Raw genomic sequence first — 72,089 nt, 5'->3', positions numbered from 1 at the left:
AACCCCAAACTCCAGGCAAATGAAGACCCCAGTGACAGCACAGAATCCGAGGAGGTCCTGGGCCTTGATGATCAGCGTAGACCAGCTGGCGGCCTGTCTCGGAGGGGAGGAAGCGAAGGCGATAATAAAGATGATGATGAAGACGAGAGTGGAGATGACACCTTTGGTGATGATGACGGTGGCCCAGGACCCGAAGAGAGACGATCAGGAGGGGACTCCAGGCTTGGAAGCGACGAAGACTCGGCTGACACCACAGGATCCAGGGAAGACAGCGCCCCCCAAGGGGATGAGGGGGCCCAGGATACCACCAGCGAGAGCAGGGACCTTGACCGTGAGGATGAGGGGAACAGCAGGCCCGAGGGCGGTGACTCCACTCCAGACAGCGAGAGTGAGGAGCACTGGGTGGGAGGTGGCAGTGATGGGGACAGCAGCCACGGGGATGGCTCTGAGTTCGACGATGAAGGGATGCAGAGCGATGATCCTGGCGCCTACAGGAGCGAGAGGGGCAACTCCCGAATAAGCCGTGCGGGCCTCAAGTCAAGAGAATCGAAAGGGGACGATGAGGAGCGGGCAAGCAGGCAGGATTCCCATGAGAGCCCAGCAGCGGGGTATCCCCGCAGGAAATTCTTCAGGAAGTCTCGCCTTCCTGAGGAAGATGGCAGAGGCGAGCTTGAGGATAGTCGCACGGTGGAAGTCATGAGTGACTCCACCGAAAACCCTGACTCCCAGGAAGCCGGCCTTGGCCAATCCAGGGAACACAGCAAGAGCGAATCTCGACAAGAGAGTGAGGAGAACCGGTCCCCGGAGGACAGTCAGGATGTCCAAGACCCCAGCAGCGAGTCTAGCCAAGAGGTCGACCTGCCTTCTCAAGAGAACAGTAGCGAATCTCAGGAAGAGGCGCTACATGAGTCCAGGGGTGACAACCCCGATAACGCCACCAGTCACTCCAGAGACCCTCAGGCAGACAGCGAGTCCAGTGAGGAGGACGTGTTGGATAAGCCCTCCGATTCAGAGAGCACATCCACAGAGGAGCAGGCTGACAGCGAATCCCATGAGAGCCTCAGGTCCTCGGAGGAGAGCCCGGAGTCCACCGAAGAGCAGAACAGCTCTAGCCAGGAGGGCGCCCAGAGCCGGAGCCGGGAGAGCCCGTCTGAGGAAGACGATGGTAGCGATTCCCAGGACAGCAGCAGATCGAAAGAAGACAGCAACTCGACCGAGAGCGTGTCAAGCAGCGAGGAAGAGGCCCGAGCCAAAAACACCGAGGTAGAAAGCAGAAAATTAACGGTCGACGCTTACCACAACAAACCCATCGGAGATCAGGATGACAATGACTGCCAAGATGGCTACTAGCGTGGGCGTGCCTGAGCGCCTCTCACAGACAGGCGTCTTGGAGGCTGGAGACCAGGGAAAATCCTAACTGTAATTTATTGACGTTGGTATCAGAAGAATAGCCCGAGGCCATTTCTTTCTGAAAGGAAATGCTCGATGTTTGTGTCTAGGATGGCATCAAACCATAGAGGTTTCAATAATGAGAAATGTCACTAGAACACCCTCCATGAGAGACCCGAAGCAAGGAAAGATGCGCATTGTTGCTCCACAGCTGAAATAGTTCCTAACTCATTAGCCTAACGCACAGTTACACAGGTTGTGGTATGTACCAGGCACTGCGCTGGGTGGGGAGGAGGTCAAGAAGCTTAAAGACTTGTCTCCTGCTCCTGAGGAGAAGGTTTTCTTGTTGTTCAGTCTCTAAGTCGTGTCCATCTCTTTGTGACCCAAGGACTGCAGCACGCCAGGCTCCTCTGTCTGCTACTAACTCTTGGAGTTTGCTCAAGATCACGTCTGTTGAGTCAGTGATGCTATCTAACCGTCTCAGCCTCTGTTGCCCCCTTCTCCTTGTGCCTTCCATCTTTCCCAGCATCAGGGTCTTTTCCAATGAGTTGGCTCTCCTCATGAGGTGGTCAAAGTATTGGAGTTTCAGCTTCAGCATCAGTCCTTCCAATGAATATTCAGGGTTAATTTCCTTTAGAATTGACTGGTTTGATCGCTGAGGAGCTTACAGAGGGATAAATAAAGCTGAAAAGGGATAAATATGACAAAAGCAAGAACTATTACAATCCAGTGTGGTGAGCGCTATTAACACAGATGTGAACAAAACACAAGGATTCACAGAAGAGGGTGCACTTTGCCTTGAGAATTAGAGCAGGCTTCACAGCAGGAAAGACACTGGAATCAGAACAGTGCATGGGATTTCTCCATTTAAGGCTAGACAATTCTATTTATCCTTGGTATCAACAATAGAAAATCCTATATGAATAAACATTTAGTTTATGAAAGTGTTTTCAAATTATGGCACAGTAGTGTGTTTTGGAGAAGCAAAAATTTTTTTCAATTAACCCTTTTTGATTGTGTGTGTATGTGTGTGTGTGTGTGTGAAACTCCCATGAGCGTCACCTCCCTGACCACTGGTGATGATATGGAGGACTGGGTAGGAGAGGGTGGAAAAGTGAAATTCCTCTTTAAATAGACAACTATCAGCTTAATTCTTTTCTGAGATCAATCTATGTGCAAAGCTAGAAAAACTGTTCTTGGAGTCCTCTATTTGTGTTGCACATAGCAAAATTGTGTGTACAGAATTCAATTGATATTGCCTAATACGGTTTGAAATGTTACCTCAACATAAAATATTTGTTTTGTAATAAAGATAATAATATCCAGAAGTATGTGCTTATTTCTTATAGTGATGCCAATTTTTAGGATATGAAACAACTTATCCTTTCAGACATTGCAAAATAGTTTATCAGCTTTCTCCCATTAAAACAAAAGATTTCTTTATTTTCTGAACATTTAATTTTATTGATAATCCAGGTAGCATTTGATAAAATTGCTTTTCATGTTGCTTATGATATTTCACTAAATGTATCTGTTATGGATAAGGAAAAAAAGGGAAACCAACTCTCAGCTTTTTGTATTCAGTTCAGTTCAGTCGCTCAGTCATGTCCGTCTCTTTGCGACCCCATGAATCGCAGCACGCCAGGTCTCCTTGTTCATCACCAGCTCCCGGAGTTCACTCAAACCCATGTCTATCAAGTCAGTGATGCCATCCAACCATCTCGTCCTTCTCCTCCTGCCCTCAATCTTTCCCAGCATCAGGGTCTTTTCAAATGAGTCAGTTCTTCGCATCAGGTGGCCAAAGTTTTGGAGTTTCCACTTCAACATCAGTCCTTCCAATGAATGCCCAGGACTGATGCCACACCAAAAGTTCATGGTGTTTGGGTTTAATGTTAGCTCTTGCTGGTCTCGCAGATTGTCCTAAGTGTAAACTTTTGGAACTACAGGGACACACATTCTTTACATTGCATTTCTCTGAAGGAAATGACCTCACCTCAGCACTTCCATATTTTTTTTAAGATGTTTTTTTTTTTCTCCCTAATATGGATCACTTTTAAAGTCTTTACTGCATTTTTTTTTTTTACAGTATTGTTTCTATTTTACATTTTAGTTTTTTGGCCATGAAGCCTGTGCAATCTTAGCAATCTTACACCCCCTGCCTTGGAAGGCGAAGTCTTAACCACTGGACCGCCAGGGAAGTCCCAAATATTTCCACTTCGTCAAATGTGTTTTCACCCACAGGCCCACTAGAGCACATCACCTGCATTTTCTCTAAGTTGCTTCAGTTATGTCTGACTCTTTGTGATCCTGTGGACTGTAGCCTGCCAGGCTCCTCTGTCCATGGGATTCTCTAGGCAAGAATACTGGAATGGATTGCCATGCCCTCCTCCAGGGGATCTTCCTGACGCAGGGATTGAACTCTGGTCTCTTACGTCTCCTGCACTGGCGGGCGGGTTCTTTACCACTAGCGCTCCCTACAAATTCATTCAGAGAATCAAGACTTCCCAGTCTTCGGTCTGACCCTTCCCATCCTTCACACCTCTCTGTTCCTTCACAACATCAAGCCTATGGTAGACAAAATATGCAGAGTTTTCTAATCTTTTTCCTTGAGATTTTAACCTAGTAGATCTGGAGTGAAACCCCAAGTTAAATATTCAAAAAGGGTCCCAGGAGATTCTGAAGAAGCCCATGGGAATACCTACATTTCCGTTCTCTGACTCTACAGATTAGTTATCTGGCTTTATTAACCTGCAGGTTCCCACCAACCCACAGTTTCTTCAGAGGAAAACTGTCTATGCACAGATCTCCTGGTTGCCTGAGATGTAGCTGACCAGATTCCAGTCAAACAAGCGCCCCTCCTCACAGCAGGTGGTCAGGTGGGATGAGCACCCCACCCAAGACGGATGGGCCAACAGCCTCAGAACAGGCCTGTTATAGAGGCTTTGCCTGATGGTGGCTTGAGGTCTAATCTGAGTTCCCCTCTTTTGGAGATCTGGCTGTTAGGGAAAGAGAGGTCAGAAGTGGTGCAAACAAAAACAGATGGGAAAATACAGACAGGCAGAAATAGGGAGAAAGTTCAAGTCTATTAATGATGGGGCACAAAATTGAAAATGATCGAGCTCCTGACACTGAGGGACAAAATCATAATCTTCTTACTCTCATGCTTGGGTCCTGACTCTCCTGTTGTCTATCAGGCTTTCTTGGATCTCCGTGACCTTCTTGAAACCAAGAGCCTATCAATCATTTTCTAATGGTTTGTTTTCCTAGACCTGTAACTTTGAAAAGTCCCTTTAAATGGACAATTTTAATGTTAGCTGGAGAAGCTAACCATATTCCGAAAAAAGGAAGCTTATATGAAATGTTTAGAAAACATGGCTTAATGTGCAGAAGAACTCATTCAGCCCAGAAGTCACTGATTGCACCACAAAGCGCTAGACACTGGCTTGTTCTGCTGATCCTGCTCAGAATGACTCTGGATGCGGCCAGTAACACTGGTCCTACAATAACACTGGTGCCGCTGATCCCAGCTGTCATTGTTGCCAGAGATCATTCTCCACCAGCCCTGCTTCATTGCATCACTAGCTCTCAATTCAACATTTGTGGTAGATTCATTTCCCAGGTTTCTATGGAAGACGGGGAAAATCAAGACATTCTGAAACTGAGCTTCGTGGGGGAAGGTGTTTCTATTTGCTCTAAAATTATCTGCCAAATTGTTGGTATGTTTAAGTAGAGGGGCTTCCCAATGACTCAGATGATAAAGAATCTGTGTGCAATTCAGGAGACCTGGGTTTGATCCCTGGGCTGGGACGATCCCCTGTTGGAGGGCATGGCAACCCACTCCAGTATTCTTTCCTGGAGAATCCCATGGCCAGAGGAGCCTGGTAGGCTACAATCCATGGGGTGGCAAAGAGACGGACAGCAGGATCCACAATTTTCATCATGTTCTCACTGGTGTGTACAATTAAGAAGCTGGAATCTATTCAATTAAATAAAGAAAATAACACAACAATCATCAGATCTCACTGAATATTGTTGTGCGGAACTATTGCATTCTGGAAAAACCCATCAGTGCTGAGAAGGAGAGTTGAGAATACAACATGATTCATATTATATGCATTGCTTATCATACATCACTTGCATATCATAAAGTTTGGATAAGGAAAGATAGCATAACATAAAATATCCTTCTGATAAAATGAATGCAAATTTTAAACTTCTTCAATGTTAATATAGAAATATATTAATATTCTATGGTAATATAATGAAAACGAATATTCTCAAAGTAAAATTTTAAACCATAGAGTTCTTTTGCATTCCAAGTATATTTAGATTCTGGGCTGCACGTAGATATACAGATTGAGAATTGTATTCATTCTCCTCTTCTTTGTATTAGGGAGTAAAATCTTTGGATTTTAGTGGAGCACATGGCTGCCCAGAGAGGGACTCCATTTCCCAGGCTTCCTTGCAGCAAGGCATGCCCACGTGGCTAAGTTCTGGCCAATGGAATATGAGCAGAAGTGATGCGCCTGGCCGCTTTCCTTCTCACTTCTCTTTCCTATTGGCTACAAACTGGCAAGTTTTGAAATAGCTTAAAGTGAAAGTAGCTGAGTCGTGGAGTCTGTGACCTCATGGACTATACAGTCCATGGAGTTCTCCAGGCCAGAATACTGGAGTGGGTGGCTGTTCCCTTCTCCAGGGGATCTTCCCAACCCAGGGATCAAACCCAGGTCTCCCACATTGCAGGCAGATTCTTTACCAGTTGAACCACAAGGGAAGCCCAAGAATACTGGGGTGGGTAACCTATCCCTTCTCCAGGGGATCTTCCCGACCCAGGAATCGAACCAGGGTCTCCTGCGTTGCAGGTGGATTCTTTACCAGCTGAGTTACCAGGGAAGCATGATAATTTCCTTGTACCCAAAGGTACTCTTGGTTGTTTCATGAGAGAGATATAAACTTCAATTCTTCTTTAATCTAGTTTATTTTTTGAGTTTCCTTATAAGAAGCCTGGGCTTCCCTGGAAGCTCAGACGGTAAAGAATCCGGAGGCCTGCAAAGTGGGAGACCTGGCTTTGATCCCTGGATTGGGAAGATCCTCTGCAGGAGGATATGGCAACCCACCCTGGTATTCTTGCCTGGAGAATCCCCACGGACAGAGGAGCCTGATGGGCTCACAAAGAGTCAGACATGACTGAGCGACTAAGCACATTAAGAAACTTAATCTACATCCTCATGAATATATGTATTATAGTGTATATTCAGAAACTATATGGAGTTCTCACCAGAAACACTGAATTATCCTTCCTTTATTTAATAATTGAAGAAAAACTGTTCTCCAACTGTGCTCTCAGAATATTATTATGCATACTCAGTAGGCTTTAATATTATTTAGATTAAGTTAACTTTTAGACTGAATTTACTGTTAACCTGAATGGAGTATTTAGCCTTTGCAAATATGGGTAATGAAGACAATGCCCCAGTCTATAAACTATTTTTTGAGGATAAATAGAAGTTATATCACTGGTTCATGAAGCAACTAGTTACCATTTGGCAAATTTCTACATCAAAGACTAAAATTGTTGGTCATAATTTTAAGTTGAAATATTGATTATTCAAGTGCAATTTGCAAATCTGGCTCTTAAAAATGAATATAATGAAAATGAGGTGAGGCTGCAAACTTGCTTCTATTCCATTGTAAACTGACTAATAGAACTGGTTCTCAGCCTTGGCACACATCACCTGAGGAATTTTTTTTTTAAGTTTTTGCCCACAGGGTCCAGCCCAGAGAATCTGGTTTAATTGGTCTGGGATTAGACTTCAGCAATGGTATTTTCAAAAAGTCCTAGATAATCCCAAAGGGCTTCCTTGGTGGCTCAGATGGTAAAAAGTCTGCCTGCAATGCAGAAGACCCAGGATCGATCCCAGGGTTAGGAAGATCCCCTGGAGAAGGAAATGGCAACCCACTCCAGTATTCTTGCTTAGAGAATTCCATGGATGGAGGAGCCTGGCAGACTACAGTCCATGGGATCACAAAGAGTCAGACAGGGCTGAGTGACTAAATATAGCACACACAGGTAATTTCAAAGTGTAGCCAGCACTGAGAACTGCTGCTATATTTTAATAGTTAATTCTGAAAACTTTTGGCCACTCTTGGGTTCTAGGCACAGGTCTTATTTTAGAAGTAAAACACTAACCGAATTCCAACCCTATTTGATATGATGAGTTGAATTCTGACGTCAATCATGCAGACTTGTCTGCTTCCTCTGCTAACAAATAAATGGGCCCAACGTTTGAGTTGCTGGAGCATTCAGCACTCGTCAACTCCTGGATGGTGACTAGTTAAGACATAATCAGTCATCAGAAAAATTGTAAAAGTATTTTGGCTTTTTGGTAAACTGCCTACCCCAAGGTCAGTCAGAATACAGTATCTCTGAGTTTTGTGCTAGTTGACTTTCTATCAGCTTCTGAATTGTCATCAAAATAAACCTGACTTAAGCCCATGAATGGTTTCCTCTGTCCTTGCACCACAATACAACAGATGGGAGAGATTACAGCAGGAGAAACCTCTACAGACTGTAGGTCTCGTGATCAGACACACAAAACAGCCTGGCTTTCCCTTTTTGGCACAGATCATAACTATTATTTTAAGCAAGTGAATATAAATATAGAGTTTGGTTTGAGACCTTATTGTGTAACTGACATGAAAGAGACCTTTACCATTCTTTTATGTCACATAAGTCATTCTTTCCGAGTTGCACGTCTAGCAGATTGTCTGGAAGTCCCCCATGGGGAAAAAGGGGAAATAGCAAAAGGGAGGGTGCAGGAGGTCTGTCTGGGACATTGTTGTTGGAACCACATCTACCCCCAACCCAAAGAAAACTTCAAAGCTGTCTCATCTCCTTCCTGGGGTGGGTGTTTCCCGGCCTCCATCCGGCCTTTCCCCTCACAGTCAATACCAAGCTATGGTAATAAATTGGGAGTTTACATAGGTAGAAAAAGGACAGACTTCACTGTGCTTTAAAATGGTGATGGTATTAGTAACAGAAAGTTTGTTTGTCCTTTAGAAGTTCCACTCTGAGGATGCACCTAAGAGCACGCTATCCTTTATCCTGCCTTATTCAGGACTTTAAGGATGCGAATTACTCTGCCCACTTTTCTCTGTTTTAGCTTCACTAAGGGGGCATCTTGAAGAAGTCAAATGACCGCAAGGAATGAAAAAGGACTAAATGATGGAGGAGATAGAAGGAGAGAGGAAAGTGGAAGACAGAGAGACCAGAAAGAAGAGACCCCCTTACGCCCATGGGAATTAGATTCCATATGGGTTGATAAATGTCTTGAAAGGCAAAGTAAAGAACTATTTTCACTGTCCCTTAGAAATTGTATGTGTGCTTGAAGGGATAATGTTAATTTTTTTTTTCTGGGAGTGAATCGTATCTTCCTGACTTCTCAAATAATAAGGAGAGGGGTAACGGGGCACCCAGCAAGTCTGAGGGATTATGACAATTTGAAATCTGGTCCACATAAGGTCAGAAGCCAAAGGAAGGTCCTATACAAGAGAGTGAGACAGGATGTTCTGGACCTTGGCCAAAACTAGGTGCGTGCAGTTCAAAATTTGATACAGAGCATGGCAACCATAGAGAAGATGTAAATATTTACCATGATCTAGAAATTCACCCTAACATGATTTAAATATGAAGAGTTCCATCAGTGAATATATAGCTTAACCTCCTGGCCATCACTTGCATGCATAGTTACAATAACAGTGATTTTTAATTTTCTCACTTAGCATATTTTTTTATGTTTTACACTTTCAACTTATTATATCTTTCTTCTTTCCTTTCACTATTTGAAATGAAGCAATGAACAACTTTATACAAATATCATTTGCTACTTATCAAGTTAGATTGATTTTCCACTCTAAATTCATCCATTACCCAGAACAGCAATGAAAAATTTTCCCCTGTGGGAAGATGCCTTCTAATTTAACTACATGTATTCTTCCAACCAGTCTGAATGGAGAATCATATGTATCTTTTTAATCTCCCTCTATTGCAATAGACGTTCAACTAGGCTATAATTGCTTGATTTAATGTTGGTAATTTAATGGCACAAAGGACTTCCCAGGTGGCGCTAGTGGTAAAGAACCTGCCTACCAATTCAGGAGACCCAAGTTCGATCCCTGGATTGGGAAGATCCCCTGGGGAAGGAAATGGCTACCCACTCCAGTATTCTTGTCTGGAGAATCTCAAGGACAGAGGAGCCTGGTGGATTACAGTCCATTAGGTCGCAAAGAGACGGACATGACTGAAGCGACTTAGCAGGCACTGCAGAGTAAAGATGTAAATTACCCCAAGAGGAATTCCTAAACTGTAGGCTTTCCAGAGTTCAAGACTAAGAGTTGTAATTTAATAGCTTTATTACCTGAAATATAATTATCATTAAATGCAACTGGGATTTATTGACATTTCTTTAAGAACAAGAATTTTCAAGAGCGTTTCTAATTCTGAAGTTGAAGAATAGCTGGGTAGTCCAGCTCTGTAATTTCTCTAACACCCAGCAGGTGGCAGTATTGCATGCTGTTATCGTCCCAGAGATGCCAGAAGACTCGAATTCTGAGCACAGGAGGATGGGTTAACCTTGGACAGAAAATTTCAAATTAAGGAATTAAGATTCTTTTTTTTTTTTTTTCAATAACCAAAAAGAACACACATTTCTGTCCACCTTGGAAGCCCCAAATACAGAGAGAGTGCAGGACTAAACTGAATTCTTGATTTGAATCTGACTTGGCTTTATTGAATTTGTCCCTTCTCTTAACCTCTGTATTTATTTTAATTTATTTAAGAAACATTACCTACAATACTGATAAGACAACTAATAAGAAATAGAAAAGGATCACAACTAGATGGACTATGTAGACATACTACATGCTCTGTATGGTCTCCAAAAGCTCAAGAAATAAATGACATTGTCTGCTGCACTAAAAGATCTTGTGGGTTGGCAGAGCCAAGGCATTAAATTTTAAGGAACTTGATCCAATGTTCTTCTCCACTGAAAAAACACTGAGTTACCTTGAGCCATCAATTTGTCTCTGCGTCATAATTTCCTATTCCCCAGTCTGTAAAATCGAAGTTTATGCCTTGTGAAATTGTGACTGATATCTGGCAAGGATTGCTCATTCAGCCCTTCCTTTAATAAACATTAAGCCCCTCACAAGCTGGGGAGAGTTTGTTCTTAATATGCCTACTTTCCTTTGGTTTAAAACTCTCTATTTTTCTTTTTCCCTTTTTGGCTTCTTTGGGTTATTTTATATCTTATGTTGACTCCCTTGGAGGTGAAATTACTGACTTCTACTTCAATATGTGTGTGTGTGTGTGTGTGTGTGTGGGTGCGTGCATGTGCGTGTGCGCACGGGCGTATCCACTAAGTCACTTCGGTTGTGTCTGACTCTTTGTGACCCCATGGACTGTAGCCCACCAGGTTCCTCTGTCCATGGCATTTTTCAGGCAAGAATACTGGAGTGGGTTGCCATACCCTCCACCAGGGAATCTTCCTGACCCAGGGATCAAACCCACATCTCTTCATGTCTCCTGCATTGCAGGCGATTCTTTACCACTAGGGCAATCTGGGAAGCCTTCCACCTCAGTATAGTTCCCCATTTTTCCTTAAACTTCTCTTCTACTTTCTTCCTTGACCTTTCCCATCTTACACAGTGTACTTATTTTGTTGTTGCCACAGTAAATACTTAAGGACAGATGTAATTTTTAATTATTTGAAGGGATGGGTTTGGGAAGCAGAAATTTTAAACCTCTGAGTGTACTAGTTATCTATTGCTGAGTGACATGTCACCCCAAAATGTAGTGATTTACAACAGAGTAGCTGTTATCTAACAATTTCTCTGGGTCATGAACCTCGCCTTGGCTTAGCTGGGCCCTCTCTTTTGGGGGTTCTCACCATTGCAATTAACATATTCAGTTTATCTCCAGTCTCCACCAGGGGAGGGTCTGTTTCAGGCTCACTCATGCGGGGGTTGTTAGTTCTCAGTCCATCACAGGTCATGGTGTGAAGCCCTCAGCTCCACGTGGGTTGCTGGCTGGAGATCACCCTCAGGTCCTTGCCACGCGGGCCTCTCTAGAGGGCGGTTCATGCATCAGTAGTTGGTTTCCATTCAGAGCACAAGCAAGGAAGAGTGAGCGAGATAAAAGACCCAGTCTCTTAAACGCTCATCTCAGAAGTGATATATATACCCATCACTTTTTTGTTTTGGTTCTTTTTTTTTTTAATAATGTTTATTTTTATTTATTTATTTGACCATCGTGGGTCTTACTTGTGGCATGTGGGATCTTCAATCTTCTCTTTGGCATTTTTAAGTAGGAGCATTATATTACTTTTATTTCACATATATCCACAGATGTTTGTGGACCAATGCCTGGTGGCTCAGATGGTAAAGAATCTACCTACAATTTGGGAGACCTGGGTTCGATCCCTGGGTTGGGAAGATTTCCTGGAGGAGGGTGTGGCAACCCACTCCAGTATTCTGGCCTGGAGAATTCCACGGACAGAGCCTGGCAGGCTTCAGTCCATGGAGTCACAAAGAGTCAGACCCGACTGAGTGGCTTCCACTTTTTCAAAGATGTTTGTACAACATACAGTGACCACTTCTGAAGCTTATAGCATTTCCCCCCCAGTGGCACAAAGAGAAAGGTTAGTGACACACATGTATCATGTGTGTGTTACATGTACACATGTAACACACGTTACACGTTACACATGTAACACTGTAGCTCTGGGTGGAGCCCTACAGAGGGAGGGTTGGGTTACCTGCACTGCGACCGCCCTGCTAAGTCTAAGTCACTGCAGGAGGGTGATGGAGAGGCCAGGCTGGGAACTGTCATGGGCAGAGGCCCCCAGTCACCACAATCAGATGACTTGTTTGGAAAAAACCTGATTATGGAGGACCCAGAGCTGTTCGGGTTTTTTTCCACTGTAACCTATTACAGTGGAATAAAACTTTGCTCTTTACCAAATCTTAGGCCAGTGTTTTACTTGCATGGTTCTTAAATAAAAATGTTTGTCGCGGCTTGTGAGATCTAGTTCCACAATCAGGGGTTGTACCCAGGCCCCCTGCATGGGGAGCACAGAGCCTTACCCCTGGACCACCAGGGATGTCCCTACCCCTAACTTTTGCTGTCGGCTGTATGTTGAAAGCAGGCCACTGGATCTGGTTCTCGGTCAAGGGGAGAGGATTGCACAAGGCTGTGAGTATCCAAAGGTAAGCCTCACCAGGGCCATCTTAGAATTCATGCTACATAATGACTAAGAACAAAGGAGATTAGGATTCTGATGGGATGTTTGAGAAATTGTTTTAAGAGAGAAATTTGTATATTTCTGGGCTTCCTTGGTAGCTCAGCTGGTAAAGAATTTGCCTGCAATGCAGGAGACCCTGGTTTGATTCCTGGGTCCAGAAGATCCCCTGGAGAAGGGATAGGCTACCCACTCCAGTATTCTTGGGCTTCCCTGGTGGCTCAGATAGTTAAGAATCTGCCTGCAATGCGGGAGACCTGGGTTCGATCCTTGGGTTGGAAAGATCCCTTGGAGGAGGGCATGGCAACCCACTTCAGTATTCTTGCCTGGAGAATCCTCATGGACAGAGAAGCCTGGCAGACCACAGTCCATCAGGCATCTGAAGGTAAAGTTCACAGGGGCCATCTTAGAATTCTTCCTGGCTCCTAGCACATGCTATATGATGACTAAGAATAAAGGAAATGAGGGGAAACCCTGGCCGCGGCCCGGGTAAGGTGGCGGGCGGGAGCGGACGGGTTGCGGGCAAGGCTGACCCAGCAGAGCAAGCAGAGAGGCTGGCTGGAGTGCGACTACTACTGCAGATCTCTGGTGCAAAAGCGGCAAAAGAAGAAAGGATATAAACCATACATTATCCAGACTTTAAAGTCACGGTGAGAAGGAAGGTCAGGAGGCACATGGCCTGGCCAAATATTTTTCAGAGACGAACTCTGCTCTCCCGGTTCAGCCATCACCACGAGGTCGTGTCCCTGCTCATCTTCTTCAGTTACTCCGTTGCTCCATGCATCGAGAAAAACATTTAGCAAGGTCAAAGTCAGTATCTCTAAGCAGTGGACCCCAAGTGCTTTTAACAAGTCTGTTGAACTGCCTATGGCGATCTGGAGCAGCAACCGTGTGTTTCCCAGTGCAGAGGAAAGTACTCGGAATGCTGGATACCACTGTCCTCTTCTCGTATGCTGTGGGCCTTCTCATCAGCGGTATCTTGCCGATCAGCTGAATTTGCGATGGGTTCTATTTTGTGACATGTGCTTTTCTGCATTAGCGGTGTTCGTATTTGGCGCTCTCATGGAATGGCTGCATTCCTACAACAAGGGACTGTACTGCAGCCTGGGGATCGTTGAATGGCCTGCTGCTGTCCACCTGCTGGCCCAGCATGGTTTTTGTTACGGGAAACTGGTTTGGGAAAGCTGGACGAGGCGTTGTTTTTGGTCTCTGGAGTGCCAGTGCCTCAGTGGACAATATTTTGGGGGCATGTCTAGCTTCTTCCGTTCTGCAGTATTGTTATGAGTACGCCTTCTTGGTGATGCTGGCTGTGCAGTTTGCTGGTGGGACCATCATACTCTTTGGACTCCTGGTGTCACCAGAAGAAATCGGTCTCCCAGGTATTGAGACAGAAGAAAATTCTGAAGAAGACTCACACAGGCCATGAATGAATGGTGCTGAAAATGAAGGTGAAGCTGAGCCTAATTATTCAATCCAAGAAGGCAATACTGTGAACCAAGTCAAGGCAATAAGCTTCTACCAGGCTTGTTGCCTTCCCAGAGTTATAGCGTATTCCCTGGACTATGTGTGCTTGAAAGTAAAAATCACTCAGTTGTGTCCGACTCTTTGGGACCCCATGGGCTAATTCTCCAGGCCAGAATACTGGAGTGTGTAGCTGTTCCCTTCTCCAGGGGATCCTCCCAACCCAGGGACTGAACCCAGGTCTCCCACATTGCCGGCAGATTCTTTACCAGCTGAACCACCAGGGAAGCCTAAGAATATTGGAGCAGGTAGCCTATCCCTTCTCCAGGGGATCTTCCCAACCCAGGAATCGAACCAGAGTTTCCTGCATTGCAGACAGATTCTTTACCAGCTGAGCTACCAGGGAAGTCCTTGAAGTTAGTGAATTACTCCTTCTGATTGCCCTTTTATCTGAGTATCAACTTCAAATGGAACAAGGCTGAGGCTGACCAGCAGTTCATTTGGTAAGATGTTGGAGGAATTATAGATGGAAGGCTGCAAGGCTTCATCTCCCATGTGTTACAGAAAAGAGCACTGGTGTTAGTTCTCAGTCTGCTTTTTTCTTTGGGTCCCTCCTTGGATACAATCATTCTCCAGATGATAAGTCCATCAATGCACTTGTCACAGGATTTTTAATTGGTGGACCTTCTAATATGTTCAGTTCAGTTCAGTTCAGTTGCTCAGTTGTGTCTGACTCTTTGCGACCCCATGAACTGCAGCATGCCAGGCCTCCCTGTCCATCACCAACTCCCAGAGCTTACTCAAACTCACGTCCACTGAGTCAGTGATGCCATCCAACCATCTCTTCTTCTGTAGCCCCCTTCTCCTCCCACCTTCAATCTTTCCCAGCATCAGAGTCTTTTCCAATGAGTCAGTTCTTTGCATCAGGTGGGCAAAGTATTGGAGTTTCAGCTTCAGCATCAGTCCTTCCAATGAATATTCAGGACTGATTTCCTTTAGGATAACTGGTTGGATCTCCTTGCAGTCCAAGGGACTCTCAAGCATCTTCTCCAACACCACAGTTCAAAAGCATCAATTCTTTGGTGCTCAGCTTTCTTTATACTCCAACTTTCACATCCATACATGACCACTGGAAAAACCAGAGCTTTGACTAGATGGACCTTTGTTGGCAAAGTAATGTCTCTGCTTTTTATTTTTTAATTTTTTTCATTTATTTTTATTAGTTGGAAGCTAATTACTTTACAATATTGTAGTGGTTTTTGCCATACATTGACATGCATCAGCCATGGATTTACATGTGTTCCCCATCCCAATCACCCCTCCCGCCTCCCTCCCCATCCCTCTGGGTCTTCCCAGTGCCGTCTCTGCTTTTTAATATGCTGTCTGGGTTGGTCATAACTTTTCTTGCAAGGAGTAAGCGTCTTTTAATTTCATGGCTGCAGTCACCATCTGCAGTGATTTTGGAGCCCCCCAAAATAAAGTCTGTCACTGTGTCTACTATTTCCCCATCTATTTGCCATGAAGTGATGGGACCAGATGCCATGATCTTAGTTTTCTGAATGTTGAGCTTTAAGCCAACTTTTTCACTCTCCTTTTTCACTTTCCTCAAGAGGCTCTTTAGTTCTTCTTCACTTTTTGCCATAAGGGTGGTGTCATTTGCATATCTGAGGTTATTGATAATTCTCCCCGCAATCTTGATTCCAACTTGTGCTTCTTCCAGCCCAGCGTTTCTCATGATGTACTCTGCATATAAGTTAAATAAGCAGGGTGACAATATACAGCCTTGACGTACTCCTTTCCCGATTTGGAAGCAGTCTGTTGTTCCGTGTGCAGTTCTAACTGTTGCTTCCTGACCTGCAGACAGATTCTTCGGAAGGTGGGTCAGGTGGTCTGATATTCCTATCTCTTTCAGAATTTTCCACAGTTTGTTGTGATCCACACAGTCAAAGACGTTGGCATAGTCAATAAAGCAGAAGTAGATGTTTTTCTGGAACTCTCTTGCTTTTTTGATGATCTAAAGGATGTTGGCAATTTGATCTCTGGTTCTTCTGCCTTTTCTAAATCCAGCTTCAACATCTGAAAGTTTACGGCTCACATACTGTTGAAGCCTGGCTTGGAGAATTTTGAGCATTACTTTGCTAGCGTGTGAGAAGAGTGCAATTGTGCAGTAGTTTGAACATTCATTGGCATTGCCTTTCTTGGGATGAAAGCTGACCTTTTCCAGTCCTGTGGCCACTGCTGAGTTTTCCAAATTTGCTGGCCTATTGAGTGCAGCACTTTCACCACATCATCTTTCAGGATTTGAAAGAGCTCAACTGTAATTCCAACACCTCCACTAGCTTTGTTTGTACTGATGCTTCCTAAGGCCCACTTGACTTTACATCTAATATGATTAGCTCTGCTATTTCTGCGAACCTTGGTCATCAGGAGCTGATCTGAGGGAGCAATGAGGCTTTGGCGATGAGTCACTGGAATTGTTGATGGAACCAGGAGTATTGGAGCTGCCGTGGACCAGTATTTAGTGTCTTTGGTCCAGGACAACCTAGGATGGATGTCGGTTTTCTACTTTTTCATTATTATGACAAGTTGCACAATTCTGTTTTTTTCACCATTAATAGTGAGAGACGCTCTTATGCAAAGATGACAAGCTTGTGTTTTCAGTGAGTAACCAGAGTCCACAAAAGAACAAGAATAATCAGAAGACACATCAGGGTTATTATTTCTTCTAATTCGCCCTATTTTGGGTTTGTCTTAAGAACTCCAACATAGCCTCAGATTGTCGAGCCTCTTTCAGCAGGGTCAGCCCCTGGAGATGCTGACCAGGGTGAAGGTTGAGTTGTTTTTTCTACACTACAGGAATTATTGTTAATGATTTTTATTCGTCTCCGTTGTTTCATGAATGTACCGAATGAATGGCCTATGAATCTGCTGGCAACTCTGTTGGCCTGTGGAGGTTCATCCCTTTAACTGTAAATGCTTTACTGGACCTGGACCCTTGTTCTCCAGCTTGGAAAGCTGAGTGACCATGAGGCAGCTGTGCCTGGTTTGTAGCAACGAGACGCTCTGTGAATAGAAAGGATTGTAGCATTTTGCTTCGGTCATGAGTTTACAGACAGCGGCTCATCTCTGAAGCATCAAATCCTGGTTCAATGCTCCAGGTGGGTCTGGCGTAAGCCTGTCTTGGAAAGAGAAACCCTTAGCTAAGCTGTGGTGGGAAAAATCACACTACGTGCTGAGTGGCTGGGTTACTCTGTGTCTGCTCTGAAGTCGTTCAGCTCTGGAAGCAGAAATATCTTCCAGTGATCGTCAACTCTTCTCCATCTTCATTCAGAATTACCTTCAAATCCTGGAAGTCTTTTGTCTTCCTTTCAAGGACCATGAGGTACCTCAGTTGTGGACATTCCAGTATGTAATTTATAACCAAAGTACTCAACCCCAGGCTTGTTCTCTGGGAACTTTTTAGGATCCACTAGGAAGCCAGTCAGCTTAGCCCTATTTTCAGAGGCTCAAGCTCTGTCATAACCGAGTTCCTTGTGTTACCTCAGCAGAAGACTAAAATCGGAGAAAAAGGAAAGACCTTTTGTCCTTCTATGCTTTAAGTATGTGACGTTGAATCACAGTGGATTACTAGGGCCTGAGAGGTATCTAGGTATCTCTTCTTTAGAAGTCTGTAGAATATACGTTTTCAAGGCTGTGAATTCTATACTAATTATCAATATTTTAAGGTCATCCTGTATATATGGTTTAAATATGGAAGTGAAGAGGTGAAAATGTGCAATTCTGATGGCTGCCTAATTTACATGGAGTTAGGGAAAAACTTTCAACCTTTTGCTTTAATATTCTCAAATGTGTGTTTATAAACTTATTAACATTATTTAATCAAGCAGGTTTCCAATCAGTTAACTTCTCATTACTGACAAAAAGGGAAAATATGAAACATAGAAAGGAAAAATAAACTGACTTTTATAATAAAAAAGGAGATTAGGATTCTAATGGGACGTTCGAGAAATTGTATTAAGAAAGAAATCTGTATATTTCTATTTTTGCGTCCATATGTGTATAAGTTTGTGCCTTTCTATAAGCTCTGTTCTGTGCTTAAAGCACCGTAAACTCACTTGTGCTTTTTCATGGGCTGTTCTCTGTATTTGAAGCACATTTCCTCCTCTTCACAGCAAACTCTCATCTATGAGTTCCAAAAATCATCTTAGTCATCTCTTCCTCTGTGAAGTATTCCCTGAATTTCATTTTCAAGGAAAGCTAAGTGTTCTTTTGGTTTACTCCTATAGTATGGCAAACCCTGTTGGAACTGCCGTTTACATATGCCTGTCCTCTGGGCTTTTAGTGCAGTAATAATGACTTCTTCATCACTGTGTTCCCACTATAAGTGCTTGACCTATAACAGGAGAGCAATCAACGTCAGAGTAAAGAAAGAAGAAAGGAAATACCTCATACTTGGGAAACGTATTGTTTCAGTTCAGCCTCTAATCAAAAGGCTTCTTAAAGAGTACAAACTGGAAATAAACGGAAAAGAGCGACAGAATATTTATTGTTTAGTTGCTAAGTCACGTTCTATTCTTTTTCAACACCATGGACTAGGCTCCTCTTTCCATGCAATTTCCCAGGCAAGAATACTGGAGTGGATTGCCATTTCTTTCTCTAAGGGATCTTCCTGACCCAGGGATTGAAACCACATCAGCATTGGCAGGCAGATTCTTTACCGATGAGCCATCAGGGAAGCCAATTATTCAATTATAAGATTTCTTATGTTAAATCATTTTTTTCCTTGTAAATCTTCAGTCTACCTCTTATAAAGGTAGGGTGGTCAGGTGATCAATTATGGGACTTAGTTGGACTCTTAACTTTTTTCAATGGGGGTAAACCTATCTTCTATCATTTAATTGATGATCAAGGCATACGGATCTGTCTTTAGTAACACCGAATCTCTTCAGGTTGTTAGATTTGATCTTAAGAATATCAACTTGAATTCTCTGCTAAGTCTTAACAGTAGGTAAATAGCTCATTTTCCCCCCCCCAAGTGTTTTACTTTTACTCTCCTTCCAAATAAGACCATATATATCTTACAAACTTTAACTGGACCATTTGACCTTCATAGAATAACTTTTACTGAATACATTTAAGCTACACGGAATAGTTATCAGAGATGACACTCACTATTATATTAATTGTATTAATAGAAAATGTTGTAAAAGACATAATCTCCTGTGGTCTCCCTTATGTTGATCCATAAAGAAATTTCTCTAAGTTGTTATTACTAGGAAATACAGTATCTCTTGGGCAGCTGATTTATTTTAAACTCATCCTCTCTGTGGATCCTGTAACCAATAATGCTTTTCCTCTTTTTCAGCTACCAGAAAGTTTAGAGACATACCTGTGATTCAACTTTCAAAAATGCATAATTTATGAGTTGGATATCTTTTATGTATTAACCTTTCAGCTAGCTTTGTTTTATTTTCCTATCCTTGTTTCCCCTTCACTCAAAGTTGCATATCTATTTAGCTTTTTCCCACTTGTGTACTTTTGTAAGTCTTTGCAAATTCTTTTTATAGTAACAAGACAGGGCTAAACTAAGTAAAAAGACAGTTATCTTATTGGCTATCATGGGCAATCCTAGAGCATGTGCACTTCAAAAGAAAGTGTATTCTGGGGATTTTTAAATGTAATGTCTGGAAAATATTTAGGTCTAACTGTTCTGTTGTATTACTTAGGATCTCTGTTGCCTTACTGATTTTCTGTCTAGAAGATCTGTCCATTGATGTGGGTGGGCCATAAAAGTCTCCACTATTATTGGATTCCCGTCAATTTCTCCCTTTATGTCTGTTAGTGTCTGTTTGATGTATTTGGGTGCTCCTGTACTGGGTGCTCATGTGTTGACAAGTGTATTATTCTTGGCTTTTCAGCTAGGATCAAGTGTAGTATGGAGGCTTCGCAGGGGGCACAGTGGTAAAGAGCCTGCCTGCAGCGCAGGGCACAGAGGCTCGATCCCTGGGTCGGGAAGATCCCCTGGAGTAGGGAATGGCGACCCATTCCAGCATTCTTGCCTAGAAAATTCCGTGACCAGAGAAGCCTGGTGGGCCACAGTCCACGGGGTCACAGAGAGTCGGACGCTGCTGGGAAACTGGGTACATACACTGGTGCTTCCTGTGCCTGGATGTCTGTTTTCTTCTTTAGGTTTGGGAAGCTTTCAGCCATAATTTCTTCAAGTATAATTTTGACCCACTTTTTCTTCTCTCTCTCTGGAATCCCTCTTATGTGTAGATTGGCATGCTTTGTACTATCCCATAGGTCTCTTACATTGCTTTCAATTTTTTTTTTTTTTTTAACTTTCTGTCTACTGTTCTGATTGGGTGATTTCCATTGTTTTATCTTCTAGATCACTTATTTGCTCTTTGGCATTATTCAGTCTGCTAATCATTGCCTTGAGCACAGCTTTCATCTTGGCAAATGAGTTTTCTAAGTTTTCTTGGCTCCTCTTTAAAGTTTCTAATTCTTTTTTTATAGTAATCTGAATTTCTACTGATAGCCTGTCTGAATTCCTTCAGTATTTTCATAATTTCCTTTTTGAACTTGGTGTCTATCAAACAGAAGTGATCTGTTTTATTGTTGATTCTTTTGGTGAGCAGAGGTTCTCTTGATCTTTTAACTGGAAATAGTCCCTCTGCTTCTTCATTTTACTTGTGTTTCTCTTACTCTGTGAATTTAAGAGGAACAATTGTCTCCTGTGGTCTTGAAAGGCTGTTTTTGTGTAGGAGTGCCCCTGTGTAGCCTGTGTGGGTTTAATGTGTTTGGTGAAGGGCTGTTTCTAGTGCGGATGTCTGCTGCCTTTCCTCAGTGTGTCCTAGCCGTTATCCCCTTGACAGAAGGCGTGACTGGCGTTGTGATGACCAGAGTCTGCCCTGGATGTTGAGTGGGGGCTCCTCTTTGCTCTGTGGTTGTCACAGTCCTGTCAAGGGCAGGGTCTGCTTCCTAGCTGATGGAGTAGAGGTTCCCAGATCCATTTCTGGGTTGTGGCATGAGGTTGGCAGAATTGGAGTGATCCTTGATGTGAGAGTTAGACCATAAAGAAGGCTGAGCACCAAAGAATTGATGCTTTCTAATTGTGGTGCTGGAAAAGACTTTCGAGAGTCCCTTGGACTGCAAGGAGATCAAACTAGTCAACCCTAAAGGAAATCAACCCTGAGTATTTGTTGGAAGGACTGATGCTGAAGCTCCAAAATGTGGGCCACCTGATACAAAGGGCTGACTCATTGGAAAAGACCCTGATGCTGGGAAAGATTGAGAGCAGGAGGAGAAGGGGACACCAGATGATGGGATGGTTGGATGGTATCATCAGCACAATGGACATGAGTTTGAGCAAGCTCGGGGAGATGGTGATGGACAGGGAAGCCTGGTGTGCTGCAGTCCATGGGGTTGCAGAGATGGACACAACTTAGGAGAGGAGTCACTGAATATTCAGAGCTGTCCACTGGGGAACACACTTTGTGCTGTCACCTGTCACCCGGTGTGCAGGATCACAATGCTCTCTTGTTGGCCCCGCCCTTTGCCCCGCCTCAGCCATGGGCATGTCAGCAGTCAGCCCTGGTGTCCCTCGAGCATTGCTTTCACAAATCCACCAGTGCAGATCCACAGAATTCGGGTCCCAGGTCCACAGTTGTTGTGCACCTGGACTGGCCATGGGCGCTACGGAGGCAGCCCAGCCTTGCCTTCATGTACATGCGTCCAAAAGCCCATGGATGCCAAGACTGGATCCATCCCAGCCACAGCAGATATCTCGCAGACCCTGAGTTTACAAAGCCAGAGGCGGTGGTGTACATCCCTAGCCATAGGGAGAGATTTCAACCCAGTTTCTTAAGAACTGGGACCCCTGAGGCTCAGCTATGGTTTCAACCCTGCTTCTGCATGTGGACAACCCACCGACGCCTGTTCCTGGAGCCTGCCTAGGTGTTCACACTCTGAGAGTCCACTGAAGTGGTGCCCTGTTGGCTGAGAGTATCTGTGAGTGTGGGGAGGAAGAGGCTGCCATGGTGGGCCCCCTCCTCCTTTTATGCAGCACTTAATAGTGGTGCATATCTACTAGGGCAGGCTTAGGCTTTTCCCATGTACAACCCCAACTGTGACAATAACACGCTCCAGCCCCTTGAGGCTGTTTCCACACAGCCCACCCCAGCCCTCTCCTTCTCCTCGAAACCCCAGTGCCCACCTGTGCAGCAGACGCGTGTCTCAGGCTGGGGTACATGGACCGGTGACAGGACAGGAGGCAGTCACACCTATTCTCTCCTCCCACAGCCCCTGACAACCACAAATCTATCTTCAACCTCTGTGGATTTGCCTATTCTAGACGTTTTATGTAAATGGGAAAGTACAGTATGTTGCATCTGTATCCACCTTTGTTGGTTGTTGTTGTTTAGTTGTGAAGTCGTGTCCGACTATTGGCGACACTATCCATGGGATTCTCCAGGCAAAAATACTGGAGTGGGTTGCCGTTCCCTTCTGCAGGGGATCTTCCTGACCCAGGGATCGAACCTGCATCTCCTGCATTGGCTGGTAGATTCTTTACCACTGACCACCGGGGAAGTGCTGCCTTCCTTGACTAAGTATAATCTTTGGGATGTTCTACATCCTTTTGTATGGCAGAGTAATAGTCCATTCTGAGGATATGGCATGCTTTGTATATCCAGGTAGTGTGATGCACACTTGGGTTGTGTTCACTTTTGGTCACTGTGAATATGCATGAAATAGTTCCTCGTGGGTGAAGGTTTCAATCCTTTGGGCACACCTGGGAGTAGAAGTTACGCTTTTCTTGTTGTTAATAATTCTTATATTGGACATCCCCGTTTCACCTGCTGTCAGTTTTTCCTCTCATCACCCAGTGACTTGAGCCGGGAGGCCCTCCTGCTCGGCAGGTATGCCCTGAGGCACAGGGGGAATCTAGAGTTAGACTCACAGTTTGGCTTCAAACACCAGGTTCAGGGCTGCAGCCCCCTGCCCTGAATGGTGTGTACAGTCTCCCTGGTGCAGGGCCATCAGCAGTCTGAGATGAGCCTGTGAAGGCGCCCAGCACACAGAAGGGCCACTGTCAACCCCAGAGCCTGGTGAGATCCGGCAGGACCTGCAGGCAGATGCATTTTGGTATCAATGTGGGTATCCCCTATGTCTTTAAGAGAATCTTCTATCTTTTGCAAATGAAGGAGGAAGTATGAGCTTATGTGAAGCTACCATCCTTGGGAAGAGAGGAGAAAGAGGGCTGGTTCTAGTGGGCAGGGCAAGAAACAGGTCCTTGTGCAATTTTTATTTAAGAAATCAAAACACCCCAATTCCATCCATTTCCTGCCCTTAGCCCACCAGACAAGCAGCTGTTCCCCTCATCCATCCAGGCTGCTTTTCTCTGTCCGAGGCCCACAGAATCTGTTAAGGTTTCACTGCTCTTCAAAGTGAATGAAGAACGTCCGGATCTCCTTTGGGTGGATGGTGATGTTGGGGCCTCTGTGGGGTGGCAAGGGACGGTCGGAGCTACCTGGGGGAGCAGAGGTGGTCTATCACTCCCCTTTGGAGCCGCCTGCTTCCCTGGTCACCACATCCCTGCAACCCCCTCAGAACATTCCTTCTGTCTGCATTCTTGTGGCTCCCTCTGTGTTAATGGTCTTCAGCTGCTCCCTTTCTGACTGGATGCCACTGCCCATGGGCCTCTTTCATTTATGGCATCCCCTGACGGCTCAGCCACAGTGAAGGCTTGTACTGGTGGTCCTGGCCCCACCTGGCCTTGTATCCCCTGGGATGTGGCCTCAATGTCTAAGAGCTTTTTCACTGAGACCATGAAGGGGCCCTGCCTTTTGTCTCACTGGGATCCCCTGAAGTCACACACTGGGGTTCTGGCTTCACTCTTGGGATAGAACCTATTCATCTATTTTTCTATCCATTCATTAATCCACCCATCCATCCAATCATCCATTCATCCATTCTTGTCTATCCATCAAACCTGCATCTATTCATCCATCCATCATGCAGCCATCTTCCTTCCTTCTATTCTTCCATTCATCCATCCACCTTCTAGCCATTTTTCCATCCATCACCCACCCTTCTGCCAATCCATCTAACCTCCATCTATTCATCAATTTATCTTCTATCCTCTTTTCATCCTGCCTTCTGCCCATCCATCAATCATCCATCTTCCTTTCTTCCTTACATCTTTCCATCCACCCATCATCCAATCATCTACCTGTCCAGCATCCATCTACTTCCCTTCCTTCCTTACGTCTCCTTTTTCTGACCAACTGTCCTTCCATCTATCAGTGTATCACACATCAACCAGATGTCTACTCATGTACCCAGACTATCCTTTGTGTAGTAGACAAAGAGGAAATAAATGGGTCAGAGCAGAATGAGGAGGAAGGGAGAGCAGGGGAGACAACTACTAGCCTCGGACCTGGGGAAGCTTGATTAGGAGCAGTCTGGGATGAAGGGGACAAGGATATGTCAGACAGTGTGATCATTACAGGCAGAGACTGGGAGGCCAGAAGCAGTCAGTGATTTCTAAGAGCTAAGTGTGGAGTGTGTAGTGCAATGCATAGCATGGCAGACATCAGAGCATCCTTGTGGTGCTTGCAAGTTTGGAGCTCATCCAATCTACGGAGTGGGCGTATGGCCTTGGAAACACACACACACACACACACACGCAGCCTCTGTTGAACCCTGGTAAGAAGACTGACCTGAAGCTTTCCTTAACCTCCTGCAGTATATTCAGGGAGGCTGAGACCTGGAGAAGGAGGGCAGCCTGTCCAAGGTCACAGGGGCCTTAGGGGGCAGAGCTGGGATCTGAGCCAGGTCTGTCGAGCTCCTGACCCTGGCTGAGGATCAGGCTGGAAATCCTGGGCAAAGGCCTGAACCAGGGGCACACAGACCTCCGTGTTGGTGACCATCCCGTATCTTCCAGCTCCAGCGGTGCAGTGTGCTCACGTCCCAGGTCCCTGTGAGCGAGCGCTCCTCCACAGACACCACGGAACCCAGACCCCGCAGCACGGACTGCGGGACAGGAGCACAGGGAGGTGAGCACTCGGCCCCGGATCAGAGGACAAAACAGCGGCGGGGGCAGCAACAAACCACGGCCCGGGGGACAGCATCCTGCTGCATTTCATTGTCAGGGCAAGCCCCATGGACAGGATGAGAGTGAAAGTTGCTCAGTCCTGTCCAACTCTTTGTGACCCCATGGACTACAGAATTCTCCAGGCCAGAACACTGGAATGGGCAGCCTTTCCCTTCTCCAGGGGATCTTCCCAACCCAGGGATCAAACCCAGGTCTCCCACATTGCAGGCGGATTCTTTACCAGCTGAGTCACTAGGGATGGACAGGATAGACAGAATGGGCAGCCCCATTTTACAGATGAGGGAACTGAGGCCAAGGAGGAGTTGGTCTCCCCAGGTGCCGAGCTGGAGACGCACACCAGGAGCGGGCAGGCACATGGAGCTGCTCCCAGCCGTGAGTCCCCTCCTCCCCACGCTGCTCAGGTGGAGCCCTGTCTTGCTCCAAGATGGCATCAGTCATGTTATCCACCCCCGTTTCCCATAATGCTCAGCCTGTGCGGAGAGGGGAGGCAGGGGGTAGTCCCATCCCTGAGGAGGAAGGACAGTGCTGACTGGTAGGCTGGGGGCTCTTCTGCAGGGGGTTCCCTGAGCAGGTGGAAGGAGGAGGCGTGGAGGGTGAGGCGCTGTGTGCTGCCACCACACCCTCTTCTGCACGTCCACCTGCTCCTGAGACCGGTGTCAGCTTGTGAGCAAGAGGTGACAAGGAGGAAGAAATGAAGCCAGTGCGCTGCTGAAGCCAGGCGGGAAGACGAAGCTGACAGTGTCTCTGATGACAGTGGACTGGGAGTCAGTGAGGAAAGAGACCACTCCCCACCCCTATATTCATGGCTGTGAAAGGAGGGCATCGGGAAGACACCTCAGGGAGGGCTCCGGGTTGGGTGGTTGGGATTCTCTCAGATTGCAAGTATCCCTGAAGTCAAAGCAACAAGAGAGAGATTTAGAGAACTTCTCTGTGAGCAGGAGATGGGTAAAGAGCTCAGATCCCCCATGAAGAGGGCGGACTGGGGATAAAGGAGGGGTCTCCATACATCATGGGGGGAGGATGTGGTTGGTGCAGTTGGGGTTGGTGCAGTTGATGCAGCAGCCTCACTTGTAGTGCGGGTCAGAGGTTGATCCAGGGGTCAGGAGGGGAGGGAGGACACAGGCAGGAGTCTGGGGGCACTGACCTCCATCAGGGTGTCAGGCACCCGTGTGTGCCTTATCAGCTGAGAGTATCAGCATCCTTGTGGGGAAAGACCCTTATCTCTCCATTTACAGGTGAGGACTCTGAGGTCCAGGGCCCGGAGTAGGGGCGTGGGGAGCAGGATACCAGGCAGAAATGCCCTGCCTCACACCCTGGACTGAGTGCCTCTGATCACCTACTCGATAATCCGTGCGAGAATGTGTTTTGCTTTCTGATCCCACAAATAACATCTGTGTGGTGTAAAAAGATTTACTACAAGAATGAAATGAGAAACGCACAAAATACTGGCATGTGGTAAAGAAGCGAAAAGTCCAGAAGAACACGAGTAGGAGGGGGTGGGGTGCCCTCATGCACCCCAGAGATCAAATCTCATTTTTTTTTTAAAGATGACCATAAGGCATCTTTTAGCCAAGGTGGCATCTGAGTCAGGATGGTCACACTTGGGTTTTGCCTCCCTCGTGAACATCTGCTTGTGTATCCTGACTCAGTGATCCGGGAGTGGGACATGGGGTGGGGGCAGGTTACCTGCAGATTCACCGTCACAGGCTGAGACCGGACAGGGTGCTGTCCCTTCTCATACAGGTGGTGGAGCCGCAGCAGGACTCGGCGGAAGTCCACTTTGACCTGTCCTTGATGGCCTTAGAGACAGAAGGAAGGTGGCAGTGATGACCCCTGGCTGGGCTTGGTACTTTACACATGCCTCCCTTTTGCATCTTCAACCTCTTTCAGAGGCATCTAACACGGCCCCCATTTCAGAGACAAGAAAACCAAGGCTCAGAGAAGGGTAGGTGCTTGGTCTGCAACAGAGAAGGAGTGAGGATTCAAACCAGGTCCAGCCGATGTTAACGCTTCCCCCCATGCACACAGGGGCCAATGCCGATGCCTAGAAAGTCTTGGCCTCATTCACAGTTGTGGTCCGCGCTGGGCCTGTCCTCCAACCTGTCAGTTCTCTGGTATAGTCTTTCTGCCTCTGCCCCAGTGAACAGTGGTTTGGCTTCTTGACTCTGAAGCCAACACAAAAGTGGTGTGTCATGTCCCACAGATGCTTTATCCTGTCCCTCTAATTGAGGAAGCCTGTGTTAGAAAACAGTCTCCATCTGCTGGTCCCTGGTGAACAAAGGAGTAGGGCCTTCCTTCTGGACCATACTAGATACGTGGCATAGGGGTGAAACAACCTTACTCTGTGTTAGGACCCTGAGAGTTTGGGCTCTTTGTTATTGCAGCAGAAGTGTTCATAGAATCTCCTTTCCCCCTTCCTGGGGCCGTGGTTAAGGACAGGGCCAACAGAAACAGGTGAAGACCTCTGGGTCCAGAACAAGACAATGATGATGGTGATGGTGATGGTGGAGACAGTGATGATGGTGATGTTGGTGATAATGAGGACCATGGCGATGATAGTGGTGATGATGCCATGGGGGTTGTAAGAGTCTGGGAGAGCAGGAGGCCCTCTAGCCATCTGCTGCTGCTCCCCTCGCTTGGTTGCTTATGTTTCTCTAGGAGGAGGGACTTGCTTGCTTAGCCCAGGCTCATCTCTCCTCATCTTTGGTACAGGCTGTCTCCAGGAGGTGGGTTCTCAGTGAACTTTGCCTCCAACACAGGTAAGCACACGACTGCTGCTGCAAGAGATGATCCCCACCTCCTCTTCTGTGACACGTGGAGCGAGGTGCAAGAGGTCAGCGTGAAGAAGCCATGTGGCTACAGGATTGAGCCACAGCCTCCAGCACCCACTTTATTAGCCACAAAGGTGATATTTGGCCTCTGCATCTTCCTTTCCCTCTTGACCCTCATCCTGCAGACCTTGCACTGGAGTGTGCCAGCCCTTGGAGGGTCTCTGGGAACAGGGGGGTGGCTCAGGCATGGTCAGCCCCGCGTTTGAGATGCTCTGAGTGTAAAGGGACACATAACGTATACCAGGGGCTTTGGCAATATGATGAGCTGCTTCCTGGCAGTTGTTTCCTCCACCAGGAGGCCCTCCCGGATGCCCTGCTGGGGGCTCCCCTCTGTACACGGTCATTGCGGTCTAGATGGAACCTGGGCCCCACCTGTCCCTGGCTTGCTGAGCGACCTGCCTCTCAGTGGGCCTCTGTCTCCTCATTTGGCAGATAAGGAAAATGGGTAACCTCACAGAGCCTGGATGACTCTGGGGAGAGCACCTTTGCCTGGTGATGGGTTTGGGGACCTGACAACGAAGAGGCAAGAGTGAGTCTGGACACCTGAACACCTGCCTCACCTTTCTGAAGATTCTGCAGGTGCTTCGTGTGGTTCAAGTTGTACGTCCAGCCTGGGATGCTGAGGATCTGAAGGTGGAGACTTGGAGGCAGTGTCACAGCCTTTTGCTGCTGGAAGTCTGGGTGAACCTGGGTAGTCTCTGCAAGGCAGATGGCCAACAAGGAGAGAGTTTGGGCCAAGCTACTCCTCCCAGCATTCAGAGTTCTCCATGTTAAGTGGAGCTTTCCACACTCATTTCATCCAATCTCACACCCCTCCAACCTTGGCCCACACCACAGGCAGCCTGAAGCATCTGCTGGTGCAAATGCCATCTCCTCACAATACCTTGGGCTACAGTGATTGATGCTTTTGAATTGTGGTGTTAGAGAAGACTCTTGAGAGTCCCTTAGACAGCAAGGAGATCCAACCAGTTCATCCTAAAGGAAATCAGTCCTGAATATTCATTGGAAGGACTGATGCTGAAGCTGAAACTCCAATACTTTGGCCACCTGATGCAAAGAATTGACTCATTTGGAAAGACCCTGAGGCTGAGAAAGATTGAAGGCGGGAGGAGAAGGGGACAACAGAGGATGAGATGGTTGGATGGCATCACCGACTCAATGGACATGAGTTTGAGTAAGCTCCAGGAGTTGGTGATGGACAGGGAGGCCTGGTGTGCTACAGTCCATGGAGTCACAAAGAGTCGGACACAACTGAGTGACTGAACTGAACTGAAATGACAGTGATTGGTCAGGCTCGGGTCATGTGATTCGATCAGACCAATCAGATTCTTTGCTGGGATCTCGGCTCTTGAGACCTGAGTCTGAGTCTCAGTTCCTTTTGAGTGGGGGAGACACACAGTCCTGGAGTTGTTCACAGCTACGTCTCAGACAGGAGGAGGAGGAAGGTCTGCAGACAGAGCAAACCTCAGGTGACAGAAAGAAGGAAAGAAGTGGGCTCCAGCGCCCAAGGTACAGTTATACCCCAGCCCCTCTCTGGGGTGCATTGGCCTCTGAATAAAGTCTCCCTGTGGCTCAGATGGATCAGCTCCAGTTTCTCTCACGTGCCATCAGAGGAGCCCAGGGGGGACCCATGGATGGAGCTGACCACAGCCATGGAACTTGCTCACCATGGCAACATCCGTTCTGCAGGAAGGGCTCCCAGGTGCTAGAAAGGAACCACTGACTGACCCGGGAGCAGACCCCACCCTGTTGGTCCATGACATCTCCTCTCCTGGGAATCTGCCCCTGGGCCTGGAGGTGGCCTGGAAGGCAGTTCTTGGCAGTCCTGGGAGAGATGGACATGAACACCCGCTCCCGAGAGGCCCTGAGCTGCTGTGTCTCTCTCCTGCCCTGGCCTCTTCTCCAGCTCCTCCTCCTGTTCCACAAGCATCTCTGGGCCTGGCTGCCCCTTGGGATTCTTTTCTTCCAAACAAGAGAACATCAACTGATAGCCTTTGAAGTTGATCGCTGAATTCCCCCTGGTTCAGGAGCCCATCTCCACCAGACCTACAGGGCACCAGGCCCTCTCTTTGGCATCAATCCCTCTCCCGCTGAATCAGTTTCTGCCTGAGCTCCTCTCCCCCATACAGGTTGGCTCACCCCGGGGCAGGGATGACAGATGCGCCAAAAGGAGGCCCTCTTACCGCTCAGGTCTGGAATCAGCACGACGGGCCTGTGCTGCAGCACCACCCCGCTCCTCGGGCCGAGGTCCCTGGTGAGGGTCTGGGGTCCCAGCAGGAGCCAGAGCACCGAGTGGACAACCGAGGTGTCGTTCAACGTGAGGTCGTCTGATGAGTTCCCTTGTTTGTTGTTCCACAGCCGCCGATGGAGCATGACCTGCAGGGAAGTGTCATCTGACAGGTCCTGCCTGGCCCCTGGTGGGGCCGTGGTGACCAGAGGGGCCTCCTCTTACCTCCATCTGCCCGCTCCCTTGGCTGGAGACGCCGTGCGCCTGCTCCGACAGCAGCACCAGCCTGCTCTGCCTGTCCTGGATGAAGGCTGACTGAGTCATGGGGTAGTAATTCTGTGGACAGAAATATTGCCAGACGGGTGGTCATGGTCATGGTCATGGCTGGGTGAGCCACCTGATCAGGCATCTCCCTCGGGCCCCCACCAGGTTCCCCACAGGCACAGCAGTAGCTCAGGGCGGCCCTGGTAGCGGCGGGAGGGGCTCTGACTTGTGAGATGGACGCCCTGGGATTCAAATCCAGCTCCACAGCTTCTTGACCTTACGAGCTGGGGAACTCAGGCTGCCCAAGCCTCAGTTTCTCCACCTGTAAAAGGAGCTCCCAAACCATCCCTGAGAAACTGTGGCAGGAAGGGAATGAAGGCTTGGGTGTCAGTCCAGTCTGAGATAGGCTAATGGTTGCCCGATAGTAAAGAGCTCAAGCTTGGGCTGAAAAGCAGTCACACAGTCCACACCCTTTGCTCTGGTGGAGCAAGATGTCCTGGGCCGAGGGCCTTGGACTCTCTGGAGCCCAGGCCACGGGGGGTGAGAATCAGCCAACAGGGATGAGAGGAACCAGAAACTCAAGGAAGATGGAGCAGGGAGGGGCCACATTCCCCACTGGAAGGAGGAAGAACTAACGTGGATTGAGGCTCACGAGGTGCCCAGCCTGGCACTGCTCCTGGATCATCCCAGCTGATCACACAGCACTGGGGGAAGGTTACCGCCTTTCCCAGGAGAGCACCAAGGCCCAGGGAGGCCGACAGACTTGTCCCAGGTCATGCTGCTAGGGGCAGAGCATCTCAGAGCTGAACTGATTGCAGAAATCAGTCTGTGCTCACGTTTCCCAGGCAACCAGGCAGTAGCCCGCCTAAGGGCAGCAAAGGAGGGTCACAGCCGCTCTGGCCTGGACAGGCACCATCTGCTTCATCCTCGGAGCAATCCCAGCGGGTCAGTCATCTGACAGAGGAGGACACACCGTGCCCACGGTGGACCTCAGGGACTTTCCTCATATGTGGGGGCCCCAGAGCTCTGACCCCAGGTCTGAACAAGCCTGGGTCTCAGCCCCTAACGGCGCACGTGGGCGACAGAGGTTCTGGGAGATGCTCTGGAGGCCTCTGCCGCTGGAGCTAAAGGGGTGTCTCCAGCCTCTGGAGAGAGGCTGCCTCTCAGGTCTGTGGTCACTGTTCCCATGAGGCACCACAGGACGTACCCGAGCGATGGTGTTCGCCTTGTACTCCTTGTAGGCTCTGCGCTGCATCTGGTAGCCATTGTTGTCGGAGTAGAGGACCCGGCCGGTGTTGAGATTGGTGCTGGTCCTCAGGATGGCCTCGCAGTTCAGCTCCAAGGGGCCCACCCTGTACTCCTGCTCTAGGCGATGGCACAGCAGCTCCCCGTCAGCGCCCGGGGGCCCGCGGGCCAGCCGGGAGTAGATGGTGTACGTGGGGTCACGGTCATTCACCGTTCTGGAGGAGGAGCGGAAGAGATATGTCAAGCTGGGGGAGACTTCCGGATGCCAGTCCCTCCCCCTCTCTTTCCTCTCTTCCTCTTTCCCTCCCTGCCTTTTGCTGGCAGGTAGGGCAGGCAGAGAGGCTTCTTGGGCAAGAGAACAGGAGGAGCCCACTTAACCAGAGGCCCTGAGCACCTGGCCCGTTCTGGGTGGTTTATTTCTCTGCATTAATGAAAACACAGGAATGCTCTCATGTGTATATCACGGCCGGGTTTCCCAGGTGGCTCAGTGGTAAGATCCCCCACCCGCCCGTGACCACCTACTGTGTGCTACGCACAACCAGAGGGGCCGACCTCACCTGTAGAAGTCTTGCCGGATCTCAGTCACGAGCTGCCCCTCCAGGATCTCCATCTCCACAGCCGCCCACGCTGGCTTCGCTGTATCATTAGGAGTAAACACGGAGTTATCGGAAATGGATTCCTGACCCCAACCATGGTGATTGTAGTATTCCATGAACTCCTGGGTCACCCGGATGGTTCGGTTACTCTGTCTACAGAGGTGGAAAAGAGAAAACGGTAGGATTGTTGTGGACAGTTTCTTCCAGGCATTCTCCCTGTGATGGGATCCAGGCTCAGAAGGCCTCCCTTTAATATTAAGACACCAACATGGAACCGGGAGTGAACAAAAATAACTTCCTCAGAGCCTATGTGACTCATGAGGACCCTCAATGAAGCCCATGCACTCAGCTTGGACAACAGCTCCATGGACTCTCCAAGAGCCCAGGAGGTACAGATTTTCTCCCTATTCAGGAAAGAATCCCACAAGAGGAGGGGAGAGAGGCTGCAAAACACGCTTCCGAGGGCATAAGCAGAGGGCGTAACATGGTTTCAGAGACTCTAACTTCACTGCTTTATTGAGTTAAATATTTATTATCTATTTCTGCTTTATTGACTATGCCAAAGCCTTTGACTGTGTGGATCACAAGAAACTGTGAAAAATTCTGAAAGAGATGGGCATACCAGACCACCTGACCTGCCTCTTGAGAAACCTGTATGCAGGTCAGGAAATAACAGCTAGAGCTGGACATGGAACAACAGATTGGTTCCAAATAGGAAAAGGAGTACGTCAAGGCTGTGTATTGTCACCCTGCTTATTTAACTTATATGCAGAGTACATCATGAGAAATGCTGGGCTGGAGGAAGCACAAGCTGGAATCAAGATTGCCGGGAGAATTATCAATAACCTTGGATATGCAAATGACACCACCCTTATGGCAGAAAGTGAAGAGCTAAAGAGCCTCTTCATGAAAGTGAAAGAGGAGAGTGAAAAAGTTGGCTTAAAGCTCAACATTCAGAAAACTAAGATCATGGCATCCAGCCCCATCACTTCATGACAAATAGATGGGGAAACAGTGGAAACAGTGGCTGACTTCATTCTTCTGGGCTCCAAAATCACTGTGGATGGTGATTGCAGCCATGAAATTAAAAGATGCTTACTCCTTGGAAGGAAAGTTATGACCAACCTAGACAGCAGATTAAAAAGCAGAGACATTACTTTGCCAACAAAGGTCCATCTAGACAGGGCTATGGTTTTTCCAGTAGTCATGTATGGATGTGAGAGTTGGACTGTAAAGAAAGCTGAGCGCCGAATTGATGCTTTTGAACTATGGTGTTGGAGAAGACTCTTAAGAGTCCCTTAGACTGCAAGGAAATCCAATAGTCCATCCTAAAGGAGATCAGTCGTGGGTGTTCATTGGAAGGACTGATGCTGAAGCTGAACCTCCAATTCTTTGGCCAGTTAATGCGGAGAGCTGACTCATTAGAAAAGACCCTGATGCTGGGAAAGATTGAGGGCAGGAGGGGAAGGGGACAACAGAGGATGAGATGGTTGGATGGCATCTCTGACTCAATGAACATGGGTTTGGGTGGACTCCGGGAATTGGTGATGGACAGGGAGGACTGGCATGCTGTGGTTCATGGGGTTGTAAAGAGTTGGATGCGACTGATCGACTGAACTGACTGACTGACTCTCACTGGCCCTGCCTGGTCACCCAAGTGGCCAGCATGGGTAAGTTTACTCCTTACAGGAGTCCCTAAAGCCAGAACTTTGTGAACATTTGTCAAGCTGACCGGTGCGGTTCAGATGTCACTTGCCAGGGCCTTTCCTCATTCAACTGTCCAATTCTCCTACCGCCAGAGACTGGGATCATGAACGCACCTCATGACTGAAGCACATGAGACTGGGGATCCCATGGAGACTGGAAGGTATGACCTCATTTGCCCAAGATTCTATACCTAGGAGTGCCAAGCCAGGACTCAGATTCAAGTCCACATTCTGTGCTCACTCCGTGAGGTTAGGACTTTGGGAAATGGCAAATCACTCCAGTATGCTTGCCTGGAAAATTCCAGACAGAAGAGCCCGGCAGACTACAGTCCAAGGGGTGGCAAAGGGTCAGACATGACTGAACACGCACACACTTGGGTTTAGATCCTAGTGGTAAAGAACCCGCCTGCCAATGCAGGACACATCATGAGATGCAGGTTTGATCCTGGGGTTGGGAAGATACTCTGGAGGAGGGCATGGCAACCCACTCCAGTATCCTTGCCTGAGAATCCCATGGACAGAGGAGCCTGGCAGGCTGCAGTCCATAAGGTAGCAATGATTTGGATGAGACTGAAGCGATTTAGCATGTATGCACACATTTGGGGATTAGAGAAGAAAAAGCTTAAGAAGAGCCTTGGGGACATGGATTTTGATTGTACACCTGGGTGTAGTCTAAGTAAAGACACAGCAATGCATTTGTATCCAGTGTGGCTCTGTCTGGTGGCAGACGTTGAAGAAGTGATGCCTCTGCACTGCAGTGGGGAATTTCTGTGGGGTCATTGTGGGGACGCAGAAGAGGGGGCATCTTAGAGAGCCCCCTGAGCCCCCTGGAGAAGTAGAGAAGAGAACAAAATCCTTTTCATCAGTCTGGCACACAAGCCTTTCTCATCTCACCCCAGCCCGCCCCCCCCAGCTTCATTTCATATGACATCCTCTTGGCACCATCTCGAAAGGTGAAAAGTCAAACCACAGAATGGGAGAAATTCCCAAATCATATACCCGATAAAAGACGTTTATCCAGAAAACGGAAAGAGCTCTTACAACTCCATATTAAGAGAAAAGCAACTTCAAATGCGAAAAGGATCTGAGCAGACATTTCACCAGAGAAGATATACAAACAGTCAATGGGCCCATGAAAAGATTGCTCAACGTGAGCAGTCAACACGGGGCGCACACCCAATCCACAATGAAGACATGGCTTCATACCACTAGGTCACTGTATCAGAAAAGGCAGAGAAACACACGTCTCGGTGGGGATGTGGAGAATTTGGACCCACATACTCTGCAGATAAGAAAATGGTGCAGCAGTCATGGGAATCAGTCAGGAAGGGTTAAACAGAGTTTCCTGTGACCTTGGAAATTCTACTCCTTGGAATCAACCAAGAAAAAAGGAACGCTTCTGTCCACACAAAAACTTGGACGTGCATGTTCACAGCAGCCTTATTCACAACAGCCCCCAATCAGAAACCACCCAAATACACACGAGTGGGGTGAGTGGTACTTGCTTAATTGTGTCTGACTCTTTGCGACCCCATGAACTCTACAGCCCACCAGGCTCCTCTGTCCGCGGAATTCTCTAGGTAAGAATAGAGGTGTGGGTTGCCATTTCCTTCTCCAGGGGATCTTCCCAACCCAGGGATTGAACATGGGGCTCCTGATCTGCAGGCAAATTCTTTACCATCTGAGCCACCAGGAAGCCCATGAGCTGAGGACTGGATAAATGAACCCAGATGCATCTCTCAATGGGGTGTGAGTCCGGAGGAAGAAGAAGGTTCTCATTCAGGCTGCGACAAGGAGGAAACTTGGAGATATGGTGAGAGATGAAAGAAGCCAGTCTCCAAAGGGCCCCACATGGTGTGATACCATTGTATGAAATGTCCATAGAGGCAAATCCAGAGAGATGGAAAGGCAATTCAGGTAGCCAGGGCACCCCCCCCCCCCCCCGGGGCGGGGTGGGAGTGGAAAAAGTGAGGATTTGAGTTTCTCTCTTTGGGCTGATGAAAATACCCAAAAACTAACTGTGCAGATTCCTGCACAAGTCTGTTAGTAGTTAGTTCAGTCGCTCAGTCATTTCCGACTCTTTGCGACCCCGTGAACCACAGCACACCAGGCCTCCCTGTCCATCACCAACTCCCGGAGTCCACCCAAACCCATATCCTTTGAGTCGGTGATGTCATCCAACCATCTCTTCCTCTGTCGTCCCCTTACTCCTCCTGCCTTCAATGTTTCCCAGCATCAGGGTCTTTTCTAATGAGTCAACTCTTCGCATGAGGTGGCCAAAGTATTGGAATTTCAGCTTCAGCATTAGTCCTTCCAATGAACACCCACGACTGATCTCCTTTAGGATGGACTGGTTGGATCTCCTTGCAGTCCAAGAGACTCTCAAGAGTCTTCTCCGACACCATAGTTCAAAAGCATCAATTCTTCAGCACTCAGCTTTCTTTACAGTCCAACTCTCACATCCATACGTGACCACTGGAAAAACCATAGCCTTGACTAGATGGACCTTTGTTGGCAAAGTAATGTCTCTGCTTTTTAATCTGCTGTCTAGGTTGGTCATAACTTTCCTTCCAAGGAGTAAGCATCTTTTAATTTCATGATTGCAATCACCATCCACAGTGATTTTGGAGCCCAGAAAAATGAAGTCAGCCAGTTTCCCCATCTATTTGTCATGAAGTGATGGGGCTGGATGCCATGATCTTAGTTTTCTGAATGTTGAGCTTTAAGCCAACTTTTTCACTCTCCTCTTTCACTTTCATGAAGAGGCTCTTTAGTTCTTCACTTTCTGCCATAAGGGTGGTATCACCTGCATATCTAAGGGATAGGTTTCATGCAAGAATGGGCTCAATAAAGGACAGAAAGGGTATGGACCTAACAGAAGCAGAAGATATTAAGAACAGGTGGCAAGAATACACAGATGAACTGTACAATAAATATCTTCATGACCCAGATAATCATGATGGTGTGATCACTCACCTAGAGCCAGACATTCTGGAATGTGAAGTCAAGTGGGCCTTAGGAAGCATCACTATGAACAAAGCTAGTGGAGGTGATGGTATTCCAGTTGAGCTATTTCAAATCCTGAAAGATGATGCTGTGAAAGTGCTGCACTCAATATGCCAGCAAATTTGGAAAACTCAGCAGTGGCCACAAGACTGGAAAAGGTCAATTTTCATTCCAATATCCAAGAAAGGCAATGCCAAAGAATGCTGAAACTACCACACAATTGTACTCATCTCACATGCTAGTAAAGTAATGCTCAAAATTCTCCAAGCCAGGCTTTAGCAATATGTGAACCATGAACTTCCAGACGTTCAAGCTGGTTTTAGAAAAGGCAGAGGAACCAGAGACCAAATTGCTAACATCCACTGGATCCTCAGAAAAGCATCCAGAAAAACATCTATTTCTGCTTTATTGACTATGCCAAAGCCTTTGACTGTGTGGATCACAGTAAACTGTGGAAAATTCTGAAAGAGATGGGCATACCAGACCATCTGACCTCCCTCTTGAGAAATCTGTATGCAGGTCAGGAAGCAATAGTTAGAACTGGACATGGAACAACAGATTGGTTCCAAATAGGAAAAGGAGTATATCAAGGCTGTATATTGTCACCCTGCTTATTTAACTTATATGCGGAGTACATCATGAAAAATGCTGGGCTGGAGGAAGCACAAACTGGAATCAAGATTGCTGGGCAAAATATCAATAACCTCGGATATGCAGATGACACCACCCTTATGGCACAACTCTGTGGGCACACAAAATAGCATATACATGTACCGTGTGTAACGTGGTGACTTGTATGCTATGTGAAATATATCAACACGCTTGTCATATATGAAAGAACAAAGGCCCTCCTCCAGCAAACTGGGCCTGGGGTGGTCTGTGCACACAGTGGCTGCCCCCCGCAGGCCTTTGCACAGGCAGGTCCTTCTGAGGAACCACTGTCCGCTCGTCTGACCCCCGGATTCCCTCCAGACTTCAAGGCCTCAGCCCTGGCTCTGGGGGTCTCGTCCCTGCCAAGCCTCCTCTCAGTCGCTGTCTCTCTATTCCAACTGACTACCCTCTCTGGCTGTGTGGCAGGTGCTGGCTGTACCCTTCCTGGGGGTGAGGGAGCCCAGTAAGAAGCACACCTTCCCTCACCTGAGCCCAAAGCAAGTGAAGACTCACCGGGGTCAGGCAGATGGACGGCAGGACGCTCCGGGGAAGGGCTGCGCGGGGATGTGGCTTGGGTGTTGGGCACCCGTGGGCGGGCAGAAAGGGATGGGGAGCTGGAGCCGGCCCTTCAGGGGCGTTCCAGAAGGGGCGTGGGGCCCGAGTGATGACGGAGCCCAAAGCCAGCCTGCAGGCTTCCCCTTTGCCTGCCTGACCAGGGAGGCTCACATGTGCTGGGGTTGTACCCCGTTTCTGCTGCCCCCCCCCCACACCCTCTGCTGACCTCCCATGCTCGCTGCACTCTGCCCTCCCTGCCTGCCTCTCGCCCTCCCAAGACATCCCTGTGGACTGACTGAAGGACAGAACTTCCCATGAGCCCCCTTGGAGGCCAGTCCTGGTCTGAGCTTGCAGAGCTGCTGACAACTGACGGGGATGAGCTCCAGGTGACGCGCACCTTTCTCACGTCGACACCCCATCTCCCTCCCCTGCAGTCTGGCCCCTTTCGTCTCTTTCCTTCACTTCACTTTCTAGCCGGTGCTCCTCCCACGCTTCCTGTTCCCCTGAGTCTTCTTCCTGTGAGGAGGTCACAGGAGGAAGCGGAAGTGGGTGTGTTGGAAGAGGTGGCTGAGGAGGAATGAAAACTGCCTGGGATGGGAACTGAGGGTGGACAAAGGTGGCTCCAGACTCTGGGAGCCAACTTTCCTGGGGCTCAGTTGCCCTCTCCACTGTAAACAAATGACCCCTGATAAATGACTACATGAGTGAATGGCTAGATAGATGGAAGGGTGGATGTAGATGTGGAGGGGTGGGTACAAGGATGAATGTGTGGTGAGTGGATGGATGGATGGGAGGGTTGGTGGATGGATGGATGGGAGGGTTGGTGGATGGATGGATGGGAGGGTTGGTGGATGGAAGGGTTTTCTGTGTCTCTCAATTTTAGAAAATTTTACAACGGCTACACTTTCTCCATGGTGAACTTTTCAAACCCTCTCCCCCTCTTGTTTTTTTTTTCCGGTGGACCAACATCTTTGGAATGTACAAGTTCACAAAAGGTTTTCTCGACCTGGCCCAGTCTCACACACTTCTCCAGCACCACAGTTCAAAAGCATCAATTCTTCAGTACTCAGCCTTCTTTATAGTCCAACTCATACATCCATACATGGTTACTGGAAAAACCATAGCTTTGACTCTACAGACCTTTGTTGGCCAAGTGATGTCTCTGCTTTTTAATATGCTGTCTAGGTTTGTCAGCCATCAGACCAGTCAATCCTAAAGGAAATCAGCCCTGAGTATTCATTGGAAGGACTGATGCTGAAGTTGAAGGTCTAATACTTTGGCCACCTGATACAAAGAGCTGAGTCATTGGAAAAGACCCGATGCTGGGGAAGATTGAAGGCAGGAGGAGAAGGGGATGACAGGGAATGAGATGGTTGGACGGCATCACTGACTCAATGGACATGAATTTGACCAAACTCTGGGAGAGAGTGAAGGACAGGGAAGCCTGGCGTGCTGCAGTCCATGGGGTTGCAAAGAGTTGGACATGACTGAGCAATTAAACAGCAACAACAGACTCACACACCTAGAAATAAACCTTGTTACACAGCAAGGGGCTTCACCACCATCAGATCCCTGACATACAGCTGAGGAAATGGAGAGCCACGTGAGGCGCTACTTGCCCAGGTCCCAGGACCCTCCTGGCCTCAGAGGCAGCAAGGGCTGCGCCTCACCTCTCCCAGATGCTGTGCATCAGGTTGGTGTCCTTGTCCAGGAACACGGTGTAGCAGTCATTCTCCACGTGCACCAGGTGCCTGGCCACTTGCCTATGATTCTTCCTGGGTCTGCGGTCAAACTGGTGGGTGCTGTCCACGGAGGGCCCAGTCTCTTGAGTGTCCTTCTGGGCCCTCCTCATGGGCCTGATGATGTAATACCGGTAGCTGAGTCCTGGGATGGTGGTCAGCACAAGCAGGTCATAGGCAGATGGCATCTCCTTTGAGTTCTGTACCTGCAAGTCCAGAGGGACAGGATCACATGATGGATGTCACGTGGGGGGAAGACATCTCAGTTTCCTTAGCAACCCTGGGCTTACACACCTTCTGGATGGAGTGCTCACACCCCACGGGGACAGCAGGGTCATTCATCAATGGGCTGAGCTGGGCTCCTCTCCTGCATCCTCTCTGCTCAGCAGGGTCATAGCCCAGCCCCTTCTCCCTCTTCCTTTCCTTTTTCTTTGGGGCTGAAAAACCAACATCCCTCCTTCCCAACTCTCCCTGCTGGTTCCTGCCTCTGAGCCTTTGCTCATGCTGTTCCCTTGACCTGGAGGGCCTCCTCTTTGGAGGGAGCTCTCTTGTCTCTTCATCCTCCAATTTCCTGGAGGAGGGAGGTTTTCAGGATTTTCCCCATCTCCAAGTTATCTGATTTAGGGATGGGATGAGGACTCTGGATCCATGTAGGGAGCCCCCTCATTCTCCAGGGAACAGGTCCCATCTCTGGGCTGCTGAGGGTTTTGTGGAGAGGGTCAATTAACAAGCTCATGTTGCTTCTCACCACCTCCAGCCTGGTTGTTCTATGAACTAAAGCAGACATGATGTTCCCACGCATACCCCTCAAACTGTCCTGAAGGCTTACCTCCACTACAGTTATCCTCTGTCACATTCCCTGTGTTCTAATTTTGTTTCCTACTTGGATCCCCCTGCTAGAATACTAGACCCCTGAGGGCAGGGACTTTTGTCTGCTTGCTTATTAAAGTTTCTCCAGCACCTAGCGTAACCTTGACATGCAGTAATTGTTCAATAATATTAAATGCATTTATTCTTAGTGGGTATTGCCTTCAGGTGGGGAGAGGGGATGTTGGGTGTTGGGTATTCTCAAACAATATCCTTCCCTCCTCCATCAAAGTGAGAGGATCTTCCTCCTGTGTCTCAGCTAAGTGCTGGTTGGTGGTCATCACTCTGTATCTTAATTGTCCATTTCTGTGTCTGCTCCCTGAACCCCAAGTGACTCCAACGTCCCATACTCAGCTTGAGGCCACATCCCAGATAGGCATTTGGAAGTGTTTACTGAATGGCCAAGTGATGGCAGTACCTCTATCATCTCTGCAAGGAAGGATTGGCTGGGAATACGTAGGGCACCCTCTGAAACCACTTTCAGTCCTCGTTGTGGATGGAGGTGAGGAGGGACCACACACTCACATGGAGGTGGGTGTTGCAGAAAGAGGCAACTTGGGCTTAGCCCCTAGCATGGCACATCCATAACGATCCACCTTTAAGATCCTTTATGCCCTTCCACACAAGGTGGAAATTTACGAGCGTATGTGCTAATTCATTTCCGTCGTGTCCATCTCTTTGCAACCCTATGGACTGTAGCCAGCCAGGTTCCACTGTCCACAGGATTCTTCAGGCAAGAATACTGGAATAGGTTGCCATGCCCTCCTCCAGGGGATCTTCCCAACCCAGGGATCGAACCCACGTCTTCTGAGGCTCCTGCATTGCAGGAAGATTCTTTACTACTGAGTCACCAGGGAAGCCCAGAAATTTATATGAGAATATATACTCCCAAGGGAGGCAGGAGGCGAAGCTTCCCATGCAGTTTAGATCACCTGAAGACGTTCCAAGGAGGCGACAGAAGAAGGGACTTCTGGTCATGTCAGATGCCCAAAGCCCAGGGTCAGTCCCCTGGGTGGATCTCACTGACCCTAATGGACAAGTGCCCCATTATGGTGATAGCAGAGTTATGATCACGTCAGAGTTTCCCACTTTTAGGGGTCCCTGCCTGGATCAGAGACAGCAACCACAGGTGCAGCTGAGACAGGATTCCCACACATACCTGTGCAGGCACGGGGCTGCCTGTCTCATCTGTGAGATTGACCTCGGGGAAGTCCACAGTCAGCGTGATGATGGTGGTGACTGTCCATGCCAGGGGATTGTAGACCATGGCAAGATGTCCCCCACGCTCTGGGCCTGCATACAGACAAGAGGTTTTATTGCCGCCACCTGACATACTCCATACATCTGGATGTCCCTCAGAACAAGGGAAACTGAGGCCGGTGAGACCGGCCCTGCAGATCCTAGGTGAGTGGGACAGGCCAAAACTTGGGATCAGGCATGCAGCCCCCTCTACACTGTTCATACTATCATCCTGATTCCCAAGCACGGGGGTGGGGGGGGTGGCCCTCCAGAAGCTGAGGGTCCATGAAATCCTCACCCATCTCTCCCTGTCAGCCCACTTTCCTGGTGAGGACGGTGAGACCCTGAAAGGTGAATTATCTGCACAAAGTGACCCATCTCCTAAGCTCTGGCTCCAAAGCACTTGGCGAAGGAAAGGTGGAGAATTCTCTGGAGCTTGGAGCGTCATGTCCAATCACCTAGTTCAGCGCTGGAGGCCCCTGTGATACGGACCTGGATACCCCTTCCACTCCATACGCCACCCCCACCCCCACCATGTGTTGTAGGTTCTGTCCTTTCCAATGACACCCTGATCCCTGAACACTCACACTTTCCAGCCCCTGGTCTCTGCCCGGGCAGCTCCTATGGCAGATTGCTTTTCTGGGGTCCCCACCTACCCCTTGCCCGGGGAGCTGCCCTCCTGAGCTCATGGCAATGGAAGGTCCCACCAGCACTGAATCAGACCCCAGTTCTAGCTCTCTTTCTGAGATTGTCTTCCCCTCCCAATCCCAGTCTCTGTGGGCAGGGGCCAGTCTGCGGCACCCTTGGTCCCTGGGGCCTTTCCCAGGTGTGAAGGTAGGATGGGATTGTACGCAGACACAGAGGGGAGGGCGGAGCAGCAAGGCCAGAGGGGGAAGGGCATAGTGACAGAGAGCAGGCTGAATGTGGACCCCTGCAGAAGGTGCGGCAGGCCTGGTGCCTGCCCAGAGAGACCAACTTGTCTTTGCCCAGGATTTGCAGGCAAATCCGTCAGTTTCAGGCAAATGGCCTGATCAGTCACTTTACCCATGTGAAACTGTCATAGTCACACAGGCTGGTCAAATGGTGGCCTTGACATGATGTGGCCCCACGCTGAGCTCGGGAGGGACCATGTTAGCATTTATTCCTCCCTCTAGTTGTCACATCACCCCTTCTTTGTTCACAGAGAAGAAACAGAGGCTCAGAGAAGTGACTGCCCCTTGCCAACTTCCTGATGAAAGTAAGAACCACATCTGGGATTGGGACTCGGCATTTGAAGCCCAGTGGAACAGGTGTCTGCACAGACCTCGAGGTTCTCTTCTTAGAAAGGGATGGGGATCCACCACCGGGGGCATGCTTACCGGAGAGAACTGGGGACCTGTCCTGGATGATGGAGGCCATCAGCTTGCGTACCCCCTGCATCCCAGTGCTCAGGTGCTCCTCATACATGTCTGTCACGTTGGGGGTGTGAGTCCCTGTGATGGCGTAATGGTCCTGGACCTGGGCCCCCCCCAGAGCCAGAAGGAGTCGGGTCAGGACCTGCCCCGGCTCAGCACCTGCTCTCCTGGCACCCACTGGGCACCTTTGCAGCAGGAGCTAGTGGAGAAGGTGGGGGTTCCTCCCACTTTACAGAAGAGGAAACTGAGGTCAGAGAGGCTGATGGACTTGCCCAACTTTTGTTTACCTTGATCTGAATCCCTGAGCTGGGACAAAGAACAGACTTCTGGAAGCAACCCCCCCCTCCGCCACTACTACCCCCAGCTTCACCTCCCAGGCCTACTCATCCCACAAGTGCTGCTAACCTGCTTCAGACACGCTCCATACATGACCTGGAACTTGTCTGCACTGAGTAGGGGTGGGATTACCTCTTCTTCACAGAAGAGAACCTGAGCCACCATGGGGTGATGTGACATGTCTGGCCACTCCAGTGGATGCAAAAGTCAATCTGCTTCACCCCCCACTACACACAGTGACTAGTCCTGCCAGCCATTAATTCCCTTTGGGTGATGATGAAAGTCATGGTCAGTGCAGCCCATTTCTGACTGGGTGAGGACACAAGTTATAGAACTTCTTAGATCTCAGTTTCCCCGTCTGTACAGTGGGGGACAAGTGAGATGGAAATTAGTGAACCACTTCCTTTGTAGCAGCCACAAAGCCCACAGGGTTATATGCTAAGTATATTATCCCGTTTAATGGGCCGCCACCTTCCTAGGTAGACATTGTCCAGAGAGTGAACTGGGCTCAGAGAGAGAAAGTCACTTGCGTGAGGCCACACAGCTCAGCTGAGATGTGAACCTGCAGAGGACGGCTGGGCACCAATACTGCCCCACTCCGCCCTTTACCCTCCGGGTGGGTCTGATTCTAAAGTTCACTGAAGCCACCAGGGGGACGTCTGGGGACCTAGCCTTAATGCAGCTTCATCATGCATGGGTCCCAGGACCCAGGGTGACCGCAGTGTTCTCATCTGTCAAGTGGACCTGTAGTGACTGGGGACCAGGAGGCTCTGGTGGCCTAGGGAGGGGGGAGCACACACCCAGGAGGGTCCGATCCTGTTCCTGCCATGGAGAGGTGTGGCGTTACCTCGGAGACCGCCCAGCGGAGCCGCTGGAGCTGCTGCAGGGCCCAGGCCGGGTCCAGGAGCCCGTGGGGAGCCAGCATGAAGCGTGTGAACATGGACTCCCCGGCGTAGAGCAGAGCGCTGGCTCGCCGCGCCAGCCCCTTGAGCCCACTTCGGGAGGCGTAGAACCCGGTCCAGGAATGAAGCACATCTAGGAGAATAAGGCCAGTAGTGGGTGTGAGGTCCTGCCCACAGAGGCCCCTGCGCCCTAGTCTGGGAAGGGCTGAGGATGATTTGACCAGTGAAAGGTCTGCCTGGATAACCTAGGAGACAACCCAGGATCAATAGCCATTGATCGTAGGGCTTCCCTGGTAGCTCAGACGGTAAAGCGTCTGCAATGCTGGAGACTCGGGTTCAATCCCTGGGTAGGGAAGATCCCTGGAGAAGGAAATGGCAACCCACTCCAGCATCCTTGCCTGGAGAATCCCATGGACGGAGGAACCTGGTAGGCTATAGTCCACAGGGTCGCAAAAAGTTGGACATGACTGAGCGACTTGACTTTCACTTTCAGGGCTCCTACACAAACTAGGCCAGCAAAAGCCCAAGACCCCTGAAAGGCCTAGGTAGATGGGAAGGTCTGACTGGTCTGGGCCAGGCCTGGAGAGGCCTGGATACTGAGGTGACAGGAATGATGGAGACATGAATCTCAGTGTGAGCCTGCGGGTGCTAAGCCATTTCAGTCGTGTCCAACCCTATGCGACCCTATGGACTGCAGCCCACCAGGCTCCTCTGTCCATGGGATTCTCCAGGCAAGGATACTGGAGTGGGTTGACCTGACCTCCTCAGTGTGAGCCTGGGACCCTGGGAATGCCTGTGAGCAAAGGTCTTGGAGGACTTGAGGGGAGGAGGGAGTGGGACGAGGACCAAGAGGACAGGACCCACAGAAGTGCCTGGAGTGCTGGCAGCCCCGGTGTGTGTCACTTCTAGGGTGACTAGGAGCCTGGACAGGCCTGCATTTCAGCGGGGTCCCTCTGGCTGCCTGCGGGGAGGGGCAGGAGAGGTGGTGGCAGCTGAGAGAGCCCGGTAGAAACTGTCCTGACCCTGACTGACAGGACAAGGTGGGGGGTGGGAGGACGGAGGCCGAGCACCTTGGGGACAGGCTGTGTCTCAGCAGGTGGCTCAGTGTTCCCTGCTATTTCTGCTTCCTGCCTCCTCCCCAGGCTGGTGGTGGCTTGGTGGTTTAGTTGCTAAGTCGTGTCCAACTCTTGCAACCCCATGGACTGTGGCCTACCAGGCTCCTCTGTCCATGGAATTCTCCAGGCAAGAATACTGGAGTGGGTTGCCATTTCCTTCTCCAGGAGATCTTCCTGACCCAGGAATCGAACCCAGGTCTCCTGCATTGCAGGCAGGTTCTTTACCATCTGAGCTACAAGGGAAGCCTCCCAGGCTGGGCTGTGCCCCTATTCCCTATTCTTCCCTCAAAGGACCTGGCTCAGACCAGGATGGGTAGCCGCCTGGCCTGGGGAAGGGTCACAGATGCAAGGGTCCTCCACAGCTCTTCCCCCGCAATGAGTGTGTACAGGTCAGGCACACCCTCTCCACAGCCTCAGCTCTAAGCTCGGCACCAACTGACCAAAGCTGACAAGATCCCACAGCCCTCAGATCAGGGCCCAAACCTCCTCTGTGATGTCCTGTCTCTGATTAAATGGTGCTTCCTCCAGGAGGCAGAGAGGGAAATGGCAACTCACCTCAGGATTCTTGCCTGGAGAATTCCATGCACAGAGGAGCCTGGCGGGCTACAGTCTATAGAGTCGCAAACAGGACTGAGTGACCAACACACCTCCAGGAGGAAGTTACGTAGCCACCCCCACCCACCTCCACACCCACTGGACTTCTCTGCATCCCCTCCACCTGGATGAAGCCACTTCCCCACAGACTTCCCCTCCAACCTCAACATAACCCCGCCTACATCCTTATATCCCCTCCCACCTCAAGTGTAACCAGACCCTCATAGAGCATCCACTTCCACCAGGGGTGGAGCCCCGCCCACTTCCTTGTAGCTCCTCCCACCTACACCAGTCCACCAGGCTCCTCTGTCCATGGAATTCTCCAGGCCAGAATGGAGCCATTTCCTTTTCCAGGGGATCGTCCCAACTCAGGGATCCAACCCAGATCTCCCGCACTGCAGGCTCATTCTTTACTGTCTAAGCCAGCAGGGAAGCTCAGGAATACTGGAGTGGGTAGCCTATCCCTTCTCCAGGGGATCTGTCCATCCCAGGAATCAAACCAGGGTCTCCTGCATTGCAGGTGTGTATGTGTGTTCAAGTCACACATTGCTGTGTGTGAATTTTTTACCAGCTGAGCTACCAGGGAAGACACACCAGAAGCCAGTCCTCTCCTAATCTGAGGTTCCCGGGAAGTGTCCTGAGAGCTAAACAGCTTCCCCTTCTCACCACTCAGATGAGAGGCCAAGGCCCGAGAGGCACGACCAACCCAGGTCTGGGGGAGTCAGGGCAGCGCCCAGCCCGGAACCAACCCCTCCTGGTGGGGACCCATCCTGGTGTCTCTTTGCAAGGGAAGGAGATGAGAAGAGAAGTATTTACGGTTGAACTGCCGTGTCGGTGTCCCTCCAGTCCTCCTGGACCCCACTTCACTGATAACCAAATGGGGGCTCAGAGCGGTGACATCACTTACTGGAAGCAACCCAGCCCATGAGGCAGGAGCTGTGATCTAAACCCAGGAGAGCGTCCGAGTCACCGTGTGGGGCCAGCCCTCCTGAGGCACTGTGCCTGCCGAATGGTGAGGGTGGGCAGCGGACAGGCCCAGATAGACCTAGCTCCAGGGACCCTGGCCCCATGGTGAATGTTCAGCTAGAGGATGCCCCTGTGAGTCTGGCTTACCTGCCTGTCCCGTGTGGATAGCCTCACATCTCCTCTCTTCCTTCCACAAGGACCTCTCCAGCTGAGTGATCCCAGCATGGACCTGGGGCTGGGCAAAGCTGGCTGGAGGCAGGACCTGATTTGTCCCTGGGATGTCCTGGCTAAAGCTGACCGGGGTCCTTTCCTCTCTCACTCCCCAGACCTCGGCTTCTCCTTCTGGGCAAATGGGGAGCAAGGCAACAAGGATCCTTCAAGGGCTCTCATATTTTATGCAATGAAGTTATTAGATGGGTCAACAATTTGGACAGCCCCATTCCCTACTGATGCCATGAGCAGGGCCTGAACTGGGGTGTGGAGGATATTTCTGCCTCCCCTGCTCAATGTGACTCTGTGTGTGGATCATTCCTGCCTATCTTGCAGACAGGGGAGCTGGATCAGCAGTGGAGCGGTCAGCAAACGGTGTGAGTGTGGCTCGTCCTGAGACAGGTGTTAATGCTGGGCTTCCTCTAGGACACCTAAGGCCCTAAACTGGCTTCCTCAGCAGGCACTGCCTGAATCATGTGTAGGTTTTGGTCCAACACAAGACAGAGTTGACGCCGGAAGCTACATCTGCTGAGCGCTTCTTCTGGACCACTTACTAGGCTAAAACCTCTTTTTGTTCCACTTTGTTCTGACACGTGATGGACTAAGCAAGATTAATGTTTCCCCTGTTTTACTGACATGGGACAGTGCCATGTCATGCATGTACCCAGGCAGAAGGCTCACCCCACAACCTTGAAATAACTTAGACTGTGCTGTCTGCAGCCAGGCCAGTCCTGGCCTCTGGGACACAGGGTGGAGGGAGACAAGGTCCCCCAATAATGACTAGGTGGTAATAGAAGAAAACTGGGGCCCTGGGGCAAGGAGGGGCCAAGTGATCTAGCCTTAAAGTCAGGAAAGGCTTCCTGGAGGAGGTGATGCTGCAAGACTATTAGGATTTGCAGGAAGAGAAGGTGCCAGTAGGCACTCTTTCAGGTAGCACTGTAGTTAAAGGCATAGAGGCAGGAACCCGCTGTGTGTGGACAATGGTGAGAGGCTCAGTGTGGTGGGAAGCAGGCTGTGTGTCTCTGTGAGTCAGGTAGGTGGGGTAGGGGCCACCTCTGCCCGAGTACCTCTAGCAGGTTCCAAGCACAGGGGTGCACAGATGCTGAGTTGGGGGCGTCTTGTACCTGCCTGGCACCGAATCACCACCTCAGTCCCCAGAGTCACATACCTGAGGAATAGGGCAGGAAGTCGTGTTGGTTTCGGACTTTCCATGACTTATGTTTAGAGTGTATGGCTTGGAAGTAGTCGCTCAGCGTGGCATACTCCAAGAAGACACCAGTATTGGGTGTGAGGCTGTTGATGTGTTTCATCAGTGGTCCATGTTGGCAAATTGCACTGAGGCATTGAAGAACTGACTGTCGCATCCCTGTGGGCCAGAAGCAACATCCTGCATTTCTGGAAGCAGAAGCCAAACTAAACAGGGTGAGTTCCTGTTCAGCTCTCTCCCATTCTCCTTGGTGGGCCACAAGTTCCCAAACCAGCTCCCAAGCCCTGTGCTCCAGATGTTTCTCTCTGCCTCTCCCTGTTTCTCTCTCCTTTTTTATATTATATCCCCCATGCTTGTTTATCCTCTAGCTCCAGGATTATACCTTTTCACCACATTTCCCCATTTCTCCAACCTTCTCAATCCTCTCTGTGCAACCACAAACTTTCATATCTTCTTCTCTGACTTTGGTTTTTAAAGATTCCACATTTAAGTGAGATCAGGTGGCTGTTTTCCTGTGCCTGATTGATTCCACTTTCTTAAATCAGCACTCTTACTAATTATCATTCACATTAATTATAATAAGATAATTATGATGAATAAAAATTAAAATAGCTTGCTCTAGTACACTTACCTTAATATTATCCTAAGATGGTCATCAAAAAATTAATAAATTTCTAGAAATATGTAATCTACCAAGACTTAATTATGAATAAATAGGAAGTAAGTTTCCAATTTTAGTATATGTGCTGCCAAAGCGACAATGAATAAATAGGAAGTATAAACTGGAGAAGAGTATGGCAATTCACTCCAGTATTCTTGCCTGGAGAATTCTACAGGCAGAGGAGCCTGGCGGGCTACAGTCCATAGGGTCACATACAGTTGGACACGACTGAGTGACTAATACACACACATGAAGTATGAACAGATAGAATACTAGTAACAAAATTAAACTAGTTTTGAAATACCTCCCAAGAAACAAAAGATCAGATTTCAAGAAGATTTCTACCAAATATTGAAGAGGAATTAATACCAATCTTTTTTAGTTTCTTCCAAAAATTAGAAGAGGATAGAACACTTTAAATAAGTATGATTTTTTAAGAGCAACATTCCCTTTACATCAAACCAGACAAGGAAGCCTCAAGAAAAGAAGATTATAGCCCAGTGTCCCTGATGAATATAGATACAAAAGTGTTCAACAATACATTCATGGAACAAATTGAGCAACACATGAAAACAGTATTACACCATGATCAAGCAGGATTTATTCCAGGAATGTAAGGGTGTTTCAACAGCCACAAATAAATCAATGTGCAATACCACATTAAGAAAATGCAGATAAAAATCATATGATCATCTTAATCAATGCAGAAAAAGCATGTGACAGAATTAAGCTTTCATTTATGACCAAAAGTCTCATCATAGTGGGTATGGAGGGAATATACCTCAACCTGATGAAGGTCATGTATGACAAACCCACCCCGGGCAACGCATTCAATGATGAAAAACTGAAAGCTTTTCCTGTAAGATCAGAAAAGACACAGATGATCGCATATACCGCTTTTATCTAATATGGAGTTACAAATCATAGCTGCAGCAATTAGGAAAGAAAAGAAAAGACACAGGAATTAGAATAAAAGCAACTGTAAAACTGTCACTACTGGCAGCTTTAATGATGTTACATGTAAAAAACCCTAGAGATATAAACTGTAAGAATTAATAAATTCACTATGCTGCGTTGTAAGATAAAAAGTCAACATACACAATCATATGTTGATAAGCATTTCTCTACACTAACAACAAACTGTCATAAAGAGAAATGAAGAAAACAATCCAGTGATAATTGCATCAAAAAGGTGAAATACCTAGGAATACTTTTAACTGAGTAGGGAACAGACCTTCACACTGAAACCTTTGATTATAGAAATTGCAGAAGATGCAAATAAATGGGCAAATATTCTGTGCTCATGATTGAAAGAATTGATGAAATGTCCACATTTCCCAAATCTATCTACAGATTCAATGCAAAGCCTATTACAATTTCAATGGCATTTTCCCTAGAAATAGAGCAACCAATCCTAAAATTTTTTGGAACCACGGAAGACCCTGAGTAGTCAAATCACCCTTGAGGAAGAAGAACTGTACAGAAAGCATTATGACTCTGATTTCATCATATGCTACAAAGCTATACTAATAAAAATAGACCAGTATTGACATAAAAAGAGACACATAGATCAATGGGAGAGGATAGAAAGCTCAGAAATAAGCCACACACATACAAGCCACACATACAAGATGTAATTATTTTACATCAAAGGAGCCAATATTATAAAATGGGGAAAGGACATTTTCTATAATAAATAATGTTGGAAAACTGGATATCTTCATTCAAGGAATGAATTTGGACTACCATCTGACACTGTACTCACATATTAACTCAAATTAGTTGAAGACTTGATGATAAGACCTGAAACTATAAAATAAAAGACAACATAAGCAATAAACTCCTTATCATCTATCTTAATTATATTTTTGGATTTGATACCAAATGCAAAGGCAACCTAAGGAATAATAAACAATTTGGACTACATCAAACAAAAGCTTCTGCCCAGCAAAGTATCTTCAACAAAATAAGACAACCTACTAAATGGGAAAAAATACTTGCAAATCATAAATATGAAAAGGGTTGATATTGAAAATATATAAATAATACATTCAACTGAATAGTAAAATACAAGCAATTTAGGTAAAAAATGGGCAAAGGACCTGAACAGACATTTGTCCAAGGAAGATATAGAGATGCCAACAGACACAGGAAAAGATACTGAATATATCAAAATCACAGAGAGATACCACCTCAAATCTATTAGAATGGCTATTGTCCAAGAGACAAGAAACCATGAGGGTTGCTCAAGATGAGGAGAAAAGAAAACTTTCACACACAGTTAGTTTGAATGAAAATTGTTATAGCAACCATAGAAAACAGTTTGGAGATTCCTCAAGAATTTAAAGATAGAGCCACCATATGATCCAGCAATTCCACTTCTGTGTATTTATCCAAAGAAAATAAAAACATTAACTTGAAATGATGTCTGCATCCCCAGATTCATTGTTGCATTATTTAAAACAATATATGGAGTCAGCCTATGTGTCCATCAGTGGATGAATAGATAAAGAAAATGTTATATAAATATTTATAAATGTGTATATATATATATAAATATATATAGTTATTCACCAGTAGCATCATCAATAAAAAAGAGGAAATCTTGCCATTTGCAGCAACCTGAATGGAACTTGAAGTCATTATGTTAAGTGAAGTAAGTCAGACAGGGAAACACGGATGCCATATGATCTCACATGTGAATTTTTTTAATGGAGGTAATATAAAAAATAAGCTTATTCCTGGAGAGAACAGATTGGTGGTTGCTCAAATGACTGATGGAAGTCAAAAGGTACAAATTTCCTTCGACAAAATACATAAGTCTTGGGGATGCAGAGTACATCATAGTAACTATGGTTAATGATAATCTATCATTTATTTGAAAGTTGCTAAAAGAGTAGATCTTAAAAGCTCACATCACAAGAAAAAATTTTGTAACTCTCTGTGGTGACAGATATTAACTAGATCTATTGTGGTGATCATTTTGCAACGTATTCATATATGGGATCATTATGTTGTATTCATATGACTAATATAATGTCATATGAAATAAAGAAGGAGAGAGCTACAGTTCTAAAAAAAAGCACCCCGCCAATAGTCACAGTATTCTATGTTTTCCTTGATGAAATTTGGCTTTGGGAAAAGTACATAAAATAGAATTATAGTGAGAATATATGTAAGAGACAGGGCTCACAGGAGTGAAAAGTCTTCCTTTGTCTGAGATGAAATCACGTAATGGATAAAGTTGTTCAGAGGCATTTCACGTGTATATCAAATGTTGGACTCAATTGAATGTCCAGCCACCTCTGAATGCATATTTATTAAGATCTGCAATTCCTGGCTCACAGAAATCTTGCAGAGGAGATTATCTGACTCTTGTGGATGTGTGCGTGCTCAGTTGCTTGGTCGTGTCAGACTCTTTTGCTACCCCTTGGGACTGCAGCCCGCTAGGCTCCTCTGTTCGTGGGATTTTTCATGCAAGAATACAGGAGTGGATTGCCATTTCCTCCTTCAGGGGATCGTCCTGACCCAGGGATTGAACTCACATCTCCTAAGTCTCATGGCGTTGGGAGGCACATTCTTTACCACTGAGCCACCGGGAAGACTCTTGTGGACACACCAAAGTAAGAACAAAGAAAGCTCTCTTTAGGTTTTGACAGGTGAGTCCAGGCAAAATTAGTCCTGTGAGTGGCCAGAGTGATGAAACCTTCAGAATTTATTGCTCTCAGGCTGGCCAAAGAGATACATTGATAAAATCTATTCTTATCTTCTCTCTCTCATGAATTCTGTGATGAGCTCACCACAAAAACTCATGAGAGTGTATAGCACAATAAACAGCTTAACTTCCCCGACACAGGTAGACAGACCCCTGGACGGGGCTGAGGTGGCCCCAGGGTGAAGGTCTTTGATCAGAGGGCACAGAAGGTCATGACTGGATCTCACGGGGGCCTCCAAGTGTGTTCAGAACCATCTCCGGAAAGAAATGCCAGAATAATAATCTGTTAATGAAGCAAGCCTAGATTTATAAATCCTCCAGCACCCCACTTTGACAGTCATCATAACGAGTAAGAAGTAGGAGGTTAGAGATAGATTTTTATAAACTTTTGTGACCTGGACCCAAGTTACTTTAGGCAGGTGTTTCTATTTCCCTTTGGCAAATATCACATTCTGAACTCCCAAGGCAGTAAAACTGCTTGGATGAAGACCAGCCTGGTTAGAGCTGGAAACAGGTTGAGGGTCGTAGCAGGTACAGAGGCCAGACCCATCATGGCAATCTCTGGGTGTAGTTGAGGAATCAGGGCCCGGGATGTACCCCCTTACCCATGGCCAGAGAACATGATCTGTCTGGAAGTAGATGAACCGTTCCCATGCGTTGTTCAACAGTTTCTCGGTATACATTTGAATGTTGTCCTTACTAACAGTCGTGTCACTGGGGGTGAACATCTCATCCATGCGTTGATCTTGGAAGACAAACCCTTCACTGAGAGACAGGAAGGAGTGTTAGGGGGGGCTGTACCCTGGGAAAGAAGGCAGCCTGGGGTCCAGGTGGACCAGAAGAGCTCCGTGAGGCCAGAGTGCATCTGGGCCAGCGGACCCCTCTGATGGCCTCGGTCATCCATCAGTCAGACAGGCCGGTCAGTGGTGGGCAGATGAGAGCTATGTGGACAGAGGTGCCACATTTCAGCCCTGTGGGGGACCTCAAGCACATCTCCTTACAGGCCCTGTATTCCTGCTGCCGCCAAGTGAAGCCCACAACCTCTGGGCCCCAATTCCACCGTACGGATTAAGTGAGGATCATCTTGATTCCTCCTTCTTTGTGTCAGCTCCATGCTCATCAGCTCCACTTCCAAGGATGCAAAGAGGGCTGGGGCCAAGGGTAAGCAAGGAACGCAGGGACTGTGAGCACCAGACTTCGGGGGTATAAAAATCTTGATACCTAAATTATGGTATTATAACAATATTTTTAAAGTAAAAACGAATCTGAAAAACTTATTAATGAGCAGAATCTCAAAATGGTGTATAAAGACAGTCCAGCATGCTGGGATCCACAGGCACTAATATGGTTTGGGAGGCACCAAAAGTGAACTTCTGGGGTCTGGATAGCCCACAGCAAGGGTCTTTGCCACTCATGCCAGGCAGCCTAGAGGTGACATCTCAACCAGGCTCCAGGAATGACCACTCTGAATCTCTGCGAATCGCCGTTTGCCGATCACTAAGGTATGCTAAAGATTGTTATGATAATTAAATGCCAATAGTTGATGGAAAGCAGCAAGAAAGAATGCCAGGCACAGGATGGGGCCTGACATCACTAACCTGGTAGTGAGCCCCTACCCATCCTCTTCTCCCAGCTGCCCCTTCATCCTGCTGACCATCTCCCCTCTTCAAAGAGGGGCCCACCCCCCTGCCTGAGGCCTCACAGGCTCAAAGGTACAGAGAGGACTGAACCTAGGTCTCCAACCAGACAGCACACAGGAGGGCTGTTCCCATGACCCGGAGGTCTTGGAGCAGCCTCCTGAGCCCAATGTTGCTGCCCCCACAGCTGCTACCGCAGGACCTTGGCTGAGTGTCTAGACCTCAGTTGTTCTTTCTGTAAGATGGGTGCTTGGTGAGTCCCCTCACGGGTGGCCATGAAGGTGGGAGCTGACGTGCTTCAGGGAGAGGGCTGGGAACAGGGCCTGGCCCAAGGCAAGAGCTCACGGGCAGTAGCCGTTCCCATCTAGAACGTGTGTGAAGATTTCCTGCTGTGCCAACAGGGACCTGGATCCTCTCCACACGAACTGCAGGCCCTGCAAACCCAGAGGGAATAGAGTGAGTGCCCAGGGGCAACAGGGTTCCCAGGCTCCCCTCCCCAGACCCCGCCTGAGTCTCATGGCTCCCTGCACCCCGCTCCTCTCTCAGTGGTTCATGGTCAATATCTCCCTCTGCTGCCTTCTCCTCAAGATTCCTCCTGACCTCCCAAAGCCACAGGGAATGGAGGAATTTGCCCTTCAGAAGGTGCCTGCCTGCATGTTCATCCCACCCATCCTCAGGGCAGGACATGCTGTCAGAACCTACCAGCCATAATCTCACTAACTCTGCTTGAATGCCCCCAGACACGGGGGGCTCATCATCTCTCACTGAGGGTGCAGTTAATTTTTCAAGATCAGATGCCTAGAAAGAGTTCAGAGCTACAAAGCAAGGATAAAATCCTGCTTCTGTGAGTACTACGTCCAATTCACACACAGTTCACCAACTCCTCTGGGATTTGGTCTCTGAACATGAATCTCTGGGAATCACACCCAGCTCACAGACTTACCTGCAGGAGAATCAAGCTGCTATAGGAAGTGTGTGCAGTGCTAACTGCAGTGCTCAGTGGGGTCATTATAAAGCTTATTTCTCTTGCCCACCGAGAGCCCAAATCCTCTTTGATAACTCCTGCTGGCCATGATATCACTGCTTTCCAAAACTTTATTACCTGAGTGGTCCTGCACAGAATCCTTACATTTCAGCCTAATTCTCCCATTTATGAAATGGAGTAAATTATATGACTCTTATCTGTAACTGTGTGAATAACGTCCTAGAAAATATATACTGAAATCTTAACCCCATTGCCTCAGATGTTGGTTCTCTATACTGGTAACTGAGTAACAAGGGCAGGCCTTGATCCCATATGACTAGAGTCCTCATAAAAGGAGGAGTTGGACCCAAACATGAGCAAAGGAGGATGATGGGCAGACATAGGGAGAAGTCAGCAGTCTGTAGGCTAAGGATGCCTGAGGCCACCAGACGTAGAGAGAGGTCCAGAACCGATCCACCAGAACACTCTCAGAAGACGCAATACCCTGCCAGGGTTGACCTCAGTCTTCTGACCTCCAGGCCTGTTAACAACACATTTCTATTGTTGGAAGTTCCTGGTTTTCAGTACTTTCTTCAGACAGCCCCAGGAAATACAGAAGCTACATCACAGGGCTACTGCGAGGATTAAAGGAAACCCAGAGGGCAGCGGCTCCCACCAGGCCTGGCATTTCATAGATGGCAAAGGCAGTGTCTGTGTGGTTGTTGAGTGTTACATTCATTCATGCTCGCTGCCCACCCATCAGAAGAGTTATTACGTCCCAGGTACCCTGAACCCCCACCACCTCCCCTCTGCATTGATCACGGTGCAGGTCTGTGTCAGTCCCTTTGGAGACTCAAAGAAGAAGGCAGCACCAGCCCAGCTGAAGGGGGAAGGGGACTCAGAGCTACAGGCATCCGAGCTGGGCCTGCAGCTCAGCCAGGAGCTAGACCTGCGGGAGGAGAGAACCACTCATGCCGGAGGGCACAGCAGGGCAAAGATGGGCCTGGGACGTCCTATAACCTGTGCAACCGCCAGCGTCCCAAATGCTCAGGAGAATAGCAGGGGCTCTGAGATGCAGGAAGGAAGAGAGGGGGAGGAAGCCCAGGCGCACTGGCAGCCACGGATGTGGTTCACGGCTCACCTGTTTCTGCTGCATGGCCACCTTCAGGTCATAGTCTATCCGGGAGATGACGTGGCCATTGAAGCCCGCCAGGGCAAACAGGGTGGGGGTCGTGGCCGAGGCGCCAAATGAGTCCACCTGCCAGGAGAACTGCGGCCGGATCCCAAACGTTTCGTAGAGAAACCCGTGTCCTTCTGCAAAGAGATCAGCCTCCTCAGCAACTGAGGGTGTCCTTTCACCCCCTAACTCCCTCAAGGGCCCCTGCCCTACTCCAGGACTGGAGTGCCAGCTACCAGGCCAAGCAGGGTCTTGCTGCTGTAGACACTGATAGAGAGGGCTCCCTCCCAGAATCATCCAACCACTCACTTACTGAATTCTGATTTACAAGCTGCTATATCGAGCTGTGTCAGCATCACCGATTTGATGGACATGGGTTTGAGCAAGCCCCAGGAGTTGGTGATGGACAGGTGTGCTGCAGTCCTCGGGGTCGCAAAGAGTCGGACACAGCTAAGTGACTGAACGGAACTGAACTGATATTGAGCCAGGCTGTTCTGAGGCCATCAGAGAGAAGAGATGGAAAAGCACTTGGTCCATCCTCCAGGGAGAGGGGCTGAGCTAACAAGCCCCTCACTGACTGGGCCGGACGCGGGTCAGATCCATGACTCTTACCTGGTGGCACCGTGACTCAGGAAAGTTGTAGTAGCATTTGAGCCTCAACCTTTACCCCTACGAGTGGAGTCTAGTAAGACTCCCCATCTCCAGGACTGCCTCAAGGGCTGAGGGGACTAAGTGTATGTCTTGTATTTAGAACATGAAGTTTATGTGAGAGGAGATCAATGTCCGCCCTCTGCGGAGCTTGACTGGTCTTGGAAATGGAGCCCCATGGAATCCCCTGGGGAGGAACCACTGTCCGGAGGTCCATGTCCTTTCCTACCCCAGGGTGATGGGAACACAAGTATGCTGGGATTCTGGTTGTCATGGTCTAGGTCAGGCCTGTAGGGTCATTCCTGGGGTATTCAGGACAGTGGGCATGGTGGGCTGAGACCAGAGATGAGGGCTGCCCCCACTGTGGTCACCCCCGAGGAGGGGAGGGGGTCAGCACCTATCCCCTCCTTCCAAGCTCAACTGCACTTGTCTGACCAGATCCTGGGCTGAGCTCTGGGGACCCAGAGAAGAATCAGACACCAGTCATGGCCAGAGACAACTTGTAGTTTCAGGGTGGAGAGGGGAGATGATGAGGTCCTGTGGGTTTAATGGAGGTTCCTTGACCATGAGGCCCCTCAGCTGAGTCTGAGATGAGCTATTTGGGTGGAATCATCAGGAAAGCTTGTGATTAAAAGCACAGGAGGCCCAGTTGTGGGAGCAGGTTAAGAGCATCAGGAGGCAGAAGGATGAGGCGGAGGCCAGGAGGTGAGGTCTGAGATTGCATTTTGCAGACTGAGAGTTTATTTAACAAAACTTAAAGATTCCCATCACATTCCTGCTTACACCTAGAAACAAGTCAGTAGAAACTCAGAAGGAAGGAACCATACGTTAAAGGGGTGAAAGGAGAGACAGTGTAAAGAAAATTCTCAGAAAAAGTCCAATGCCACCTTGATGTTCGACACTTGGTGTAACTGGGATCACTCTTAGAGGGCTGACAATGGGCTGGAGCTTTAGTCAATTCTGGCTCATCCACTGCCTCTTTGACCTTTCTTTGACCTCAGTCTTCATGTCTGTTCTACAAAATGAAACTTAGAGCAATGATGTTCCCTCAGTACCCTACCTTTCAGTTCAGTCGCTCAGTCATGGCCAACTCTTTGAAATCCCATGAACCACAGCACACCAGGCCTCCCTGTCCATCACCAACTCCCGGAGTCCACCCAAACTCATGTCCATTGAGTCGGTGATGCCATCCAACCATCTCATCCTCTGTCGTCCCCTTCTCCTGCCCTCAATCTTTCCCAGTATTAGTGTCTTTTCAAATGAGTCAGCTCTTCACATCAGGTGGCCAAAATATTGGAGTTTCAGCTTCAACATCAGCCCTTCCAATGAACACCCAGGACTGATCTTCTTTAGGATGGACTGGTTGGATCTCCTTGTAGTCCAAGGGACTCTCAAGAGTCTTCTCTAGCACCACAGTTCAAAAGCATCAATTCTTCGGCGCTCAGCTTACTTTATAGTCCAACTCTCATATCCATACATGACTACTGGAAAAACCACAGCCTTGACTAAACGGACCTTTGTTGACAAAGTAATGTCACCCTGCCTTTAGGGATGGATGAAACTATTTCTTGTAAAAAAACAAACAAACATTTGTTACATAGCTAGGAATGGGTGTTTGGTGCAAACTGTGCAAGGTGATGGAAAACATAGTGGTGATAGATGGGATGGTGGTGGTTATGGTGGTGGGGGTGATGGTGGGTGAAGCAGTGGTTGTGGTAGTAATGGCCATGGTAGAGATGATGATGGTGGTGGTGGTGCTGGTGGTGAGGATGGTAGAGGTGGTGATGAAGTTTTTAAACTGTTCATGATGGTGTTAGCATTAATGGTGGTGGTTATGGTGGTGGTGGTCGAGTTGACGTTGGAGATGTTGTTTTTGTTGTTTGTGGTAATGGTGGTCATGGTGTCAGAGGCTGTTGGAATGGGGAGGTGATGTGGTGGTGGAGGTGGCCCCTCTGTTTGTAGTGGAAGTTGTGATAATGGTAGTGGAGTTGGTGATGATGGTGGTAGAGGTTTCGTTGGTGGTGAAGATGATACAGAAACTGGTGGTAGTCGTGGTGTTCATGAAGTGATGTGGTTTCGGTAGTTGTGCAGGTGGTGTTTGATGAAATGGTGGTGGCAATGAAGTAGTGGTGGTCTTTGAGGTGGCTGAGGTGCCTGAGCGGATGGTGGATGTGACACCAGTGGTGCTTCTGATGGTCCTCAAGGTAGTGTGGTAGTGATGATAGTGGTAGAGCTGATGATGATAATGATGGAAATGTGGCGGCTGTTGATGGTGGTGGTCGTGGTGATGGTGTAGACATAATGATTGAGGTGGTGTTGTTAGTAATTATGGTGGTGATTGGTGATGGTTTAGATGTAATGATTGAGGTGGTGGTGTTAGTGATTATGGTGGTGGTGGTGATGTTAGTAATTATGGTGATGGTGTAGATGTAATGATCAAGATGGTGGTGTTAGTAATTATGGTTGTGGTGCAGATGTAATGATCAAGATGGTGGTGTTAATAATTATGGTGGTGGTGGTGATGGTGTAAATGTAATGATCAAGATGGTGATGTTAGTGATTATGGTGGTGGTGGTGATGGTGTAGATGTAATGATCAAGATGGTGGTGTTAGTAATTATGGTTGTGGTGCAGATGTAATGATCAAGATGGTGGTGTTAGTGATTATGGTGGTGGTGGTGATGGTGTAGATGTAATGATCAAGATGGTGGTGTTGGTAATTATGGTTGTGGTGCAGATGTAATGATCAAGATGGTGGTGGTGTTAGTAATTATGGTGGTGGTGGTGGTGATGGTGTAGATGTAATGATCAAGATGGTGGTGTTAGTGATTATGGTGGTGGTGGTGATGTTAGTAATTATGGTGATGGTGTAGATGTAATGATCAAGATGGTGGTGGTGTTAGTAATTATGGTGGTGGTGGTGATGGTGTAGATGTAATGATCAAGATGGTGGTGGTGTTAGTAATTATGGTGGTGGTGGTGATGGTGTAGATGTAATGATCAAGATGGTGGTGTTAGTAATTATGGTGGTGGTGGTGGTGATGGTGTAGACATAATGATTGAGGTGGTGGTGTTAGTAATTATGGTGGTGGTGGTGATGGTGTAGATGTAATGATCAAGATGGTGGTGTTAGTAATCATGGTGGTGGTGGTGATGGTGTAGATGTAATGATCAAGATGGTGGTGTTAGTGATTATGGTGGTGGTGGTGATGGTGTAGATGTAATGATCAAGATAGTGGTGGCGTTAGTAATTATGGTGGTGGTGGTGGTGGAGTATGTGCTGTTATTGGAGGTGGTGGGCGTGTTGGGGGTGATGCAGATGGTGACGGTGGTGGTAATGGTGTGAACAGTGGTGGAGTATGTGGTGGGTGGGGTGATAACAGGGATGGGATCTAACCTTTACTGACCATTTACTGGAGATCCACACACTACACTCAATGTGCTCTGTTTGAATTGTCCCAATTTAATCTCACTAACAATGCTTTGAGGTACCTCATTATCAAACTTTTTTATAAAGGAGGAAGCTGAGACTTAATGGGGTTACATCACTTGCCCCCTGTTCAGAGGGTTGAGAGCCAGGATATAGCCAGCCCATCTGGTCTAGAATCCACACTCAAGCCCTGCACTCAAGGGCACAGCCAAGGATGTGGCATCAGCCAATCACAGTTTTTGTTGATCACAGTCTCCTGCTGAGAGGTGAAGATGGAGGCCAGACCAGGGCTCACACACCCAGTCCCAGCCTAACAGGAGACCCAAGGGACTCTGGGTCTGGGGAGGGGTAATCAAACCTGTGAGCTGGAGGATCTGGTCATCAACGTGGGTCACGGCCTCATCGTGCATGACCTGGCCTCCGAGGACAAACTCCAGGCGTCTCTGGGCCACAAGCTCATGGACCTTGGTATTGTGGGCAGAGAGAAAAAGCCCGGTTACAGCCCCTGAGCTGAGCCTGCTTGTGTTTGTTGGGGACATGCCTGTAGCATCTCATGGTGCTTCCTTCAAACTCCTCCCCTTCATTTATTCTGCAAAAGCAGGACCCAGTCTGTACTGGTCAGCGCTGTGTCCAGCACTCAGAACAGCACCTGGCCCATGACTGCAGCTTCATCAGACACATACATAATATCTAAGTATATATTGAAATTTTGCTTTTGGAGTAATTTCAAACTTAAAGAACACTTGCTAGAATTGTATCAAGAGCTCCTGTAAGTACTTTCCCCAGATTATCTCGTTATTGTTTTTGCCTGTTTTCTAGAATAGTCTCCCATATCCTTACACACATTCTTTCTTTCTTCAAAACCATTTGAAAGCACAAGTTAGCCTTTAGAATAATTCAGTATATGTTTGGCAAGAACAAGATTATTGTAACTTTTGTATACTTATCAAAATCAAGAAATTTAATGTTAAAAATGCTACTGTGGAATTAAGGAACTTTAGTCAAACTTTGCCATTTGTTCCACTAATGTCCTTCCTCTGGTACAAGATTCAATCTAGGATCATGAATTGGTTTCAGTGTCATTTCTCTTTATTATCCTTTAATTCACAACACTTCACAAGCCTTTCTTTTTCTTCCATGTGATTGATAATTTCAAAGATTACAGGCTAGTTATTTTGTAGACTGTCCTTCCAATTGGGTTTGTCACATGGTTGGATGACAAATTTTAATATACATGAAAGGAAGGGAGGACGGAAGATGGGAGATGAAGCTGAGAGGAGCTGACCCCTGGGGATGCCCCTGAACTTATGAGGGCAAAGGCTATGGCAGTAAAGCCGCCATGCACTTGATAGACTGTAGTTTTGATTTGATTTCTGAAGGTATAGTATTTGAAGCTCATTCACTGAAAATATACTGAATGACATATACATGTACTGTTTCAAAAGAACTCTCTCTTTACGGGCTGTGCCTTTGAGTTACCTTAGCCAGGCCACACCTCTCTCTGGGGGAGGAGACAGATAGTTGTGTTTGGGGGCATCCACGTAAAGAAATGGGGACTTTCTACTGAAGACCTTGGAGAGTTATACTTCAAGTCAGGATATCTGACCCAGAATCCCACCTGTCTGGTATAAGCTGTGTGGCCACGAGCCAGTTACCTTCCCGCTCTGATCCTGAACCTTCTCGGTACAGTGAGGCTCTTGGGAAGAGTCTATGAAATAATGTGTAGAAAGTCGTAGGCCAGCACCTGGAATGCCGCAGAGCCCATCAAACGGGAGGCTGGTCCTCTCAGCTCTAAGGTTGCAGGTTCACATCCCCTCTGGGGGGACCTCATGGATGCCCTGCTTCGCCATCTGAGCTTTGCTACCTTGAGCAGGTTGCTGGGCCTCTGAGTCTCAGCACCAGGGACTGTTCTGAGGGAAAGTGAAGCCTGGAGGGGCCAAACTCCAGAGAGGCATCCCAGGTGCTTCCATCACGTGGTTACTCCAAGTACAGCCTCTCTGAGCAGGGAGGTCACTCCCACTGTGGATGCGGCTGACAGAGGCCACTGGCCTCCTGTGATCACCCAGGGAGCGGGGGGAGAGGGACCTGGTCCCTGGCTGCCCTACGTGAAGCGGGGCCTCTCACTCCCTGTGATGAGTGAAGCCAATCTGCCGCCAGCCTTGAAACCACAGGGACTGTGGCACCCCCCGGCTGGGTCACCAGCTCCCGTCCCCATGGGGGCCACATAGATGTGCAAATGAAAGAAGAGAGTGTGGACACAGGGCCCCTCCAGAATCCAGTGACAGAGGGGACCCCATTCAAGCCAGCTGAGTGCCAGCGGGGCTGCCACAGCTGCAATGAATAGCCAGAAAGGCGGGATTAAACGCAAACCTATCTCCTGGGCATGGGGCTGACCACAACTCTGATCTAAACTCTGAGAACAGCCCAGGAGGGCTTGGGGCCTCCTGGTTTACACAGCACAGCCCTGGCCACAGAGAGCACTGTCCTGGGAGCTTCCTGAAGGGTCATCCCTGGGACCCCCAGGCCATCCTCTCTCAGTTGCCTTGTGGGAACCACCCTGGAAGGCAGCGTTACCTGGAGTTTCTGCTTGGCTGACGCGACGCCATCCCACCACAGCCGGAAGAACTCCTGGTCCACGATGATGAACCTGTGCTGCTCATTACGAGTCAGGTCCTCCACCACCGAGGTGTAGACATCGGTGACATAACCCTGCATGCTCTCCTTAGACCAGGGAGGGGAGGGGGGACACCATCACACCAGCTCCATCAGGAATCCCGGAGGGGTTAGCCCCAGGGAGCAAGGAGTAAATTCCAGGGACCCACAGTTTCGGGGGGCCCCCGGCACTCACACCATCTGCCCGGGGCCCTGCCCTCTGCTCTCACTGCTGTTCCAGCAAGGGAGCCTCTGTGCCCACTCTGTGCCGGATGCACAATAAACGGTGCCCTGGGAGAAGGACACGGGCAGACACTCCTTGATGGGAAGGTGCTCTCCTGGGGAGATACATGTGGAAACAGATCACGGCACTCTATGCTGCAGAGGGATGTGCCAGCCAGGCCCAGGGTCAGGGCCAGCCTCCCAGAAGGACATGCTGGGTGGCCCCGAGGCTGCCATGGGGGGACAGACCTGTCAGACCCAGGGGCCCCAAGGGTGGGGTCCAGGGACCTGGAAGCGCTTCCTTGGGCTGAAATGATGGGGGTGTGAGTGCTGGGAGATGATGCTGAGAGGAGCTGACCCCCTGGGCAGGGAGCCCCCAGGATGGAGCTGCGGCTGCTTCCCATCTGGGTCAGCCTGACTCACTGCAGAGCCCGGAGATGCTGGTTAAAGGAATGCAAAGAGCACCTGGCAGGGAGTCAGCAGGCATTGCGGCTACTTCTGGGGACCGTGAGCAGCCCCGATCCTCCCTGGGCCTCAGTTTCCCCTTCTGTCAACTGAGGGTGACAGGTCAGCAGCTCCACACACAGGGGGGTGGCCCCCCACAGAGGCTATGAAGTGGGCCCAGGACCAGACTTAACACTCAGCCTCAAGGCTCTTGCTGCCCCTCTCTCTTTAAAATGAGCTACTCACTTGTTAACATCTCATGTAATGAATTATATCCATCATCACAGAGGGTGGTTGTGTGTTTATTTATTTCTATCCTTCTTCCAGGAAAGAGCTCAAGGAGGCATGTCTAACAATTTAAAGTCAGCTGCCCAGAAACCTAAAGAAATCAGAGTCTTTCCCCCCTCTCCTTTCTGGCATCATTCGTTCATTCACTCAACAAATACTCATGGAGCCTCTACTCCATCCATCAGGCGGGTTGAGAATATGTTCGTAGACACAGTGGATGAAGCCCATACCCAGCTGATGTTCTAGTTTGGAAACCAGAGATTTACAAGCTGGTAAGTAAAATATAAGGAAGGGAGTAGGGGGAACATACACAGGGGATTCAGGGCTTTCCCGGTGGCTCAGTGGTAAAGAATCTGTCTGCAATGCAGGAGATGCAGGGTCCCTGGGTCGGGAAGATCCCCTGGAGAAGGAAATGGCAACCCACCCCAGTATTTTTGCCTGGAGAATCCCATGCACAGAGGAGCCCGGCAGGCTACAGTCCACAGGATCACAAAGAGTCAGACCCGACTGAAGTGACTGAGCACGCACCTATAGGAGAGTAGGCAAGGCTCCCAGGAAGGCCTCACCATGAAAGCCCTTTTCAGGAACAACCAGGAGATAGAGAGGGACTGAACCCCTCAGGCATCTGGGAGGAAAGACTTCGGGGCAGAGGGAACAGCCAGTGCAAAGGTCCTGAGGCCCCTGCTCCCTACAGAAGTGAACCTCAGGGTGCAGAGCGGGTCCCCAGACCGGGCCTGTGACCATGGCCTTCCTCAGACTCGTGCGCACGTCATCTGGTCTCTGCTGCCTGTAATTTCCCCCAGTACAGGTGGGAAAACTAAACCACAGAGACAGGAAGTGACCAGCCCAAGCTCTGCCACACAGATCGCCCATCACTGAGGCAGAACCAGAGCCCAGGCTGACCCTCCCAGTGGTGCAAACCCAGGACACAAACCCACACTGGATTCCACTGAGGGGAAAAAAAGGAACTTCAGCTCCAAGAGGTGAACAGGGGTCATTGAGGACACCCACCTGGACGGTGTGGAGCCAGCCCATGTCGACGTGGTGGTGGGGCACCACGAAGACCCTGATTTGTGTTGGGACCAGGGCCTCCTGGGGCCCCAGCAGCACCAGTTGCATGAACATGGGCAGCCAGCTGAGCGACTCCATCCCACTGGCCTGCAGGCAGGGGCTGGAGGACTTCACGCTGTCTACAGGGCCTGGCTTCTCTGCAGATGATTGGGCTGCCACCCCTCAGGGGAGGAGAGAGGAAGAAAAACAGGAGAGACGCCCACATAGATGCCGTCACCTGAGCGGTGTAGGCTGGAGACACTCGCTCACTGCTCTTCAGACGTCCACTCCCAGCTGCAGTTTCCTGACAATTTTTGTCTACTTTCAGACCAAATGCTGAATGCCACCTCCCCAGGGAAGCCTGCCAGACTTCACTCCTGCCAGGAATGCTACTCCTCACTCCAATGCCCGTGACCCTCCTTTGTGCCTCTCCAAGCTTCTCCTGCTGGGCTTCCCTGCCCATCTCTACTTGTAGCCCTCAGACTGGCTGACTGACTCAGAAGCTGCTCTACAAAACTCAACACTCCATCCGGGGAGTGCCACCCTCTGGAAGCCTGCCTTGATAAACTCTTTGTCACATGGAGCCCCCAGTCGGGGCCTGGCAATAAGGATTGTCGTGTATAGTATAGTGTTAGTCACTCAGTCATGTCCGACTCTTTGAGACCCCGTGGACTGTAGCCCGCCAGGCTCCTCTGTCTGTGGGATTCTCCAGGCAAGAATACTGGAGAGGGTTGCCATTCCCTTCTCCATAAGGGTTGTAATCTCCATCTTAAGGAGGAAAACAGGCTTTCACTAATAGTACCTGACTTATCCTAGATCGCATAGCTAGTGGAGAAGCAAGACTACCTGAAACTTTCTAAATTAGATCTGGGTAATTGACAGTGATGTCTAATTGACGAGATGCCTAATCTCTCTGGGCCTCAGCCCCCCATCTGTAAAATGGGATGGCCACAGAGGAGCCGGGGATCAGTGACAGAACGCACAAGGGATAACAACCTTAGGGTCTCCTTCCTGGGGGCAGGCTGGCCACGTGGTGTAGCTGAGTATTGTCTGGCATTGTCTCTGTGCCCCCTGACCGAGGAGCAGGGGATCCACGGGGTGGGCTCTTCTGCGTGAGATCCAAATGTCTTACTGGCGTTTTCTATCATGACCAGAGCTGGGACTCATTCTCCCTTATGGCCACCTTGTCCACCCATTCATCAAGTACAACTGGAGAATATGGTCTCCAAGCAAGTCTTCATCGTCTCTGTCCCATCTCCCTTCCTTGGCCCACACCTGACCCAATTTGACCTTGACTTTCCTCCTGTTGAGAACAAGGCCTAGTTTCTTCTCCCTTTGTAGCTGGTGGGCGTGTGACTCACTAATAACCAAGAGAATGTGGATAAGATGCCCTGTGTGACTTGAGGCTGTCAGAAGTGGCAAGGCGGACTTTGCCTTGGTCCCCAGGGCACTCACGTGTGGAGCCGGGGCCGCCATGCTGTGAGGAAGCCCAACCAGGCCACATGGGAAGGAGACGTGGAGAAGCCCTGAGAGCCCTCCGAGAGGGAGCGGCAGGCCAGCCCCGCTGCTTCAGCTCCACGTGACCACACGTGTCACACACGTGTGCATTCTTGTCCTTTCCTCCAGGCCTGTGCATTAGCTGTTCTTGCTGCAGTTCGCTCAGGATTGTATCTGATGCTCATATCCCCACCTACCACCCACCCATGCCTTTCACCTCCAGCGAGCACCTGGGCTGGAAATGATGGCTGACCTGGCGGGGTCCACCCAGAGCCTCGTTCCTGAGGGGCCTGACCCTTGGTCAGCATGCCTTCCTGAGTCACAGTGCTCACCTGTCCATTCACCTTCCCTGTCAGGAGAAGAAGGCCAGAGACACACACATCTGCTACCATCGGAGCCTTCTCCGCCTCCCTGTATTCAGCCCCACTGACCTACCTCCTCCTGTGGGCTCCATCAGTGACCCCTGCGAGGCTGCTGGCCTTCCCCTTGTCTGCCGGCCTCTTGGCACAAGCAGTCCAGAGGGACCAGTGCACTGTAGGGTATCACCTGGTGGACGCATCCCTCCTTGGATGCCAAACCTCTGACCCTGCAGGGCCCAGAGTCGTGCGTGTGAGACTCCAATTTCCAAGTAGGTCACTGGGAGTGATGATCCATGAGGCCCCTCCTGTTTCCATCTCACATATTCTACCCACTGGGGATCCTGTGCACTGGCCATGGATTTGGGGTGTACCTGCCTCCTAGAGGACGGTGCCCCAGTGTCCCAGGTGCTGTCTCCAGGCTCTGACTTACCTGAACCTTCAACTGGCCACTCCATTCCTCACTCAAGCCTGCAGCTTCTGGAAACTGGGCTCACAGTGGGAGCAGAAGACCCCATGGTCTTGTGTCCCTGTCACATCTCCTCACTAAAATGTGCACATTGCCTGATGTCACTATGTCCTCTCTTTGAGATTCACTTTGGAGGAACCAGCAACAATATCATGGGACATTGAAGTAGCCTGTTAAGAAGCCATGTAGAGATCCGCTGAGGCGTCCTCCCCACAGCCAGTATTAACTTGCCCGCCACACGCAGGTATGGGGCCTCTCCTTTCCTCATTATATTTCTCCCAGTGCCATCAGGGAGTCCCTTCTGTAATGGCATAGCTCTCATCCTCCGCAGTCTACAGGGACAGCCCCGACTCTGAGCTTGGTGATGCCTGTGCTTGGCAAACCAAGTGTCCTCCGGGCATCCTGGAAAAACACTGGCTGAGCTCACCCGCCACCTTCACTGCAGCCCCTTCCTATGTCTCTGCATCTTTAATCCCTTCCTTCTCCGTCTGCCTTGTAGAGCTGGCATCTCTTCTTCATGCATGTGGACCAACACGGGCCAGTTTCAGAGCATCTCTGCAGGCTGTCAGTCTGCCTCCTGCTGTGAAGTCCTTTCTGGCGGCATTTATTCTACTTTGGCTGTCAGAACAGGTAACACACAGGGGGCTTAAATAGCAGACACGTGTTTTCTCACAGTTCTGGAGGCTGCAAGACCCCTGGGAAGGCGGCGGTGGGCGAGGTTTCTGTGACAGCCTCAAGGGCTCACTGTCCTTCCCCAGGGGGTTGGCACGTCCCTACGGGGACAGGCTACAGCACAGAAGCAGTGTTTCTAGGACAGGTTCTGCCATGTCCAGCCTGAAGAGGCTACTGGAAGTCTTGGGTTCTGTGACCAACAGCAAATTGTTGTCAAGCAAAAGGGCCAGTGCCACATGTTTGGGCCGCTCCTATGAGATGCACCACATGGGATCCAGGCACCGTGAGAAGAATGCAGGGTGCTGCCAGCTTCCCCGCAACAATGCCAACTTGTTCCCATCATCACATGTGGGCGTGTGGCCTGTGACCTCTTCTTGATCCAGGTCATAGCTGCACACGAGAGTGTGAAGCGTGACTTGTCTGGGTGATCTAGAGAAAGGACAGCCCGGCCCTACGTTATGGTGCATGGGAGTTTGTGGGATGGACACACCGGCACCATTTCCGCTTGTTCTTTGTAGCAGCAGTGCTCTCTGTCCTCTAGGGCGAGTGACCTGGCCTCTGGGCTCAGGCTTGCCTTGATGGGCAGAGTGCCTGGGGCTGCATGTGTACCAGGAAGGTCCCCAGAGCAGTGTGGACCCAGCATCTTCTTGCTTCCAACCCTGCATCGCTCCCGTATGTCTGCCCTCTAGTCAGTTGGCCCTCAGCCTGCATCTCAGACCCTTAGGACTTGTCCCACCTGCCTCTCTGGCCTCACCTCCCACACCTCCTTCTGCTCCATTCCAGAAGCTGCTGGAAGGCCCACCATCCCCACAACCCCTTTCCTCTGCTCTTTCCTGGCCTCTTGTATCCCCTCCACCTGCAAGGATTCACTTCCTCCCAGCACCACCTCTGTATGACCAAATCCTCCCTACAAGGTCGAGCCCTTTGTGACCTCAGGCTCTTTGCAGGTGCTGTTGCCTCCACTGGGAAGCATCTTCCTCCACTTTTGTTGGGCAGGTTGTTATTTCTCCTGTACATGTTTTCCCTCTCTGAGAGATCTTCCACGGACCTCCCACCCGCTCCTCCACAGCATTTACTGATGAATATAGCTCTACATTAATCTGTGTGTTTCGGAAACACCCTCCTCACTCACTAGACAGGCTTCATGAGGCTTCATTCTCTTCTCTGCTGTATCAGCACCTGGGACAAAGCAGAAGCTCTTTATCTTTTGTGTGGACACATGGATGTAATCGTTATGAACATTCCTGTTCGCTTCTACCCTGGTTGACATGGGTGATTCCCAGGGTCCAGTGTATAAAGCTCAACTCAGCCACTCACTCCAATTCTACTTCATCCTGATTCGTGGGCAGATTGCTTAAGCCTGAAGCAGGGTGGCACACAGCTCCTGGCAGCTGACTCTTCTGACCCCAGTCCAAGACACTTCCCAACCTGAACCCAGCTGGGGGCAGGGGGTGCAGCTCTCTCATGCCCCAAAGTTGGCATTTCCTATAAACTGGGCCAGGACTTGGGAGGGCCACTAAAAAGAGGGAAAATTGAGGGACCCCAAGACATGATCCTAAAGGACAGGGGATCAACTGAAGCCCTCCTAGTCCCAGTTACCTTACCCAATCCAACAACAGAAACCTCTCACTCGGGACACTAATATTCCCACAGTGCAGGGGTGGATGGACGTGAATTCCCTGCCTGCCACACCCCTTAGCCCCAGGATGCAGCAGAGGAAAGGTGGACAGGGAGAGGGGCCAACCTGAGCTTTGAAAGGAAGAGAAGGAGGAGCAGAGAGACAGAAAGCGCCTGCAGGCTCCCAGCCTCCCCGTGGCTCTCCATCCACAACATAGCCCCAAACTAGCGGCCGACAGCCAACTCCCTAGCACCCTGTCGCCACCCCCACCCCTCCTCCAGGAAGGCCTCCTGGATCCTCCAGGAGCCCCCAAACCAGCACAACAGCTTCTCCTGCAGGCAGAGCCCACCATGGCCAAGGCCTTTCTCCCCAGCAAGGACATCCTGAAAGCAGCAGATTTCCTGCTGCCTCACCTCCCAGCACAGAGCCTGGGACAGAGCGGGGTTGAGGGGTTGTGTATTGATGAAAATGTGGGAAGAGGACCCAGGACAGCCTTGCAGCCTGCAGGGTGGGGGGGGGGGGTGCAGACATGCTGTGTGTAAGCAGTTGTTCTCTGTGGCCAGGCATTGGCTGATCACTTTACATCCCCAACAGCTTAACGCCCAAATCACCCTAAGGGCAGACCTACATATCCCCAATGTACAGGTCAGAAGCCTGAGGCTCTGAGTTAGGCTGCCGGAGTCGTGTGTCACCCTGCTCCAGGCTTAAGCAATCTGCCCACGAATCAGGATGAAGTAGAATTGGAGTTGGGGCTGAGTTGAGCTTTATACACTGGACCCTGGGAATCACCCATGTCAACCAGGGTAGAAGCGAACAGGAATGTTCATAACGATTACATCCATGTGTCCACACAAAAGATAAAGAGCTTCTGCTTTGTCCCAAGTGCTGATACAGCAGAGAAGAGAATGAAGCCTCATGAAGCCTGTCTAGTGAGTGAGGAGGGTGTTTCCGAAACACACAGGTTAATGTAGAGCTATATTCATCAGTAAATGCTATGGAGGAGCAGGTGGGAGGTCCGTGGAAGATCTCTCAGAGAGGGAAAACATACAGGAGAAATAACAACCTGCCCAACAAAAGTGGAGGAAGATGCTTCCCAGTGGAGGCAACAGCACCTGCAAAGAGCCTGAGGTCACAAAGGGCTCGACCTTGTAGGGAGGATTTGGTCATACAGAGGTGGTGCTGGGAGGAAGTGAATCCTTGCAGGTGGAGGGGATAAGCAATAATAATTGGAGCTACTTGTAGTCTCAGTTTCTGAGTTCCGAAGGCAGACAGTAGAGATTTCTAGATGTCCAGTTCAAAGCATCTTCAGATGGAATGAGGCAGGCAGGGACATATTGATAGTGAGAGGGTAACAGGTAGGAAGGCTAGGGGTCCCAGGTGGCAGGAGGAAATAAACTGCAAGTGGCGGACTTTTTTTTTTCCTTCCCTATACAAAATTCAAGGCTTCTTTTAAATTCTGTGTTGTCATGACAACACCTGGTTCCGCCTGGCCTGAACTTAACATTTCTCAAACCTTGAGCTAACCAATGAGTTTTTCTTATGGAAATGTTTTTCTTAAGCTATGTTAATGAAGCTATGTATTTGCTTGGAAATCTGCCTTTCTTCAAGATTCATGTCCCTTGTTTTATGGCCAGGGATGACTCAGCTTGTGCCAGTGCTGTCTCAAAATGCATA

At 48.9% G+C, this 72,089-nt stretch overlaps 1 protein-coding gene and 2 pseudogenes across 2 annotated transcripts in view; 2 read left to right on the top strand and 1 right to left on the bottom strand.

Annotated features, from left to right (window-relative positions):
* The window catches only part of DMP1 (dentin matrix acidic phosphoprotein 1), a 7,128-nt gene extending 5,778 nt beyond the window's left edge, over positions 1-1,350 (top strand). For both annotated transcript variants that reach the window (XM_065914681.1, XM_065914680.1), the window contains one exon: positions 16-1,350. In XM_065914681.1, coding sequence (XP_065770753.1) covers positions 16-1,350 — 1,335 coding nt within the window. The remainder of the gene's footprint in view (positions 1-15) is intronic.
* Positions 1,351-13,360: 12,010 nt separating this feature from the next.
* Positions 13,361-16,815, top strand: LOC136153006 (sugar phosphate exchanger 3-like; annotated as a pseudogene).
* Positions 16,816-23,581: 6,766 nt separating this feature from the next.
* Positions 23,582-65,920, bottom strand: LOC136152882 (epididymis-specific alpha-mannosidase-like; annotated as a pseudogene).
* Positions 65,921-72,089: the final 6,169 nt, after the last annotated feature.

This window comes from Muntiacus reevesi, chromosome 22 (assembly GCF_963930625.1).
Source record: "Muntiacus reevesi chromosome 22, mMunRee1.1, whole genome shotgun sequence".
In the NCBI taxonomy this organism is placed as follows: Eukaryota; Metazoa; Chordata; class Mammalia; order Artiodactyla; family Cervidae; genus Muntiacus; species Muntiacus reevesi.
This window is presented reverse-complemented; position numbering and strand designations above follow the sequence as displayed.